The sequence below is a fragment of the Callospermophilus lateralis genome, unplaced genomic scaffold, assembly GCF_048772815.1.
Source record: "Callospermophilus lateralis isolate mCalLat2 unplaced genomic scaffold, mCalLat2.hap1 Scaffold_93, whole genome shotgun sequence".
Classification (NCBI taxonomy): Eukaryota; Metazoa; Chordata; class Mammalia; order Rodentia; family Sciuridae; genus Callospermophilus; species Callospermophilus lateralis.
Window position 1 is genome coordinate 2476168 of NW_027517451.1, and position 66105 is coordinate 2542272.

Below are 66105 nucleotides of genomic sequence, written 5' to 3' on the forward strand. Positions count from 1 at the left end.
GTAAAGCACATTTTTTTTAACCAGTGGAATTAGTATCAATCTGATTTTCAGATCATAAGCTTCAGAGGAAATGGGAAATTGGGGTAGACAAATTAGGATGAAAATTGAAGAGTGGGAAATTTAGATGTAGGCGATTTATCCAAGGAAGATAGAACTTGATTAAACATTATAATGTGAGACTGAGGAAAACTTGTGGGGTTTCTTGAGGGAAAGGATAAGAATAAAATGTAAGTGTTAAGTTAGAACTAAAATAGGGAATAGTAGGAGGATGGAAAAAAGTATTTTATTTTGTCATAGTTTTGCTTAAGGCTTCCTGAATATCACAAATCTGTTAAGAAAATGTTCACTGCACAACAAGAAATAACAGCGTGTATGGGAGTGTTCCAAGAGAATGTACTGTTACTTATTCCTCAAGAGCAACTTTTTGAGGCTGGGCTTTTGTTATTCCCATTTTACGCTTGAAAAAATACCTACATTTTTTTTTAAAGATCACATAAATGTTAAGGAATTCAAAAATTGTAAAATCAGAAATGCCCACTGTCCACTTACTTTTTAAAAAAATTCTTTCTTTAGTACCAGAAATTGAACCCAGGACCTTGAAAATACTAGGGAAACTATTGGGAACTGAATTAGAGCAAACTATATTTCATGCTTGTATAACTATGTCAAAATGAGAATCAATAATGTACTAAAAAAAGAATAGATGAAATCTTTAAGGGGTATATTGTTTATAAGGTCTCTGCCCTCATAAATGGACTAATACCATTATTTCAGGAGTGGGTTCACCCCTCTTGTGCTCTCCTTCTGTTATGTTATATCTCCCATGTTATCACCCAGAAAGAAGGCTCTCACAAGACGCTGGTGCCTTGCTATTGAACTTTTTGCCCTCCCAAACTGTGGGCCAATAAATTTCATTCATTATAAGTTACCCAGTCTCAGGTATTCTGTTAGAGCAGTACTTAAAGGAACTAAGACACAAAGGAAATGGCTTATTGAATCTGAGCAAGGGGTGATTGGGTAGATCAATGTTCAAAAACCTAATGTGTAGGAGCCTAAGTCAGGAATGTGAAATATGTGAAGTGGGCTAAGCGAAATAAAATAGAGTCAAGTGATCCATGGTCAGTTGTCCCAGCACCATTCTTTAAAGATTTTTTTTTGATCCTCACTTAATTACCTTCAAATAAATTCACTAAAAATTTGAGAGTTTCTGGACTAACAATTCTGTTCCATCAGTCTATATGTCTATATTTATATCAATACCACAATGTCTTGATTAGTATTATTTCTGAATTTTGTTTGTTTTGATTTCAGGAGATATTACTATGCTGCTCAGGCTGGGCTTAAACCCCTAGCCTCAGGTGATCCCTTAGACTCAGTTTCCCAATTAACTGGGACTATAGACATGCACCACCACATCTAGCTCATAATAGATTCTGAAATCAGTAAAAAAAAAGTTATATGAGGTAAAATAATAAAAATCCTCTGATATTTAAGGCAAAGTTATTTTTTATTATAAGTGTTCTTGAGAACCTTTTATTTTCAAATAATTTCTTCTCAAAATTTTCTGCAGTGACTTCTATAAATGTATTTTTTATTCCTGCTTTTTGTTTTGCTTCTAGGAATATATTCAAATATAATGTATTTAATTTCTTAACTTCACTCATGCAATCCTTTGTTATTAGACCCAGAGGCCAATTAATACAGAACAAGGTGTTTTTGAGTAATTAAAAGATGGACCTCCTTCACATATCACTTACTAGAGATGTCCTGTTTGTTCAGACAGCTATAACAGAATACTATGGAATAGGAGGCTTAGAAACAACAATAATTTTTTTTTCACAGTTCTGGAACCTGAGTTCTAGATTCAGTCCCATTTCTGTAGTTGAGACCAGTTTAACTGGTAAGTTGAAATCTGTAAAGTAGTTAATGTTTGTGTATGCCAAAAAGTTGAGAATCATGACAATTACTTTATAGAAAAGAAGAGTTCACAGCATTTCGGCAACAAAGAGAGAAAGAACAAAATTAATGAGCATTTTATAGTGATAAATGTAAAGTCCTGTGTCCTAATCCAAAATATCAACCATTCAAAAGAATGGATCACTTAGTTATTAGTAAAATAGATGGCAGATTTGGCTTGCCAGTGAGATCAGTAGGAATCAATCGTAAGATGTCACTCCAACAGAGCTAATGGGAACTTGTGTTTTATAAACAAAACTATAGAAACCAACTGAGGAAGTGAGAACCACACTTAGAAATCTTATTGGTTCTGGCTACCATACATTGTTATGCTTAATCAACTTAAAATAAATTCAGAGAATGACAATTCTATGGTGAAAATAATTCTTGAAGGCCTACTGTGTACCTAAGACTTCACAACTGCTTTATGTAAATTGCTTCCTTTCTCTAAAAACTAATAAAGTTTGATAGGTGATAATAATGAAATGTTTGTGAGTGACCTCAGAAGGCATCTGATTGTCACCCAAGAGACCACTCTTAAAAAATCATGCTGATGATCAGCTTTTGCTTCCTAACCTCATACTGGGTCAGAGGGTAGATGTGATCAGCACAACAAAACTGTTCATATCTCTCACAGCTGATTTAAGTTCACCAAGTTCATCAAGACAGAATTTGCCCAAATCATCTGTTTAATAATTCTGAGGGGAAAAAGAAACTACAACAAAATCTGCATTTCAGTTTTCTGCTGACATATTTTGCCAAGAATCAACATCATATACAGTAAGACAGATTTTTTTTAAAGATAGAGAGGGGAGAGAGAAAGAGAGAGAGAATTTTAATATTTTATTTTTTAGTTATCGGCGGACACAACATCTTTTGTTTGTATGTGGTACTGAGGATCGAACCCGGGCCGCACGCATGCAGGCGAGCGCGCTACCACTTGAGCCATATCCCCAGCCCCAGTAAGACAGATTTTAATCAAAAGACAGCTCAATTAATCTTTGTCTTAATGGTACTACATTTGTCATAAAAATTTTCAGTTAATGCCCAGGTTTGCGATATCCTCTCCAGTGATGATGCTCAGCAGGGTAACACCATTGTTTATGCAAGAAAAAATGAAGAAATATCTTCAGCTAACTCTGATTTGAAAATATACCTCAAATTTAGAAATGTTACAAATTTGAACAAAATGATGAGTCTTGGAATTGATGAGACACATTTCATAATCCTGCCAGCCTCAAAATATCTGATCAAGGGAATCTGCATAACTGTGTTTTAAAACACTAAAAAATGGGTTGGGCATTCAGGCAGCATTGTTCTTTGGCAGAAGGTGACTGACTCTTGGTCATGCCCCAAATGGTACCTAATAGCATTGCTCTTTTTGTTTTATACCTGCAAAAACTTAAATTTGATTTTTTTTACAGTTATATCCCAATAAAACTTTATTTCCACACAATGAAATCTGAAATTTATATAATTTTCATGTTTTACAGAAAATAAGTATTTTGATATTTTCTCCAACAATTTAAAAAAGGAAAGGTGGTCAGGGAGGATTGGCCTATGGCTATAATCCCAGATAATCAGGAGACTGAGGCAGGATGATTGCAAGTTTGAGGCCAGCCTATGCAAGTTAGTCTCAAATTAAAATTAAAAAAAAATGGGGATATAGTGCAGTGGTAAAGCATTTGCTTAGCATGCTAGAGGCCTGGGCTGGATTTTCAGTAATGAAAAATAAAAAAACAAACAAAAAAGTAAAATCATTGTTCACCAGCCATTTAAAAATTGGGGTGGGAGAATCTGGCCCCAAAACTTTATTTACTGATTCCTATTCTAATTAAAGATTCAATGGAAATCAGTAGGCATACTCTTTATCTATTTTTTTTAATGTGGTGCTGAGGGTCAAACCCAGTGCCTCATGTGTGCTGAGCAAGTGCTCTACCACTGAGCTATAACCCCAGCCACAGGAGGCACACTCTTAAATGTTTTTTGAGAAGTGAGGCTCTTCTCAAAAAACTTAAATTTGAATACAGAATGTTTCCTTTGGGGACAGAACTGCAATCAATTTCTCTTCTGACACTAGAGCTTCTGCTCTTATATTACCCTATCCTACTTTAGACTAGCAGACAAGTATGAGAGCCAAATGGAATTCTAATTTGAAGTTGGGAAGACAAGATTTAAGGAGAGTTGTGATTGCCGTGCAATTGATAGAAATACTATCCCCAAAATAAATGTGTGAGGGAATTCACTTTTTTACGTATTTTTTGACAAATTTAGGCCTAGAAACACCATACCATTAGATCAAAGTTCATCTTGGGCATTATGAGGATCCTCTTCTTTATAGGGTCATGAAAGAATCTGGGCCAATTGTGATAGCTAACAAAGATTGGAAGATCCTTTATATTTAGTCTTTCATGGTTACCATAAATATCCTTTCAGTAGAAAGTTATTTGATCTCTAAGGTAAGTAATAATTGCTTTCATACTGAGCAATGCACACTGGGTCTGTGGCTAACTTTTCAATTGGTCCCATAATCCTTGCCTCTGGGTAAAAAGATGTGGTCTCTAACATTTGCTGGCAAAATTTATGTGATCAGAAAATACAACACATATCTATGTTTAGGTAAATTTTCTCTGGTTTTAAAAACTTTCCTACCATAAAAATCTGGGTAATGTTGTGAAATAGGGTGTGTGGGGAATGAGGCCAAAGGTATAGTGCAGAGAAATCATAAATTGGTATCTCTACAACATTTACTCAAGAGAGTTTTCTTCAAATATTTAAACTTTGCAAGCATAAGAGGGATTCATTTTTATTACACACATCTCCAATATAAAACTAAAGGATAGATTTTCTCTAAAGGATAATCATAGTTTTTATTTATTTTTTTATTTTTTTTCATGTAAGTAAATAAGCCTTTATTTACATTCCAATTTTTATAACAAATCACATCCACATTCATGTTTCCACACAGTAATTTATATTTAAAACACTAAATTTAAATAAGAATTTTAAAATAGGTATCAACTACATTGGCTGAAGAACTTTTACACAATGTAATTCTAAGACTTAATGCCAAAACTTTCCTTGTGAATGATCCAGAAAAGTGTCAGTTACCACATCAATGGACATATACAAATGCAAATACACCTCCACAGAACATTATCACCCCTCTTACAAAGTTACTGCTTTAAAAATCCTGGTAGAACTGACCTGGTCTCTTTTAAATCAATGTCACAAGGGAAAAAAAAATAGAGATAGGTGGACAGTTCTGGGTTAACAGACTAAAGATACATAATAACCAAAATGAAACGCATGAGCCTTGACTGAATCCTGGTTCAAAAACAATTAGACATTTTAGGGAACTCTGAATGTAGACTAGACATCACGTGATACTATTAAATGGTTCTAATTCTTTTCAATGCAATAATGATACTGTGTTACATAACAAAATATCCTTATTCTTAGGAGATGCTCCATGAAGTTTTTAGAAATGAATTGTCATAACACCTACACTTTATTTTCAAATATAAAAAAAAAATAGGTACAACCAACAGGCACACATTTAACAATTACTCAGTCCAACTTTTCTATGTCAAAAATTCTTTCATCATAAAAATATGGAGAAATTTTTACTGAGTTTATTTCTAACTTCTCATGTCTTATTTCAGCGCATTTTCCTAATATTCATGTTGTGAACTATACAAGGAAACTTGAACACAAAAGATAAATAATCCAAATCAGAGTAAATAGAAGATATAGATAGGCTTGGCTGGTATTTCTGGAATTGCAGTCTCTTGAATCACTACAATGGAAGACTATCTACAAGATATACATAGGATTGGATTTTACCTGCAAGTGGACAGAGCCTCGGAGGAGTCTGCTGTTGTACAAAGGACAGAAATTCATACTCTGCCTGCTGCAATGTAATTGTACTCTCCTTCACTGCCTTGGTAAGACCAGACTGCAAGAGAGAATCCACAGCCCCCAGCAGAAACACATGAAGTCAGTTTTCAAAGGTATCCAGAAATGAAACTTTACTTCTAAAATGGGCAAGTATCACCACAGATGGACCATTTTTAGAACTCAAGTTCAAATTGAAACTGCCATCTTTTCACCAAATTTTTCTTAATCCAAGCCAATAAGTTATGTTCCTGATTGTTAATAGCATTTCCACACAGTCAAAAAAGATGGTGCTCAAAGTCCAAGGATATAACCTCTGGGAAGAAACAACTATTAAGAGGACAGCAGCATTCCCCCTTCTCTGAGAGTTGATGTCTAACCTCATCCAAAAGACTGACTTGAGTAATACTTGACAATCCACAATGCGTTCGCGACAGACTGAATATAGGAGAGAAAAAAGAGGACATTCAGGAGAAGATGATCTCGAGAGGTCCAAAAGATGAAAAGTAAAAAGCAAGCAGTTTCCCAGGCTTGCCAAGCAATCTTCCTCTAACCCTCTTTTTAAATACCATCCAACAATGGTCTAGGATTCAGATGTGAGTGCAATAAGCTTGTTACTGTTCCCCAAAGCAGCAATCTTGTTATTTGGTAATGTTACCTTCCCATGGTGCTCCTTACACCAATCTGACATGCTGTCCAGCAACTCATCTGGCTGTTTTATAATCAGGTTAGGACCTTCAGCCAAAATGTTAAGATCAGAGTCTGTTATCAGACAGGCCATCTCAATAATCTGGTCCTTTTCAATGTCCAATCCTGTCATCTCCAGGTCCACCCAGACCATTCGCTGTGCCATGCTCTCCCCTGCCGCCATGGCTGCGCCACCTTCGCGGACACCTCGCGACCCGAACTGCCGGTGACTCCCACCCACACCCCGCAAAAGCCTGGAGCCCAGGGAGCCGCCTAGCATCACCCGGCACAGCCGCCACGGCCCCAGCCTAGCCGCCGGCGCGCGCGCAGGCGCAATGGTCGCTAAACGTTGCAAACCCGCCGGGAGGCGCTGAGCGAGAAATCATAGTTTTTATAACGAGGAAATTTTTTAATTAAAATTCTGGTTATGCGTCGACCTCCCACAGTGAAGAGATCCCTATCTTTTGAAACTGGTTATGATCTATTTTATTAAAAAAAATAACCATAAGAGTCTTCTTTCAACAAATACGCACTGTCACTCAATAATACTGTAGGCACAGTGACTCCTGCATTAAAAGCACTATAGGATGAGAGTTACATGGATCATTTTGCTAGGTTATTATTCCAACTTGTAAGGAATTTTATGAGCAGAAGTCTTTCAATTGATTTGTTCATAAGCTAGCAGACAGAATGCACTTGAAAAGCCATTATTTGTATTGGCTTTTTTCATATTTGTTAAGAAGATGGGATTTATTTTTAACTCATCACTTTCTCTGTTATTTTCTTTGTTACTGATATCACTTGAAGTAGTCACTGAACTAAACAATCACTTTGCAACAGTTTCATCATCATTCACATATAATTTCTTTTAGAAAATGTACCTTTTACAACAAAGCCAGGCTGTTGCCTATGTCTGTTAAGTACTGTTACAAGTTTAGGAACTGCTCTTGTATCAACTAACACTAATTTTTAAGTTATTTTTGTTTCTGTATGTTAATGAAAAGGATAAGAATTCCTAAATTCTTGATTATCTTACTAAGATTTTATTCCATTTCACATAAATCCACTAAGTTAAAAATAAAGACTATTTAATTTATATCTCATTCTTACTAATAAATATAGAACTATTGTAGCTATATTATTATTGGCAAAATGAACTCACTTCGAGGTTCATATTTCATATTGAACCAATCAAACATCCTTGCTAAATTTAAAAAAAGAAATCTCCTTTCAGTTTTAAAATTTCTGCAATTGAGAGTTTATTGTCCAACAAAACTAGCCTGTTGTAAATCAGAGGCATAAAATCACAAAGACTATGAAAAGTTGTGTCAAGCATGAAATTAATACTTTGGAGACACTTTTATGAGAAATATATTAAATTCAATAAGTTCTTTTGTTTCAGAACCTTGAAGAGTTTAGTGAAATAACTGTAAATTTGTCTCTTTTAACCTAAAAGAAATAATCATATTAACATTTGTATGCTGATAATAAGTTTTATTACACATTACTGCTACATTTTAAAACTCTGAACATGATTAATTTGTGTTTACAAAGTTTGTATTCCTTGGTGTACAATTAAATAATATCTCAAATTAAGATTGTATTATATAACTTTAATTCTAAAATTGTAAAAATTTTGTTTTTCTGTGCTGAACTGAGTATAATAAGTGATATGCCACTAGAGTAATAATCTAGCTTGGCCCCTTAAATATAATATCAAATTATAAGTACAATTATCCAAAGTTTAGGGTTTCTCTTTTCTTTCATTCTTTCCTAACTTTCTCCCTTTTTACACATTATTTTTTAATTGTTTTAATATTGTCTTGTCTAAATTTCTGTAACTCACATATTGCAAAGCAAGTGTCTAAACTTACAAATTATATTCTTATTTTAGGTCTACTTCCCTAAAATTCAAATTAAACTATAACAATATTATATTTATGTAACCTACATTTATTAATTACCTGACAAGCACACTAAATACATTGTCAATCTCCCAATTGATTATTTTCTTCTAATTAGAAGATTATTCTCTTCTAATTTCTAATTTCTATTTGAATTTTGAAATGGTATATGCTTGAGTTTATATTTGAATCCACATAAGGAGACATTGTCAAGTTAGAAACCTGAACTCTAAGTATACTGTCTGGATTAAAATTCCAGTTCTGATTGAGGGTGCTCGTACTCTTCTGTAGTATGGAAATTAAAATTATCTTATTCAAACAATAAGGAAAATAAATATACGCATGATTTACACTATATATTGTATATAATTAAATAATTATGCATAGTTTTATATATATTTATATATGCACAGCTGTGTGTTTACATTAAAAACAGATACTCTATATAATAACATATAATTATTTTATATATTTATATGCATATTTATATACTTACATTTATGTACATATGACAAATTTTGAATTGTTTATGGCATATAATGAATACTCAGTGCATTTTAGTTAAAATAATGAATTTTTGTTCTCTTTGACTTTACCTTTTTTCTCTTCCCATTTCTTTCCCCATCTCACCCCTCCCGTTCTAAACACCTGGACAACCTTTTAGCAAATAAGATCATATAAACCTGTCTTTCTGCTACAAAATAAAATAATTAGTATAAAATAACACATACAATAAATTACTGAAACTTTTATGACAAATTATAGTGGCTTAGAAGCTAACAATATCCTTAAGGAATAAACAGTCTTGAAGTCTTTTATATAAATACCAACACAGGTTGACACTTACTTGCAGATAATCTTTTTAAAATGAAAATGGACAGTTATAGAGTAACTAGAATATACAAAGCACATGACCATGTGTTTGGGTAGCATTTTGTAACTGGTGTAGCTTCGTCTTGTTTTCCTTATATCTTTGTGATCCTGGAATGTAGATCATAATAAGTTGGCCCTCAGAGACCTGTATTTGCTGCTGTTGATGTCCTGCGTGACACCCATCCCATGGGTATGACTGAAATTCTTCATCTCTACTAAATGCACTATAGCAAAAGCATTGGTGTGTAATTTCCACAATTAAGTTACAAAGCATACATTGGCTTATATCTTTTTGCCTTCCTTTTTTTTCTGCCTGCTGAGGGAAGCCAGCAATCAAATTATGGGTATAGGTATGATTCCATGGGAAATAATTTCCCCAGACAACAGTCAGTAAATATATGTTAACAACCATTATGAATGCATTTGTGAACTAATAGTTCAGATGAAAATCAAAATGTCTGTAGCCAGATGTAATGCCTTGATCTCAGCCTATCGGGGGTTCCTGAGAGAGAAGCACCCTTAGAAATGATATAATAAGAAATATTTATTGTTATAGTGAATAAATTTTATAATAATTTGTTATGTTGCCCCAGATAACCATTACCAAAAATACCACTACTATATGTGGTATTTTTGGTAATGATTACCACTAAAATCCTTTTAAAGTACTTTCTGTGTGCTTTTCTGCAGATGATAGGAAACTGTATAAGGCAGAGAAGTTAAAGCAACAGTTCAGTAGGTACCTGGAACAGTGTCACATTAATGCAAACTGTATTTGAATTGTGTGAAACAAACATCTTCAAATTTATATGTAATGGAGGATAGTGAATTAAACTGGAATTAGAGTAGAATGTTACAGAACTAAATGAAATAAAATGCAAGAAAATAAAATAATAGATAATAGTACAAACTATCTACTTGCTTTTGCAATTATTAGCTGTGTGTGTATGTGTGGGACTGTGTGTGTGTGTTTTGTGAGGGTGTGTCCTAAGAGCATGTACATACTCAGTAATCTGCTTAGTACCTGCCATAGTTGTACTCACAGCTGTAACCTATTAATGCAATAAGCTGAGTTTCAAGGGACCCAGGAAGAAACACCTTATGTTCTGCTCCAACCTTTCCCTAATACTTATACACACATGGGCACACAGTGTCCTCCACCTGCAACCTACACTATGTGTGCAATCGTTGTACCCAGGAAAGCCTACTTGAGACTCAGAGTCCAAGGTTATATTGGGGGTTGGTCATATAAGAGTAACAAGTAGCTACACTTTTGAAATTCCATATTTTAAGAAGTAGAGCAGCTATTCAGCATCCAGGTTAGGAGAAAAGACATGTTCCATGATACCAGCTAAGGGCCAGTTCCAAATGGGTTATTTTGAAAATAGAAACATGAGGCTACTGTGTTAACTCTTCGGTATAGCATGTATATTATTTGTGTGATGCAAAATGGAAGATTTTCTCTTCAGGTAAAGCCTGAAAGACCTTATAATAAATTTCAATCTTTCAGGAACAATACGTATAATTTCTGAACTTTTTCATAATTTTTTCTTCTAAACTTCTATAGGATAGTACTTGAGCCTTGCAACTAGTGCAATCATGAAGACATTTTGTTGATAAAAATACATTCATCTGCCACAATAACCTAGTCCTCTGGGAGAAAAGGCATTATACATTGTCATATCTTCCTAATGACCCTTGAAAATGCACAAGTAATCATATTTTCTTTCCCTGCTGAGTAGTTATTAACAAACTGTGATTTGTGGACTAAATTGAAAATATGGATTACTTTTAAAATGAAGAATACATAAAACACAAACACAAATATTTGTTTATGTACCACCCAAAACTGTTTTCACAAGACAATCACATGGAGTTGAATAGTTACAGAAGAGATTTCATAGCACACACAGCCAAAAATATTTACCATCTGGTCTTTTATAGAAAAACATGGCTAACATTCTGTATTATTAAAAAAAATGGAATTCTTTTCACAAATGTTGAGTAAATTATTCAATACCGTCAGAAAATAAAATACAGTTGACTATATATATATATATATATATATATATATATATATATATATATATGTAAATCTCATGCATTTTTCTCAATTAAAATTTTTTATATATGCATAACATATATTAAGCAATTATTTTATTATAAGACTCTTGTTTTGCTCAAAGCTACCTCAGAAATATTAATGACTGTTTTTCATGGTATGGTTTAAGCCTTCTCCAAATATAATATCCTGTTATCAACAAAATGTATACTCTTATCAAGAGAAAATAAGTAATAATATATTGAGAATATTTTCTCTGAGATTTTGTTAATCAAAAATGTTAGAAAAATATTTCTTCTTTTGACCAGAAATGGTAGAAAATAGTAGACTTTACAGAGTGAATTTCAATAGTAGTGGTCTAGATGAGAATCAAGAATGTGCATAACCTGTCATCAACATCTCCTATAAATACAAAATTCAAAAGATGAATTGAACTCCTTTGAATTATGACAACCACGAACTGACTCTTGAGAATTAAATGATTTTCCAAAGAGATAGAAAATAAAGTTAAGAAGAATGAGCCATCCTGAAGCAATAATGAGAAACTCCTCCATCAAGTGTTGTTAGAGTGGGTAAACATGAGAAGGATAAAAGGAGCAGAATCAGTGTGCCTGTCTGGGCATACGTGTGTGGAAGGGATGCAGAAGTGAGAAGGGGCATGGAAACCCATTTATTTTATTTGTCATTGGAAGTGCAGAAAAGACAAATATCAAAATTAATTTCTATTGTACAACAATAGGAAATTTTTCTAATACGTCAGTTTTTCACATAATTTACACTAATCTTTATTTACTTAAACCACTTTAAAATTTACTTTAAGAAAAACTTTTAGAACTAACTTTAGAACAATACTGTGAATATAAACTGAATATGTTTTAACATATAAAAAAAGTCGTACTTCCAATAAACACATTGGAATTTTATTTTAAATTTTAAATTGGGTATTGCTGCCTGCCAAGATTCTGAAACTGAAAATGTGCTTTTTGGTATAGCACCAACATGCAATACTATAATGTATCTGGGTCTAGTTTATATTAGATCTAGTAAGGAGAGTAGATAGAGTGAAATAGGAAAGAATAATAGGTTGGTAAGTTTTCCATTGTGGTAAGTGATACTAATCTTCATTACAATAGTCACTAGCATCAGTTGATGAACAATTTAATCGGGGAAGTTTGGTGAGCAGGACAGAAGAGTGGTTGTATAAATCATTGTACAAGGCAGAGAAAGTTAAGAAGAAAGAGAAAAGGTGTAAACTATATAGTAGTAAAATATAGCAGGAAACTAGGAATTCCAGTTTTGGAGTTAAGAAAGAGGCTTGCCTATCAAGAAAAATACTGAACTTGAAAGAAACACATAGGTTGTAATTAAATAAAATATGTGAATCTACTACTTGTATAACATTATTTGTGCAGGAACATGTTAAAACAAATGTATATAAATCTTTAAATAATGTTTAAAAATTATATGTCATATCTTGTGGAAGAAATAAGTAATACCTCATTATGATTCTGTTTTGAATTTCCCTAATGATTAGTGATACTGGGTACTTTTTGTATACTATTAGTCATTTATTAGTTATTTTATTAGTTCCTGGGGGAAACTTTAGAATATTCCAAGTGTGGAAAGCAGGATGTCTGTTACCAGGAGTTTGCTCACCACAGAAACACTGTCTTGAACATTTCCCAGCCAGAATTCTTACAGTCATTTGCAAGTCTTCTTTGGATAAATGTATATTCAGATCTTTGCCCATTTTAAATTGAATTATTTTATCTTCTGCTGCTGAATTCTATGAGTTTCTTACATATTCTATATATTAATCCCTTGTTTGATGGTTAGTTAACAAATATTTTCTCTTACTCTATACATTATAGTTTCTTCACACTATTGCTTGTTGCCTTTTCTCTTTACTTTGATATAATCCTATTTGTCTGATTTCCCCTTGTTTCCTGTGCATTTACCCAAAACAAAAAGATTTTTGTATATAACAATTTCATGAAGTGTTCCCCCCCATTTTCTTCTAGTGATTTTTAAAGTTGTGGGTTTTATATATCTGTCTTGGATTAAGTCTGATTTGATATTTGTAAATAGTGGGAGATACAGGTCAGTTTTGTTATTCTGTATAAAAATATCCAGTCTACCCAGAAATCTCACTAGTACTGTTTATATGTTCAAAGGAAAGGACATCAACATATTGAAGAAATAGATGTCTGTAGTCTCATGTTTATTGCAGAACTATTCACAATAGCCAAGTGTCCGTCAATATATGAACAGAAAAAAAAAAATGTGACTATGTACGCAACAGAATTTTAAGCAGTCATAAAACAAATAGAATCACATAATTTTTGGAAACATAGATGAGCCTTAAGTACATTATATTAAGTGAAAAAGTCAAAAATAAGCACATAAAGATTACTACCAAATGTTCTCATCCATTTGTGAAAGCTAAATAAATTGATCTTCTACAAGTACAAAGCACTCAGTAGAATAGTGATTACCAGAGAGGTGGAAGGGTGTTAGGAAAAGGGAGATAAAAGTTGTTGAATGAATATACAAATACACTTTAATACAGAACAATAGAGTGACTATAGTTATATTGATGAGTGTGACTATATCCACATATGTGTATATAATGTTCCTGTATATGAAGTTTTTTTTTTTTTGGGGGGGGGGTGGGTATTAGGATCAAAGCCAGATCATTCTCTCTCTGACCTATACCCCTAACCCATTTATTTTTCCATATAGGGTCTGCCTAAGTTGTCCAGGTGGCCCTCTAATTTATGTTCCTCCTCCCTCAGCTTCCTGAGCAGCTGTGATTACAGGCATGCACAATAATCCCTGGCAAGAATATTTTATCATATATTCTGAAATAAATTGAAAAAATTAATTTTCAATGTTCCCAAACAGATTATTAATGTTTGCCTTAAATTGATCATTAAATATTTTATGTACCTCTATTAAAATGTCATACTGTATTCCAAAAATATGTACATATACTGTCAACCAAAATAATTGTAAATAAAACAAATGGTAAGTTGAATATATTTAGATGAGTGGAACTAAATGAAAATATAACTTTAGTAAATATAAAATATGTTTTTATTCATTTTTAATTGCATAGTGAATTTACTGTATTCAACACCCTAGTGCAGAAATACAATACAATTACCAAAACAACTTTATGTTCATGCTCCATCTCCAGTCACTAAAACTTTCCCAAATATGACCACAATTTTCCTCATGATACTATGCATTAGTTGTTATACTTTTTAAAACTTATATAAATTGCATTATAAAGTATACAATAGTTTGTCTCTTGATGCAAATATCTTAAGAAAAATAATCAGGGATTCTTTATAAAAATACACAATAGGAGGAACCCTTACAGTAAGAGACACTTAAGTACATAATTCTTACATTAAAATCTTTGAAAGCAAATTATCACTAAAGAACCTGTCCCATTCTGCTGGGCAAATGTTAAGTAAAGAGTACGAACACAGTAGATGATTTAGGTCCATTGTAGGCTCATATCTTCCTTATTCAAATGATACTTGATACCCAACTCATTGTCTAGTCATGGTATGAAAGAAGTCATTTGCTTTACATTCTTTCATAAATTGTCTGAAAATGTCTTTCATTTGGATAAGCGCTGTTTACCATGGATGCTTCTTTCCTTTGTTTTATCTATTTTAGCTTATCTTTCCTTTATTAATTGTGCACATTTGTATGAATTTCTAACCTTAAAATAATAATAATGAAAGTAACAACAAGTTCACATTGCATGTTTTCCAAGATAATTTCTAGAATGAAATCATCTACCTTTACTCATTAGAGGTATGAGTTGATAGTTTTACAACTATAGAAATGTTATATTGATATTATGAATTTTTGCTCATTTACCTGAGAAAACCCATTTTCTGTGAATCATAGAATTTTACTGAATTTAGATATTCAGCAAAATTCTTTTTTTAAAGTATTTTTTAGTTGTTGATAGATTCTTTATTTTATTTATTTATATGTGGTGCTAAGAATCGAACCCATTGTTTCACACATGCCAGACAAGTGCTCTACCACTACCCCAGCACTCAGCAAAGTTCTGATGAGCTGAATTAATTTCCATTCATCTCTATTTATGCACAGCTTTGCCTCAATTTTTGAATAGAATTCACTTAGATAATGTCTCATGTATTTATAAATAGAATAGAAATTATATATATAATTTCTATTATATATATAATATATACATATATATATATAATTTAAGAAGTTCAAAATATGTCTAATTTTGAACTTAGAATCTTAAAAAACTAGCCCCTAGCCATTTTTTCTATGACATTGAAATTACCAATATTTAATTTAATTTTTGGACTATATTACACATTAGCCAAATGTGTGTGTATGTGTATATATATTTCTGAGGCACAATAAAATGGTATTTATATCTACAGCAATTTGTTTTTCTTTCATTTCTGAAAATTGAAATGATTTACTTACATATCCTTTTTAAGATAAGTTAATATTGGAGATAAACACACAGAATTAGTGACTAGAAGCTAGTACTCAATTTTTTGAACTATTATTTCAAAATTGACTTTTTTACTTCACTGTGAAAACTTAAAATGTGACCTCTAATATTTAATTGACACACAATGCTCCATCAAATCCTTTTATGATTTTCACATTTATGTAATTGAGTATAGGGTACAAGGAGACAAACAAGGACAATTTCTAAATTTTTAATTTCATTGGAGGCTGTCATCCAGTAATATTCAAAATTTATGTCCTCAATGAATAAGTCAACTAGATCATGTATAAGAATATCAAGTTCCAAAAACCCCAACATTTTAAAAATACAATCTTTTAAAGAAGCCATCCTCATTTCCCCCAATGTCTGCTCTTCAAGACTATTCTTAGAAGCCAGACATTCTTGCCTCACCAGTCTTCCCCAGAAAATGCATTCTGGTCTAAGTGGGAAAATTAATAGGTTCAATTACTCTGGCCTAAAGAGTGCAGAGTCTATTAGTGGGCAATTGCAGTCACTTATTTCCAAAGGAAACCTGCCCATTGCTGCTGAGAATAATAGCTAACAAAGCTTTTCAATTATGGGTTGGAGTTTAAAATGAAGGAAAATAGGTCAGTACAAGGGATGAAATGAGAAAGGGAGAGTCCAGTGGTAGTAGGAAACTTGGGGAGTGCCGAGTTGGTAACAGCAGAGCCAAAGAGGGAAAGAGAGACCAGAAAGAGAAAGAAGATGCATTGAAAAACCTCATTATATAAATTACACTAACTCTGTGCCTTACTCATTTTGCAGCCTCAATTCCTGCTGCTGAAACAGAAAATTTGTATTGATTCCAGGCCATTTAAATATAGTTAATCTTTAGAATGATTAATGAGATTGAAACCCACCATGCTTCCGATTACAGTTCTAAGCAACAAAGATTTGCTAAGAAAAATCAAGATTTTCATGTTCTCTTTTTCTTTTCTTTTTTTTTTTTTTGAGAAATACTTTGTATAATATTATTCAGAATTGGAATATATACTTTATATTATAGAGACCCCAAAATAAAATTTTAAAATGTAATAAATCATGGATTTGAAAAATCAGCTGACTGATCCTGATCATGCATAGTTTATACAAATACTCATTCTTTTCATATTTTGTTACATTTATAGTGAAGAAAGATGATTTGGGGGAATAAAGAAATTTACACTGTTTGCTTTTGCCCACAAAGTCCTATTGTGTCAATAGTGATTGTGTTTAAGTTCCCAGTAAGCTATTCCCATTACTGTTCTAATTATGACTTACAAATTATGAAAACAAATATTCCTACCAAAATTATACAGGATGTCTTTTTATAAAAATTATAAGCATGCATTTCTCCACAGATCACACATTGTAAAAGCTAATAAACAGTATTAGCAATAAGAAGATTGGCTCATTTAATAAATTTGAAAAACAGAGAGCAACAACTGTTGATAACATGTCACATAGCAGATGAATTTTCAGTATTTAAGTATAATAATTTATTGAAAATGTATTAATTATTTACTAGAAACAAGGACCCAAATTCTGTATGAATCATGGAAGTTATAAAGATGAAAAGATTGCCATCTTCAATTATAGGATTAATCATTATATTAAGCTTTAATAATGTTTTTTTAATGTTTAATTTATTTGTCTTATCAAATGGGTGACTCAGAATTTTTAAAATTATTATTTTGCATATTTTCTCTTAGTTTATGCAACAAGATACACATGAGTTAAATTTCCACTTAAGTACTTGTCAAACATAAGAAATATCCCTTGTGAAAAGTACTTGTTTATAGTGAAAATATTTTCTCCCATATGTCTGAAACATATTTAAATATAAATAGTTAGGAGACAGCCATTTCTGAATTTCTACTTAGTGTTTCTGAAGTATAAGTCTTTGAAAAACATCAAAGTGGTGTTCCAGAAAGAGCAACTACATTTAGATCCCAAGGTAGAGAGAAATTTAGTTTGATAAACTTCCTTCAGGATTGAAGCAAACAGAAATAATTGAAAAACAAAAATCCCCACTGGATGTGGTGACACATGCCTATAATCCCAGCAAATAAGGAGACTGATGCATGAGGATTGTAAATTCAAGGCCAGCCACAAAAATTAGCAAGACTATTACAAAATGGAAAAAAAAAATCTCTGGGAATGGCTATCAATGGTAAAACTCCTGGGGTTCAATTTCCAGTACAAAAAAAAAAGGAAAGGAAAAATCAGAAACAACAAGACAAAACTCAAAATTCCATAACAGGGTTTTAGCATCCACACAATAAGTTTTCTATATTATTTTAATGATGGAAAAGCTGCTATGGCATCCTGACTCAGTTTATAAACACATTCTTGTTTCACAATATATTTTTGGTTCTAATAAAAATTGTATTTTAATGACCACTCTTAACGTTTTAAAGATATATTATTAATTAAGAAAATTTTATAAAAAAATAGAACAGTATAAAGGTATCTTCTGAAGTACTTTATTTTTACACTTTAATTTTCTTGGGAAGATGACATCCAACTAAATTATTTAAATTCAGCAAAATCTGATGAAATGTAAGGTCTCTAGAGAATGATTAAAATCATTTAATCTTTGAAATTGAATTAGTGGTAGAGATTGTTGTTTACATGCTGATTAAAAGTAGCCTAACTTCACCAATAAAAATAGAAATAGAGACATTTGAAGGAAATAAATATTGCCTCTTAGAAATATATTTCCCTTGATCGGTGATAAACACATTATGGTTATATAATTTAATTCACTTATTGCTCCCATAATCTGTTAAATTGTTGGAGAAGGTATGCTGGTCAACTATTTCATGGAGCTGAAATAATTCAAAGGTAAAGTAGAATGACTTGAGAAGCGAGAGGACTGAGGAGTGACAGCTCTTTTTTCATTTCCTATTAGAGATGCATGTACTTATAATGACTGCAAATTCTCTCTTCCTTACTAGAAGGGCAGGTTTCCGTGGGAAAGGCCTCCATAGTATGGAATCTAACTCTATATTACTGTAAAAATGTTGAGGTAACAGCAAGCTTGAAAATGTTGCAAGCCCTAAGCAACATTAATAATCATAGCCAACAAAATCAAAAACAGAAAACTAAATAAAATGCACATTTGTCTTTAAATGTTGGAGTTGTGACTTGTTTTCTAAATATGTAATGAGACTCATAAAAGAACATAGTTAATATATCATTGCAAATCAACATAAACATGGGGAAAACAACTAGTTGAGAAAATACCTGTGAAGCTCATAAAAATAATGGTTTCTTTAAATTCAAGAATTTCTTCAAAATTGAGAAAGAAAAACACCTTTCTTTCTTGAATTTCTAGTACTGGGGAAAGGGCAAAAATCAAATAAACAGGCATTTCACAGAAAAAACTCATACATAGGCACTCACAGAGAGACAACAAATAAATGTTCTATCATAGTCATTGGAAAATTAAAATAAGTCATTCAAATAATATAAATAAAGTTAAGCTCAACTAACTCTCATATCTAACTCTTCATTACAATTTACTTGTCCCTCAAATCCTGATCCTAAATGAGAAGTACCAAAATAAAATAACATCTCAACAATTCTAATGAGAAAAATGACAATTAAAAAAATCTAAACTGGTGCCACAGAAAATAGGTTAAGTGAACAACACTTTATAAATAAACATATATTATATATTGGTATAACACAAGGGAGGTGTTACATCTTTTCTCCTTCTCTTAAGGAGAAAAATGTCTGGGCAGTAGTTGGTAAGAGAGAGTGGAGGAGAATCATTCTTCAGAAGATTTTTGCTCTTTTGCACTATTTCTTCACCATTCTTTTCTTCTTCTTCTTTTTTTTTTTTTTTTTTTTTTGGATAATGGGATGTACCAAGTCTAATGAGTTGAGCACTGAGAATTACCCTAAATGAAAACTGCATTAAACTCCTTTGAAACTAGTAAACTTGGAAATGTGGAAATCAAGTATTGACATGGTTGACTAAGTATAGTAGAAGCTGCCACCTCTTCAGTCTCCTCTCTTGGTGAACACACTCACAGTAAAGTATTTAGGATTATTTGAACAGAGTGGTACATAATTCACGTTTTTATGTGAAATTTTTAACTAGAAACTCTTAATTTATAGCTATACCTTTTTCTGAACCCATGGTGTCCAAATATCACTATTTCTTATTTGGTGTATTTTGCGTACAAATATTGGAAATAAGAAAAAAAAACCATTCTTGCAGAAACATATGAACTCTAAGTTTATTATTTATATTCATAAATATATACATATATATATATATATACACACACTTATATATATTTACATATATATACACACACAGAATGGTCACAAATTACTTACCTAATTTTAAATCTGCTTGTCTTTTTCACAGCTCTAAAATTCTCAAAACTCCCATAGAATTCCTACTTTTTTCCTAGAAAAATTCTGTTAATCCAACCAAATTTAGAATGTACTCTCTGAACATCCTTCCTCATCTCTGAAGGAGGTGAGAATTGATTCCCATATTTTCCTAGAATAACTCCTGCTCCTCTAAGTAAATTTAGAATAGATTTCTCTCCTAAAATCCTTTCCATCTAAGAATGTGGCTAGATAAATTTCCTTCTGTCCCTACAGAGTTATATATATGAAATTATTTTAGACATTAACATATTGTAGTCTTATTGTCCAGCCCTAGCCTTCCTCAATCCACACATGTATGCATGCATGCCTGTGCACAAAGTCTCTGAGCTCCTTGAGGGATGTATATGGCACATTTATGTATTACTGTGCTGCTTATAGGTTCTAAAGCAGAAGATGCTAAGGATTGATTAGTCTGAAGCAATTATCAAATGATAAAAAGGTATAATAATGGAAGTGGTAGAGCAGCCAGAGGTTTTTCATCATCATCATTATTATTATTACTATATATATTCTTTTATGGTGTGTGTACTGATTTATTGGTTAGTTTTGTTCTTGTTTTTATATAGTCCAACATCTCAATAAATTTTCCAGCTCTTCTATGTACTTGCTGAATACCCATTAACTTACTAAGCCTGTCTAATGATAATAAACACTCAGGTAATTAGAATAATTTAAATATAAAAGAAAGTATATATATATATAGAATAAATAAATATTTATACTTATTTGTATGTTTACAAATATATAAAAGAAATATATATGTATACATATGTGTAGATAGATATATAGTATATGTAAAATATTCTACTTACATCTTATTTCACCCTCACTTCCTTTTTCACATTTACCAAACCTCATGAAGTTATCTTACACCATGTGTTTTAATCCACCAAAAAGAAAACATTTCAGTATATACTACAGTATAAATATTCTTTGGTTTCTAATGCACAATTAAATTTTCCTTATTATATAATTACTCCTCTAAATCTTTTGATATTCTGAATCTCCAAAGAAAAGCAAAATTAAAATATTTACTGAAGTAGGTAAAAGACACTTTTCAACTTGAGTCAGTGTAGACAACAGATTTCATTCCATGAATAAGAATTTTAAGTATGGCACTGTGAATCACCTTGACCCAAGGTAATGTTATGGACTATGATTTTTGGGTCAATGATATACTGATTTCAGAAATGACACAAGTCTAGTTTTATTACAACATCTTTTAACCTGTACCTTGTATGTAACAATGACACATTTTAAGTTTAAGGTGTACCTCCTGCTGTCAAGGCTGATCTTTCCAACAATAGCAAGTGAGGATTTCTCCTACCTTGGGGGGAAAAATGCGCTTTTTCAATTCAATGTATTGAAGAAAAATTTTTTCCCATGGATTTTCTCTCAATGTAGGTATACACACAGACACACACAAACATACATATATTCATATAATAGAGACATGTATGTTCAGATGTTATATATTTATGGATGGAATACATGATTGAAATAATATAATGAGTTATAATTAGTTTTAAGCATTTTTATTATCTACAGATTTTTAAGACTAAGTTTCTATTTTGATTTCAAAACAGCATTTTAAATGTAATTAGGATTTTTGGAGTACCAGCATTTTCAGTTTCCATCACACATCATTCTTCATACCACATCAGGTATTTTCAGATTTAGCTAGGTAGTATGTCTAAATAAAAAAAAAAATGTGTAGATAACACTGTCTGCAGACTCTGTGCATTAATCAGGCATGGTTTCTTCCCACCTTACACAGTACCTTTTGTCACATACTTTTCCCTCTCAGTAAAGCTAAAATTCAGGTTACATGGAAATATTTGCAATTTGTTCAAGACCTAGAACTTTGAGACACAAGCAGAAATCCCTTTCATTTTTCCTCTTCAGCCATCTTGAATGTTGATTCTTGTACTCTTGAGTTCACCTCTCCACTTCTGTGCTTATCTGTTTAACTGGTTGATCGATCATTGAGAAAAGGATAAGTATCAGAGTTTCCAGCTCTTGTTCCTTTCACAGAACTGTGGGACAAGAACTGACATCTAATTTTACCTTCTGCATGGATTATTGCCAACAGCCACATACTTAAGATGGGGTATGTTATTATAAAGCCCTTGGCTGCTTTCCTCTCTGAACCTATTTTCTCAATTTTATGTAGTATCTTCTTGTTAATTCACAGTGGCCCTTTGCCATTCCTCAATATACCTTACAAGGGACTTTCTATTTTTATTTCTCTGACCTGAAAATGCTCTCTCCAAACCTCCTATGAATCTCACCATCAAACACATTCACAAGATGCTAATTAAAAACAAACAAACAAAAATCAACTATAAACATCAGAAAGATAACAAGAGTAGAGGGAAGGAACAGGGGAGGGAGAATAATTTCTCAGAATAGAATTGTCCCTTACACAATGTATTTATGAACTTACCAAAGATTAGTCTCTTTTTTAAAGACCTTTAGATTCAATCTGCAGCATTAAATCTTCCTTACATATCCCACCTTCTGGTTTAGGGGTTGTATTCTATGTTATGGTAGGAGTGCTACAAGAAGAGGACAATTAGAAAAAGTCAACTTGAAGATGTGCTGTTTTTGTAAATATCTGAAATACATAATGGAGTTAGTCATGGAAAGTTTTTTTATTCATTTTACTTGGTTTATTTTAGTCATGCATAATGTTAGAATTTATTTTGACATAATTGTAAAAAAGGGGACTGAAGGGCGAGAAGGCCGCAGGGCCCAGGCAGGGAGTCAGGTCCGACCCTACTCAGGGACCACTAGCCTGGGGTCACAGAAGCGTCCATGACAGGTGGAAGGTTTGGGAAAAGGAATCAGAGCCAGATGGCAGAGCACCTCCAGCTTTGTTCCCAGGACACTGAACTTGATGCTGAGGCTGAGGGGTCCCCACAGGATTGGATGCAGGAGGAGGCTATGCTTAGGAAGGGGAGAGTGAGGGCTGCAGGTGGTGGCCCTGGGGGCAGGCAGGCAGCAGGAGGCCAAGAGCAGAGGGGGCACTGGAGAAGGAGTGCAGGTGTGCCCAAAGCCACAAGGTCACAGACCCATGATCAGATTGGCACGGGTTCATCTTGAGCTGCCTGATGCAGCAGAACAAGGCAGGGTAGGCAGTGCCTGGTCAAGCTGGTCAGACCCACTGGGGTCTGAACCCTGCCTCCAAGGGACACAGCCCCTGAGGATAAATGTCGATGTCCCACCTCCTGGAAGGAGCTGCCAGCAGGAAGACAGAGTGTGCAGCCTGGGAGCTGGGTCAGCCTCCCCTCCCCTCCTCCCCAGGGCACCACCATGGCCATCCCCAGGGCAGAAATCCATGGACTAAGATGGGTCTGCGGCCCTGGCCCTGGACATCCGCTGACCCCCTGCCCGGCAGCCCCAACAATTGTGCCTTTTGTTCCCCGGTCCCATTGTCTTCGATTCTCTCGCCTGCCTGCGCCAGGGCCAAAGGAGGATTTCCAGGGGGATTTCTCAATGGGCCTGCAGCGAGACATCCTGTCGACAGGACTGCGGCTCCTGGCCTTCCTCCAAAGGCCACAAAGTGCGGAGGAGGCTGACGACCTTTGGGAAATGGACCCAGATGTGAGCAGCTATTTTAGACAAAACCATCTTTGGGCTGTGTGGTCCAGCCGGTCACAAAAGGTGAGGCAGGAGTGGGGGTGTGGCTCAGTGGTAAAGCACATGCGCGGCAGGCACAGGCCCTGGGTGCCAGCACTCAGGGTGGGGGAGCCTGATCAGTCCTAAAAATACTAATCTCTGGAGTCTTCCTCGTTTCAGACATGGGCACGGGTCATCGATGCACCATGTGGATCCTTCCTCTTTCCCCCAACAAGCCCACAAAGGACATGTGAGTGTGCCCGACTCCTCCAGGGGGAAGCAGGCTCACGGAGGTGACGAGACTGGCCGAGACTGCAGACCCTTCCCCCACCCCCACCCCCAGGCCCGCTCTGCTGCCGACCAGGCAGTTTTCAGACATGCACCTCGCACTCACGCAGGCCCAGCCAATTGGGCTGATCACACCCAGAGACGGGGAGAGAGGGACACTAGCAGAGCCCACGTGCCTCCAAAGTTGTCACCTTACTCAAAGGGGGCACCAGGCGTGCCTCCTGACCCTCGTCAGGATCCACTAGCCATGACCTCAAAGCCAAGACCAAGCCCCACACTCATCAGTGCACCAATAATCAGCACTTCTGAACACCCTGAGGTCCCCAGAAGGACCTCCGTCCACATGATGGGACAAGCCAAGGGTCCCTTAAAATGATACATAAAAGAAGAGCCAAAGATGGGATAAAACATTCTCAACAGGTAAAAAGAGCTGGAACTAAAAATTGTAGCAACAGCAGGTTGGGAAATTTGTTTTCCAAAAAGCATGTCTTGCTGGGCACTGCAATCCCAGTGAGTCAGGAGGCTGGGGCAGGAGGATCCCAGCCTCAGCAACTCAGTGAGGCCATAGCAACTGTGGAGGCCCTGTCTCAAAACAAAAAAATGAAAAGGGCTGGGGATGTGGCTCAGTGGTTAAGCACCCCTGGGTTCAATCACCAGTACCAAAAAAAAAAAAAAAATTACTTTTTAAAAGTGCCAACAACAAATCTATACATGAGATGAAATCTCATGGAACACCAGAGACAAGGGTGGGGGAATGAGTGCATGGAAGAGAGACAGAATCTGAGCTTGTGTCTGAAGTGAGTTCTCTGCACTGCCGGTAGTAAGCCCTGCACCTCTGTGAGACATCACAACTGGGAGATCTTGGGTCGGGGGCACATGGCAGCCCTGGTGAGGGCAAGATTATACATGATTTTAAAATTCCAATCATGAATTTTTCCATGTCCTCCACTTTTCCCCAATGAAAAAAGAACTTGGAGGTACAGGTGACACTCTGTGTCTCCACAAGTGACAAATCACGCAGGGAGGTGAGGGGGCGGGGGTGGAACCTGACAGGACCAGGTGAGATGGCAGCTGGTGGCTGTCCCCCGACTCTACCCAGGCAGGACGTCTGTCCAGTGTGATGGCCAGAGGCTGTGAGTCTCCTCACTGCAGTGGCCCTGCCTGTGTGCCCTCCCACAGAGCCAAAGAAGGGCCACCTTGCTCCCCACTCCCCACCCCAGAGGTGCTCATGTGGCCTGTCACACCAGCAGAGGTCCTGGCCCCCCGAGCCCTACCAGGGGATCCCAGGGTATATTTAGAAGGCTGCACACAGGCTTGCAAGGAGGCCACCCTTCCCAGATCCAAACAGCAACATCGGGGAGTATGACCCACCAGGAGACCCCTGCCATGCAGAGCAGGCTACATAAAGTCCTGTGTAGCTTTAGGAACAAGAGCGGGCAGTGCGAGGGATTCAGCTCAGGGGTCCTCTACCACCTGAGGCCCCTTTTTTGAGACAGGATCTCACTAAGTTGTAGCCTCAAACCTGTGATCCTCCTGCCTCGGACTCCATGTCCCTGAGGTCACATGACAGGTTCCCATAAGATTTCTCCCATCACCCAACTTTCAAGTCCGTATAACTGATCCGCAGCCCACAGAGGCGGAAGTCACCCTCCAAGCAAGAACTGCCTCCTTACCATGCCATTCGGCAGCCAGTCCTCCAGGGTAAGTGAGGACATGTGCTAATTGGCAACAACAGTGTCCCCACATGTCACAGTGATACACGGGGCTGTCTGGGCACGGGGGCGGAAGATGGTTATTTTTCTCAATTTTCTGTAATAAGCAGCAGTAGTTGTGGAGTCCGAAAAGTCACAGGGAGGGGAAGCTCCTCGACGTGCAGAGAAGCAAGCAGAGGCAGCGAGGTGGCGGCCACCGGTACCCCTGCTCTGCTGCTTCCCACACTGGGACCCTGGCACCCTGCCGACAGGCCTGCCCCCCAATTCCCCTTGAGCCTACGAGAGGACGTAAGAAGCACCTCAGTGCTGCCGAGCTGAATGTGTGAGGATTCAGAGCGCACCCAGGGACTATCAGCTGCCACCCTCTACTACGGTGATTGTCAGTGTGTCACCCACATGTCTCGCTTGGCCCTCAACAGCCCACACTATGGAACAAACGAGGTAAGGCGCCTGGGTTTGGATGGTTCATCTGGGATCACAAAGATGGAGCCAGGACCAGAGCTCAGATGCCCCCATGGACCTTCTTGGGGGCATGGACGCTCAGGGTGCCAGTCAGGTAACTACATCACCTCCTCACTTAGGATCTGCCCAGCAGTCAGAGGGACAGGGCTGCCTCCGTCCCGTGCCAAATGCAGCAGGTAGGTGGGTGAGCCCCTTCTCCCCAGGACCTCAGGCCTGAAGCTGGGAAGTGGCCCTGCTCAGGGCCCAGGGCACCGAGCCCGCCAAGAGCAGCCCCTCCCCCACCCCACGCACAGCTTCTCGGGACAGAACATTCGCTCCAGGTCACCCTCCCAGCTCGGAGCAATGCCCAGGCCAATCAGTAATAATGACTCCATGTGATGTTAAGGCCCTGAAATGGCAGCGCTCAGGGGACCTCAGGGGGCCCTATAGATGAGGCCCCAAGGAAGGGGCACCTGGCAGTGACTCCCAGGCCTTGTTGGGCCAGATCAGACCCTTGACTCCCAGGGCTGCCACCAAGAAGTCTGCCCTTCCTCCTCCCCACACTCAAAGCCAGTTAGGAGACAGCAAACCCCATGGGCCTCTCAAGCAAGGGCAAGCAGGACACCGCCCAGGGGCTGGGACCAGAGGCCCAGGTCCATCTGCCACTAATGTCCCTCATGCTGGTGGCACTGGGGCCGAAGAAAACACAACACAGGATTTTGAAGTTTCAGATGCTGAACCAGGGAAGTTCCACTCCCACAGGCAGGAGACAGGCATAAGGGTGGGGGCACCTGCCAAATGCCAGGCCTGGCACCCACTGGAGGGGCTCTGGTTCCTAATTTGCACATTTACAAGCAGCCCCCACCCCCAGCCTACTGCTAAGGCCCTTAATGACAAGTACATCCATTTTTAGAAAGAAGTTTTTTGGGGTTTTTTTTGGTACTGCGGATTGAACCCAGGAGTGCTCAACCACTCAGCCACATCCTCAGCCCTTTTCAATATTTTATTTTGAGACAGAGTCTCACTGAGGTGCTTAGGGCCTCACTAAGTTGCTGAGGCTGGCTTTGAACTCGTGATCCTCCCGCCTCAGCCTCCCAAGCCACTGGGATTACAGTCGCGCAGCACCGTGGCCGGCTTTAGGAAGAAGGCCCTTTCACACACAGGCACCTACCGTCTGTGTGGCTGGGGACGTGGAGAGCGGGGCTGTCCCCGCAGGGGTGCCGAGAGCCCCCAGCTATCCCACTCAGGCTCCCACCTCCTGCTCCTCCACAGCCCCTACAGCTGCCCCTCAAGCCCCTGTCCCCCTTTCCAGGGCCAGTAGGAAGCTGTTCCTTTGTCAGAGCCCCAAATCATGCCAGGAGGCCTCAGGACAACCAAAAGTCCCCTGCCCTTCTGTCCTGCTTGGTCCCGTGGTGGGCATGGGAGGGGGTGGCCCCACAAGATGGTACCTCACAGAGGACAGCCAGACCCACTCCCTCTTCCCCACAAACTGCCCCTGGGCCCACTGCGGAAGGTATTGACAGGATGAATGGCAAAGGCAGGAGGGGTGCCCAGGCCCACGGTCCAAGCTGCCCCTGCTGTCGGGCAGCTCCTGGGGTTTGAGCCAGGCACCGTGGGCCACAGCCCTGCTGCCCTGGTCACTCAGTCTCAGGCCCCAGGAGCAGATCCCCGTCCTTCACGAGGCAGTTAATTCCTGGGGAAGCCTGGTGGCTTGTGACAAGAAAACAGCTCAGGGCCTGATGCAAAGTCTGTCTCCTTCTAGGCCCTCGAGCAAGACCTTATTATTAAATTTATTTATTTATTAAGAAAAAAGAACCAAGAAATACCACACATGGATTTGTTCCGTCCCCCTGTGCGATGGCCCTTAGAAAGCCCTCAGCCTCAGGCCACTCCACAGGGCGCCCAGGTGGCCCTGCCCTCTCAGCTCCTCAACTAGGTGAGACGGCCACCCCCCGGCCTGGGACCTGCCTCCTACATTGTTCCACTCAGTCCCCACTCAGGGACCACCTGGTGTGGGGGACAGCACAGACCCAGAGGCCCAGGCACCTAGGGACAGCCATGCTTCTCAGGACATGGTCATGGGCAAACAAGGGCCGTGGGGACCTTCTGACCCCCACATTGGTGCAGAGGAGGCTGACCCTGCCTGTCCTGGGCCCACCCCTGGGCACACAGGCAGGACACTGAAGCAAACAGGTAGTGTGATAGCCTGGAGCCCCTCACACCACAGTTGGTCTCAGAAGCTTCGGTTGTTGTGAATAAACAAAGCCACATCACTCTCCCCAGAAGACTCCACTTCCTTGGGGAGGCAGGGAGCCCCCGCCCAGCACCCTGCATACTCCCTGGGCCCTCCCAGCTTGCCTCTGCCTCCCAGCCCCATCCTGGAGCCCCGTATCCTCCTTCCCAGGCTGTAAGGGCCTCCCAAGCAGGATTCTCCACTGGGCTCTTCCAGCTGCCAATCATCACACCGTGGGAGGAGGGGGGCTGGCAAGAGGGCATCTGGGCAGAGTACTGGAGGCTTCCCCACCCAGCAGGATGCCAAACACAGCAGGTGGCCCTCCAGTTCTGCAGTCACCCTTGTCATGGTTTCACTTTCCTCAGTCTCAGTTACCCACAGTCAACCAGAGCCCAAATATATTAGATGGAAAATTCCAGAAATAATCCATAACTTTTAAATTGTTGCCATCCTGAGTATCGTGATGAGATCTCATGCCATCCTCCTGCCTCTCCTGGAACATGAATCAGCATATCCAGGCTGCATACACTACCCACCATTCCCGTCACCTGTGTGGTATTCATAGGGTTGGGTACTAGCTGCCGTTAGAGGCATCCACTGGGGTCTTGGAAAGCCTATGCCCATGGACAAGGAGGGACTTCTATACATTAGCACCTTTTGGAGGGGATATAGGTCAGGCACTGGCCAAGGGTGGCTGGCCTCAGCCTTGGCCCTGAGGGTGCACAAACCACCTCCTCCTCGGCCCAGCTCCCAAGCCTGCCCGTCTCATTGAAGCGAACATGCAATGTACATACGTTGAGTCAGAGAAAAGGGAGCCCACAGACATAGTCAGGAGTCATCAGAGATTGGAGGCCTGGTCTGCAGGAGTAAGGAAGGAGAGGCCAAGGTCACCATTCAAAAGAAGGAAATGAGTCCCCTTCTCATTGTGCCCTGCCTTCAATGGCTGTGTCCCAGGGTCACTATGGGGCCTGGCCGGTGAGGCCGGTGAGGCCGTGCGTGAGCTGGGGAAAGGAAGCCTCCTGGGGTGGGGACTGGGAGGAAAACGATCCCTCTGGCTGCTGCCTTGGATTCTGGGTCAGATCAAACTCCCCCCACCCGAGGCACACCTGGAAGGTGACACCCTGAAGCCAGAAACAGCCACTGCAGGTTCTTAAACCCTCACAGCAGGACTGTGGAAACAACCCTGGGCAGGGGAAGCTGGGCTGGGAGCAGCCACCGGGTAAGGTGATAACCAGGAGGGGCCCAGCCTTCTAGAACTTTCCCAAGTTCCTCGGGGGTCTCTAAGCACCACAGATCTGATCCACCCACAGGAAACTGGGCAGAGACCAACCAGAAATAAAACCAGCAAAGAGAGTGGCATGAAAACATGTACCCAACCCATAAAGCCCTCCCACAAATAAAAACGGCTTCAGGAATGAAGGTCACCTGGGTGACCTCTGAGGACGCATGAACAAGGGGAACGGAGTGCTCATAGGACAGCAGAGCTGCAGGGATGTCCAGAGACCCTCGCCCCCCGAGACCTTAGGTTCCACTCCACTTTATGCCTTTAGGTTCTGTGTGGCATTTCCTGACTGTGAACATGCATTAAAGTTTATATATATATATATATATATATATATATATATATATATATATATATTTTTTTTTTTTAAAGAGAGAGGGAGAGAGAGAGAGAGAGAATTTTTAATATTTATTTTTCAGGGTTTTTTTTTTGGCAGACACAACATCTTTGTTGGTATGTGGTGCTGAGGATCGAACCCAGGCCGCACGCATGCCAGGCGAGCACGCCACTTGAGCCACACCCCCAGCCCAGTTTATATATTTTTTTAAAGGCCTCAGAAAAAACGTCGCCAAACCTACGACCAGGGTTCTTCATCTTTCCTGAGCCCTGGGACACTTTCAGCCTCAGGTGAAAGCAAAGGACGGTGTCCCAAGGAAAGTGCTTGAGTGCACAGTCACCTCAGAGGCTGGGGTTCCCTGAAGACCACCAGCCCCTTGGCTAAGGGATCCTGAGGACACAGCAGGTGATGGCTGCAGAGGCCACTGACCAGTGGTCATTGCAAGAAAGGAGAACAAGGCTCACTGGAGATAGTAGGGACTGCCTCGGGCAGCTCCCTCCTGTCCCCAGCCCCAAAACTAAACAGCAGGCCAGGAAGTTCCTGTGCCACGGGGGATCCTGGGAGTCAAAGAGACAGCTGCAATCAGCAGAAGGACAGACCCATGGGATGGCCACTCTCCTGCCTCTCCCTGCTCACACAGTTTGGGCTGCATGGAAAACAAGGGGTCTTTCATGCATGTGCCCACAACCCTAAGCCCCACACAGCTCGGGCGGATCACGTTGCCCACAACCAGGTCAGCACTCCCGCAACAAGCTCTTAATTCAGTGGAAAGGAATTAGCAGCTCTGCAGGTTCAAGAGGCACCCAAGCCAGGGATCACCCTGGAGGGCGGGAGCATCCCAGGGCCCCCTGATCACCCTCCTGGAGGGATGCACCCACCTGCCAGCAGGAGGAATTCTGACAGGACACAATGGAGGGGCTCACTGAGCCAGAAATGCCCCCCAGGAGGAGGAGAGGAGAACAGAAGGCCTGGGCAGCAGAGACACTGGGAAACTCCAGGGACACGGACATGAGGCGTCCCCGCCACAGCTCCCCCTCCACCAACAGTGCCCCTGCACGTCCAGAGTTAGACAAGAGCTTAGAAGGGGCTTTCCGAAGACCCTCCCACCACAAGCTCAGGGATACTCTATGGGCCCCTTTGTGGAGGTGAAGCCACCCCTTGCAGGGCACAGGGCTGGGAGCTAGGTGGACGGCCTGAGTCCCCAGGCTCCTAGACCCAGTCTCACTCTGGCCTATGCTACTAGGAATACCCTGATGTCACCCTGATCACCAGTTCCCCTCCACACACACACACACACACACACACACACACACACACACACAAAGCAAAGGCAGACAAAGCTATGGTGAGCAGAGGGACCAGGCCCAGGGCCAGAGCCCCAGGTGTGGTATGTAATGGCCTCACTGCAGACAGCTGGACCCAGGCAGCTCACTTGACCCCTAGAGGCGCCTGCCCGGTTGCCAGTCTCAGCCGTGGCTGCCACAGGGAATCAACGGCACAGAGGCAGGAGGGAAACCATGTTCCAAGCCTATAAGGATGTGGCCGGGGCGGGTCTGCATCTTCCAGAAGGGGAGAGCCAGCAGGGAGTGTGGCGCTGGCCCGTGTCTATTCTCCCAACGCCCCGCTCCACCCCACCAGCTTAAAAGCCATTTTCTTTTTTTTTCTGATCCTGCATCCTTCTTGGCCTCATTTTGAGAATAGGAAGCTGGCAGTGAGAATGAGTTGGCTGGGCTCTGCAGGTGCCAGGGAGACCCTGGAGCTGGGCGGCCTCCCTGAGTCTGGGTTTTCTGCACAGACATATGGACCCAGCCCCCACGCCCACGGCTCATGGCCACCAGCCATCTCCTGCACACAGGGGGACCTGGCACCACCACCACAGGGACACCTCCAGGAGCCCAGCTCAGGGCGCCAGGGGATGAGGGCTGCGGGTCACGTGCAATGTGGCCTGTTCTCCTTAAGGGCCGACCTAAGCCTCAGCAGGACGGTGGGGTTTCAGCAGGTCCAGGGGGCAGGAGAGGGCCGTTCATGGGACAAGCAGGTCCAGGGTCAGAACTCCACAGCCAGGCGGAGAAGTCAGGAAGGCTGGCACTGGAGTCCCTGACACCAGGCTCAGGTGTCAAGACTTCCTTCTGGGGACAAGTGGGAGCTGCATGGCCCAGGGAAGGACGGTCTAGCCCAGAGCTGCCCCTAGGACTCCGTGATGGAGCACTCGTCATCTCACTGCTGACAAGGTCCCGAACACACGCACGGTGCCCAGTGAGGCTGAGAAGCTAGAAGGTCTTGTGCCACTTAATTGTCATTAAACTGAACTGAAGGGCTAGTGGACAGCTCAGGGCCAGAGCCAGGAGACCTTGAGGCAGAGGTGGCCGTGGGTGCAGCAGAGGCTCAGGAACACAGGTGAGAGAGGCAGGGTCCCAGGCCCAGAAAGGTGAAGTGGAGAGGACGGTGACCAGCAGCGTGCAGCCTAGGACGGTGTTCCCACCAGCCACAGGGGCTGGAAAGGGGAAGCTGGAGAAGAAGCCACCCTGCCCAGGGTCTGGGGCTGCCCAGGGCAAGAAGCCACACAAATTTCCTTCCACGGAGAAGGAGGGGCCCCAGGGACAGGATGGAAGAGGGGAGGGGTTTTCTTTGATGGCTCTGCATCAGGAAACAGGAGCCTGTGTCCAGGGGAGAAGCCCAAAAGGAGATAATGCGCGGGGGGGGGGATACAGGAGGGTCTGGGCAAAGGCATGGGGGCCAGGCCTCGGGGAGAAGGGGGGCACTGCAAGAGGGAGAGATCTGCCTCTTAATTCTCTGTCCCGGCATCAAAGTGGTGTGCATGCACTCTAGAAAATACGGGAAATACAGGAAAAGGAGAAAGGCTGGGGGGTGGGGGGCGGGGGCTTCCTATTGTCCCACCAGCTACCAAGGGATATGAAGCAGCCAAGCAGCGGGAAATGGAGTCCTGGCGCGGGCAGCGTGGCCGGAACCTGCCACAAAGGGCCACTCCCAGAGAGGGCTCATTAGGGAGGCCAGCCGGTGCCGCGCGTGGTGACAGGCAGGCTCATTCAGGGCCCACACACAATCGGAGCCTTGTGGCGAGCAAGGGAGCAGGACGTTCGCAGGAGCCTCTGATTCCTAGACAAGAGCAGGCCTCCTTCTTGCCTTACCACCTGGGAGCCGGCAGAAAGATAGATTTGGGGAGACAAAGAGATGCGTCCCCTGACAGTGGCTGGTCTATTTTTGGAAATGGGTCGACTCTTTACAGCTGCATCTCAGTGCCACCAATCCAGCCTGCATCTGCCCCGGTGAACAGGTCTAAAGAGTCCTGCTTCGGGGCAGCCGAGTGCCAGCCACAGGGGTGTGGGAGGTGGAGCCCCACCGTGGCAGTGCAGCCTGGCAGTCCCTGAGGGCTCCCAGGGTATACAGCTGGGTGCCAGCCAGGCTGCACCACTGCAGAGCCAGCACTGGGGATCCTGTGGGCTTCCCACTGTGGCCTGGAAGCCCCCAGCTGAGCACAACAGAGCACCTCCCTGAGCATCCAGGCAGAAAAGGTCAATGAGGGAGCAACCCAAGCAGGCCGTCTCAGCCTTGCCACTAGTATGAACTGATACCACCTCCAGGCCCAGCCCACTGGGCCCCAGGATGCCCCTCCATGGGGCAGTGTCCTCCCCAGCTGACCTGCTGACTGGGTCCATCTCCAGCTCATGTGACCCCTGCAGGCCCTTCAGGTGTTCTGCGTCTTCCCAGAAGGGCTCTGGCCAGTGGGCAGGACTCCAGGAGCCCTGGCGATCACAGGTCCATCTCTGAGGCCAGGCCCAGAGGCACTATTTCTTAAGCCCACAGAACACCAACATACACCATGGTGAGGAACCACCAGTAAAAGCAAAAAAGGTATCTTTTTTAGAGTGATTAAGGGGAATGGGGAAGGCAGGGTTGAGCAAATCACCACCATGGCAGGCTAGATTAGGGGGACATAATTAAACACCATCTGGTGCCAAGTACAGCAAGTGGGAAAAGAAAAGGGGGTCACAAGTGGCTTGACCACCATCCAGCTCAATAAACAAAGGAGGGGGCACCTTATCCACTCACCCACCCCCGGCTCTAGCACTGACTGCACACCTACTATACACAAGGAAGACTGGGCTCTGCCCTCAGGAACCTACAGCCTGGGAGGGACCCGCTGGCAAACAGAGGAACTTGCTGAGGACAGGCAGACTTGTCCCCAGCAATCCCGCCCCAGGAGTCAGCACCCAGTGTTCTCTGGCCCTCAAGCCAGCACCTAGGCCTTTACCAGAGTTAGCCAGACGGGGAGGCACGTAATCCCATCAGGCCACAGGGGGAGAGGCTAACCCAGGCAGAGGTCTCAGTTGAGCTAGCATCTGGACAGGTCACCATCTCAAAGCCTCAGAGCAGCACCATGGTGTCACAGGCAGCCTCACCACGCCACCCCACCACCCCAGTGGTCAGTCCACCGACCTGCCCCAAGCTGGGTCCAAACACCAGGGAAGAAACAAAACGCTATCTTTGGGGCCTAGAAAGGTTATTCCCAGAAATATAAAAGGCTGGCTCCGGGCCACCAATGTGATTGCAGCAGGGCAGAGAGGTGGCCCTGTCCCGTGACTGAGTCTGTACAACCTGGGTCTGGACCCTCAATGCCACCCAGCCCAGCCTCCCATCTTACAGAGGAGAGAATGCTGGCCCAGGGTGCTGAATTTCAGTCACCCTTTCCTAAGCTGCCAGCACACCTGAAGAGCCCAGGAGCCACCCAGAGCACAGAGAGGGCAGGGTCTGGTGAAGAAACACACCAGGAGGCAGGGCAAATGGCACAGGCAGGGTTGCAGGACAGGACCTCCCAGTCCATCTCCATTCCTACCACTGGCCCCATGTGACTTCATGTGGCTCACCTCACCAAGCGGAGCCTATTCCCAACCAATGGAGATCCTCACTGATGTGAGTGGCAAGTGAGATAAAACAAAGCAGACTGGGTATGGTAGCACACGCCTGTAATTCCAGAGAATTGGGAGGCTGAGGCAGGAGGACCACAAGTTCAAGACCAGCCTCAGCAACTTAATAAGGCCCTGAGCAACTTAGTGGGACCCTGTCTCAAAATAAAACATAAAAAGAACTGGGGATGCAGCTCAGTGGTTAAGTGCCCCTGGATTCAACCCCCAGTAACATACCACACACACACACACAGCAGATCTCAGAGCGGGACAGGCACACATTTGGTTCCAAAAGACATTTTTGGAACCTGCCCCTCAGTGTCAAGCTGGGATTTAAGAGGACCAGGGAGGGACTCAGCCTTGCAAGCTCACAAACACAGTCAGGAATGACAAACAGTAGACCCTGGGTGGGGCGGGGCTACCAGGGCTCCCCCACTACACCATGTGACCAACCTGGGCCATGTCCCCTTCCTTCCCCAATCTCAGTGTCTGAGGGCTCCTGCAGCTGGCTCAGGGTTTCCAGCTCTCCGGATCCTGGCATTTCCTCCTTCTAAGATACCATCAGTGGTGAATGCACCAACTGCTCCGAGAACCTTTCCCAAGGAAGGGGGCAGACCTCTCAGTAAATGCTCACATGGATTCCCAGACACACCCCACAGCGCAAGAGAGGAAGCAGCCCATCTTGAACTAAGCAAACAGCAGTCCATCCCAGCCTCTGGGGAACAGGGAAGAAGGATCAGGAAACCGACCTCAGCCTCCAAGGGCCTTCACCTGAGCACTTCACTAGGCACCACACCTTTGTAAACAGTGGCTAGTGCATCTGCAGGGGGATCAACAACCCCCTGCCTTTCTGCTCTGCTCCCCAGGGAGATGGAGATCATCAGAGACTGGGGAAGAGTAGGCATCCATCCCTGGGTGACCCTGCTCCAGGCCTGCCCAGAGCCCTCTGCCTGTGGGGACAGGGGATATGTGACAATGACCAGTTCTGGGTGCTTTCTGAGGGAAAGGGAAGCACTCCTGACATTCTGGAATAAAAGGAGAATCCATCCTATCAACAGAGACACTTATTCCTCTGTCCCAAGCCTTTTGGGAAGCCACTGGGATCCCTTCTCCGTGATGCACCAGGGAGATGGGAATTAGATACCTGCCAGTCTGAGATCCCAGGGAGGTCCCTGCACAGATCCCAGACACCCACCCTGGCTGTAGGAAGGGAAGAGCAGCCGTGGGCCACGACTATTCTCTGAGCGGGCAGAGAATACAGAGAGACCATGTCAGCCATGGGGGACAGCCAGCATCTCCCACAGGTGCTGACCTGCCTGAGCCCCTCATCGGCTCAGGACCACCTGATCCTACAGGTCAGAGGTCCAAGGAGGAAGACAGGGGCCGGGGGGCAGAGCACGGAACAGATCCACCAGGTCGGCACACCTACAGAGAAAGTTCTGTCCTGCAGCCACTGTCTTAGCTATGGTCATCCCTAGAGGTCCAAGCTTCTTCCCCCTTACCTCTGAGAGTCCCCAGACTGATGCTCCTGAACTGCCACTCCCCAAGCCAGATGACATGAATCACATGCAGGAGGCGCTGGGAACCGGGTGTAGTAAATGCTCACTATTTATCTGCTAATGTTTCCCTTCCTGTTTGAAGGGCAAGTTCTGTCACCACCTCCAAATCCCACTTCCCAGCTGCCCCGACAACATCGCCCCACCCTCCCACCTGACAATTTTCTGCCAGCACAACTAAAGATTCCAAGAGCTGTGGGAGGGTGTCCACAAGCCCCATCCACATGGGGCTCAGGAATGCCCTTCACCAGGTGGGTGCTAGCACACCTCCCTAAAGGACAGCTCCCAGCTTTGGAGTCCGCATGGTCCACCTTCACCACGTTTTGTGGGTGCTGAAGTCTGAACCACTGGAACTTTGCTCTCACCCCAAATCCTGGCACCTTAGGGCTACAAACAGCACCCCCACCCCCACCATGACCTGAGTGTGCTTTGCAGGCCTTGGGCTCTCAAAACCCTGGTCCAGACCCCACTTCCAGACCTTAGCTGAATGCCATCTTCCTTCTATTCAACTAGACCAGGACCCTGGCTCTGAGACAGCGCTGGGTACAAGGGCCCCACTCACGGCCTGGGTCTGGGAATTCCCCACCCACACCCCAGGGAGGCCAATCCACAGGAGGCCAGACCAAAAATGGAAGATCACAAAACCCATCCTTTAGAGTCCATTTCTAGGACCAGGATATTATTATTCTCAGGATACAGATGAAGCCACCAAGGTTGAGAAGGCTTGGTAGGCTCCAAAGTCACAGAAGAGTAGCCAGGCCAGATTCACCCAGAGCTCTCTGACCCTGGAGCCAGAGCCCCAGCCAGCAGCGACACTGCCCTGGTCATGCCCAGGGCTGAGTGCTGTCGCCTGGAGATTAGCTACGCTGCAGTTTTCACAGGTCAGCACACTCCCTCTTCCCTCAACCCAAGTTTTCCCACTTTGCAGATGAGAAAACAGAGGCCCTGGGCTGGGGATATAGCTCAGTTGGTAGAGTGTTTGCCTCAAATGCACAAGGCCCTGGGTTCAATCCCCAGCACCACAAAAAAAAAAGAGAGAGAGAGAGAGAGAGAGAGAGAGAGAGAGAAAACAAAGGCCCCACACAGGTTCAAGAACTTGCCAAAGTTAGACATTCGCTGTGCAAATGAGCAGCCAGACGTGGTGCTGAACAGCCCACAGGTAGGAGAGAGAGCCGAGCAACAGTGACTTCCTCCCAGAGCGTGCTGGTCCTGGGACAATATTGTGTCCCGGGAGCTCAGGGACCCAGCATGGTGAGGGTTCTGGCACCATGAGCACTGCCGTGAGAAGCCAGTCCAGAGCAGAGGAGTGAGGGAACGCAAGAATCATAAGGAAGGAGGGTCACCCCTTTACACAGGCAGCTGCAGCAGGGAACAGGATGGCAGGAAAGGGCTCAGGGCCTGCGGAAGAGGAGCCACCCTGCTCTGTATACAGCCTCGCCCCCAGAACTTGCTGGGCAGCAGGAACAGGGCAATAGGCTCCGGTTGCTGGCACAGGAGACCCAACACTCATCCCAGGCCCCAAAGGCCAAGACCTAGAGCCACACACCTAGTCAAGGCTCAGTTTCCCGAATGCGGAGGCCTCCGTCCTGGGACCATTCGGAAGCAGAATGACTAGAAAGCTCTTTGCAGGAAACTGTAAAGCGCTGGGTGGGCCCCCTGACTGACAGCTCCTCAGATGGACCTTCTTTTGTGCATGGTCCTGGGGGCCCAGAACTCCAAGGCCATGGACACATCCCTCAGGCTCAGGTGTGGGGAGGAAGAAGCTTATGTAACTCACCCCATTATCTTCCGTGACCTTTGCTCCGGGTAGCTGGGCTTAGGAGAGGCGGCCTTATTAGCCACACACAGGCCCCACAGAAAAGGCCCATTCAGGGCTGGTATACTCTGTCTTTTTCTAAAGGCCCAAACTACCCCTGCCCCACCCTCCCTTTTAAAAACACAAGCCGGAGAACAAACCCAGCTCCTTTTGAGAAGCTCAAAATTTCAACCCAAACTTTAAAAAGTAAATGGCACCCATTCATGGGCTTTCCAGAGGTTTCTCTGGGTCAGCCACAAGGGAACAAGTCATGGGGCATAAGGAGGGCAGGACAGGTCTGGGGGTAAGGAGGAGCAATGGGGTTCACTGGGTGGGGAAAGGGCAGGGAAAAGAAATGAAAATGCTTTTGTTTGCAGACCACATCAGTTCCAGGGGGGACCCTGAATTTCTGACGTTTGAGCTTCTCAAAGTACAACACTGGCATGGAGCAAATAGCATCCTAGCTGGTCCAGACCTCAGACAGCCTAGGCCAGACCTCCAGCAAAAACTGCTCAGGAGAGAGTCCTATTTGCATATGCATTCACAGGCCCACCAGGCCTGCCTCAGCCAAGGGACTGCCTTGAATACAGATGGTCAAGTCCCACCACTGCCACTTGAAGCCTCCCCAGAGAGGACTCGGGACCACGATGATCCAGCAGCAGGTGCAGTTACACATAAAGTTCAGGTGCAAACCTACAGGCAGGCTACCTAAACTGCAAGCAGAGTCTGGCAGTGAAGCCAAGGGGTGGCTAACAAGCTCCCAGGACGCCAGCAACTATTGAGACCCACAGTGTACAGAGGCCGACCTCATTGACCTCGTGTGAGTAAAGGGGCCCCTTTGGGTTCTGCCTCACCTTCCAGAAGAGAAGCAGAGAGAGGCTGGGCAAAGTGGACTAACTTGCCCAAGGCAGGTGAAGAAGCCAAGATTCTAAGCAAGGCAGCCTGATGCTCTGGGAAGGGGAGCTCTCCACCATCTGCTCAGCGGTCACCAAAGGAAGCGACATCTCCCAGAATGGAGAAAGAGGGCAACACTGGGTCAGGAATCCAGAATGGGGACCCACCAGGGTGCCCTGACTGATAGCTAAGGTGAATGACGACAGGCCAGAGCAGATGACCTGATGGAGACCCCACCTAGGACAAGTACTTCCAATGGCAGCTGTCTTCCAAGGCAAGGCCAGAACCTCTCTGAGCCTCCACTTGCATGTCTGCAAAGTGAGGCTAATATTACCTCTGTGAGCATGAACTGAGCCCAGGAACCAAGGCACAAGCCCACTCACTACCTTCTCCACTTTCACCAGCACCTGGACAGAGGCTCCTTTCCTAGTCCTTGTTCAGTTCAGCCATGAACCTCACCAACTTAAAGCTACAGGTCCCTGGATTGAAAAGCCTGGTTTCTAGAGAAGGGCCTTTCCTGGTCCTGGGCATTCTGTTCCTATTGGTAGGAGAACATCTCAAGGCCACCCATGACTTTAAAAGACAAAACAAAACAAGAAATCCCAGCTGTAACTGAAATTTGTGATGATAATAATGCCGAGTTTTCATTTTCACCCAAAGCAAAGCTTTGCTGCTACAAAACCTGCAGCAGACCTGTTCCAAGTGGACTTGGGACTTGGGGATTCTGCAGGAAACCCGATACCTCCACACCTACCAGGGCCCAGGGGGTGGAAAACCCCGAGTCTAGCCTAGCCTTCCTTTCCTGCATTATTCACTGCTGCAACTGAAACTCTGGGCCAGACCCAGATGTGTCTCCTTGCACAAAACATGCCAGACCTTCCCTGCACATCGGCTAGGACACTCAAGCCCTCCACAGTCCCGCAGAGATCGCTCCTGCCAAGTGTCATGGATGATGCAGCTGAAAACCAGAAACATTTCATTTCCAGACAGAGGGCTGCAGATACTCCCTCCTTAACTGCACTTGGAGAAACTGAGGCCCAGGAAACTGACCCTCCCAAAGGTGAGGTCATAGGGGCCAAGGAACTCTAAATAACAGGTGCATTTCCCCCAAAATTAAACCATCTAACTTTGAGCTACTGGAGCTGGCTTTAAGAAGCCTGGGATTAGAGGCGGTGTGGTTGTAGTGTTACAAAAAGAAACCTGAGTTATAGTGGTAGATGGCTAATCAGCAACAAAATATCCCTCCAAACCAGACCTGCCTTGAACTCAGGCTTAGGGGGGGTAAAGAAAGGAAAATCTGCTATGCTGTCCCTCACCTCCACAGGTATAACCTCCACTCTTCTTTTTCCCACCCGCAATATGCTTTCAGAGTCACTTAGTTATCAAACCAAAGAGAAAGTGTCCCTCCATGGCTCAGGCTGTCACTTTGAGGAAGAGCAGTTACTTAAAGCATATATATATATATATATATTTCTCTGAATTGGGAAAAAGCTTTAAGGAGAACCAGAAAGAGCTGCTTGTCCCCCACCACCAGGAAAATAATTCAGACAGTAGCAACTGCCATCAGAACCAGGAAGACGCCTCCAAAAACATGAAAGAACAGGGAGGCCCGTCATGCACCAGGCAGGAGAGGAGGGAAGGGGCAGGGCAGAGTCAGTGGGCAGAGGGCAGGGACAGGGGCAGGCTGCTGGGCTCCCAGACCCCAGAGCAGGACACCCTCTGCAGCATTGTGGCTGAAGATAGTGCTGTGCCTTCCTGAAGATCCTCCCATCCACACCCTAGCCACAGATGACCGCTGTACTTCCTTTAAGGTGGTCAACAGTTTACAAACCCTTTCAGGAGCCTTATCTCCACCACAAATCCAGGAGGCAGGGATCATCCTCTCCACTTTACAACTAAGGAAACTGAGGCACACAGAGGCGAAAAGCCAGAATCCATTCCAACTACATCTCTAAATCTCAGAGCCTTGAGAAAGACCCCCAGCCAGAAGTGCAGAACCCTGGTCAGCATCCTAGGTGTCAAGCCTGCCTTTGGTCTGTCAGCCCCGTGAGAGTCCAGGATGCAGCTGGGGAAAGCAGAGGCGCAATGCAGTCACAGCACCCCCCGCGGATGTCCCTTGGGGTTGGGGGACGCCTGTTGCTCCAATTATGGGGAAATTCTTTTGTGCCCCAAAGCGCCTTTCAGTTTTTTTTCATGAAGATTATTCTGTCCCGGGACAAGGATTTCCAACCTGGGATGAAGCTCCCAGCCAAAGACCCATGCAGGTGAATTTGGGTTCGCCCGGACCGAGTGCGACGCCAGCTGAAGATACCGGGTCCAGGACTAGCGCCTCTCCCCACCCCAGGGCCGCACGAACCCGAGCCGCCAGCGCGGCTGCAACCCGGCGAACCAGCACAGGGCAGCAGGTGGTTATCCTTACCATGCAAGCCGTTGGGGATGCTGCGGTGGTGTGGCGGAGCCGACAGGTCGTCCAGGGACCGGCGTGTGGCTCCAGCCTTGCCGTCGGGAGCCTTGTGAGGCCCAGAAGACAGGAGAGCGGGTGGAACGTGGTGATGGTGGTCGGGGCTGCCGCCGCTGCCAGCGCTCGACGTGCTGCTGCCGTCGCCCACGTCGCGGGCCCCGGCGCCCGCCGCGCCGCCCGCCAGTGGCCCGCTCAGGCTGGCCTGGCTGTCGATGGAGCTGCGGGAGCCCGCACCTCCGGCGCCGCTGCCGCCCGCGCCCCCCGCCGCAGCCAGAGCAGTGCGCTCCTCGTCCAGCAGCAGTACCAGCTCCTTCAGCTCCAGGTTCTCGCGCAGCAGGGCCTCCTGGCGTGCCTCGAGCTCCTGCAGCTTCTGCTGCGAGCGGGCCACCTCTTGCCACATGGCGCCGGCTGCGTGGCGCCCGAAGCGCTGCCACTCACGCGCCAGCTTGCGCCCCTTCTGCCGGTCGTGGTCGAGGAAACAGCAGAGCTCTCGGAGCTCCTGGTTGTCGTCCTGCAGCCTCTGGTTCACGTCCTTGAGGCCGCGGATCTCCAGCAGGTGCTGCTGCAGCCTCCGGTTCACGTCGCGCATCAGGCTGCCGTGCTCCAACATGAGGCCCACCTTCTCGCCCTCCGCGCGCCGCAGCCGCCGCGCCAGCTCCTCCTTGCTCCAGCGCAGCAGCTCCTCGTCTGGTACCTGGCTCAGCTCCTCCGACGCCGACGCCGCCCCCGCCGGGGGCTTCGCCATGGCGGGGCCGTCACCGTGGCATCGCCCTTGCCCTCGCTCTCGCTGGGCCGGCGCTCCCAGTGCGGGGGCTTGGCTGGGCCGGTTACCTAGCGGGCGGGGGACGGACAGGGGCGCCTGCGGCCAGCCCACGCTGCCTCACGCGCCCTCACGCAGCACCCGCCTGGGCCGCCCGGGAGCCCTCGCGCCTCAGGGCGCTGGAGCGAGGACAACTGCTGCGTCGGCGGCCCCGGTGCCGGGATTCTCCAGGCTCGGGCGAAGCAGGCGGAGGCCCGCCCCCGGCCCAGCTCCCGGAGCCCCAGCCGCTCCGCCCACCCCGGGCGGGGAGGGGGCGGGGCGTCCGATTGGGCCTCTCTGGGGGTGTGTGGGAGAGGAGGGGCACACGCGGGGGAAGCCGTGGAGATGGTACTGTCCGTCAGCTGGCTTTCCATCCCCCCCCCCCCCACCTCCCCGCGGTTCAAGTTTCTGCGCCAGGAGGACGCGGCCTTGGCCAATCCCAGGGCTACAGGGCGCTTTTAAAATGCAGGTACGGCCGCGGGAGAGGAGGGGGACGGTGGGAAAGGTAGGGCAGGGCTTCCCTTAAAGGCGACGCGCGGAAATGGGACCCGAGCCCCCTCCCGGTCCGGTGTCCCCGGCCCTCCCTTTCTCACCCATAATAAACAAATGCCTAGAATATAGGCGACAGCTTCCCCCCGGCCTCCCGAGGGCACCCGAGTTCGGCACCGTGTGAGACTTGACGAACAATAGGACTCCTACGTGGGGGGTCGGGCAGGGCCGCTCTTTGTCCCTTTCCGTGCCCCCAGGCTCCTCCGCCCCCATCTCCACCCGGGCTCTCTCGTAGAGCTCGCAGTGGGACTGCGCTTCCACTAGCCGAGGGTTAGATTCGGAGTCTGCTCCCGGGAGGGCCCGGGCCTTGCCAGCCGCGTCCTGGAGCAAGATCCGTACCCTGGTCCCAGCCACGATGGGGCGAGGGCTCCGAGACTTGCCCCTCAGTGGGAGCGGCGCTCAGAGCCCTACTTTTTCACCGACTCCACCGCTAAATCCCTGGGATCGGACGGGAATCTGCAATTCGCGCTGTGAAAACCACTGGGAAAGGTGGAGAAAGTCTTCCACTGGGGCCTTAATGCCGGAGTCCGGGGAAGATCAGCGACTGCAGAATCCCCTTGCCACCAGCAACCGTGCGGGGCACCCCGATCTTCCCACGCTAGAGGCTATTATCCTCTGGTCCCCAAAGCGCATTTACCGCGGTCCGCTGAAAGCGGGCGGAGGGAGATGTCCCTCCCCTGGGACTCGCAAGGAGATAAAAACCCGCGCAAGCTACCGTGAGCGGCCCACGGCCTGGAGCGCGCGCCGGCGCACCAGCTGATGTCCCCCTTTAGGTTTGCTCAACCATTCATTGAACAACTGTGTGCCCAGAGCCTGCTCTCTGCTAGACCTGTTCTAGCCCCCGCTTCCCTCCCCAGCCCCGGGGGTTCTGCATGGGACAGGACAGCAGAAGCCACTGCCCTCTGGGGATTCAGGCATTCTGGGAGAAGGAGGGGGGAGAAGATAATAAACAAGATAACTGGGACTGTCTTAAGTACTGTGCAGGGAATTAAGACAGCTGCTGTCACAAAAAGTGATCATCAGTTGCCTTAGATCTCCCTGGTCAGGGAGAGACCTAGGACGACTATAGAAGCTTAGATCTGGGCGATGAGGAAGAAGGAAGGGGGAAGGGCGTCCTAGGTGGAGGGAATAGCTGGGGCAGAGACCCTAGAATTTCCCTGAGTGAGAGATGCTCTCAGGGGTCAGAGGGCAGATCATGCAGGGTCTAAAGCAGCTGGGAATGCCAAGGGGATCCGACTTCAGTAGGGAAGTAGAATGACCTGGCTTGCCTTTTAAGAGGCTCTGTCTGGCCCCTGTGTGGAAAAGAGATGGGGTCCATACAGAGAGGTCCAGATTCAGTACCAGGTCCCCTACCTACCTACCCACCTCCTTTTCCAGGTAGATGGTCAGGAGAGGGTGATGGAGAGAGGCCAGGCTAGGCAAAGTGCTTCCAAGGTTATACCCTGGTGTTGAGGTTCCCCAGACTCAGCACACATGAGTCAGTGCTGAATAGAGGGTGTCCTTCCTGCTGGAGCACTGTGCTCTGCCTGTCCAGCCCAGCCCAGCCCAGTTTGCGTTTAGAGAAGGAGGGGGTTTCATACTGTGCCTGAGGAAGCTGCAGATATGTTTTAACCCCCAGAAAGCCATATTAACCAGCTGCCCAGAGGCTTACCCAGAGCTAAGTCTATATACAGGCAATTGCTCCCAGGAGGACTGGACACAGGACACACTACAGGACACCCTAACTCACCAGGGAAGTTGCTGAGATGATTCTGTTTTGTGCTATCCTCTCCCATGGCCTGCACCCCTGATCTTCAGCTGAGACCAAATGCAGCCTTTACCTAAATGGGGTATCACCAGCAGAGTGCTCAGACAGGAGTGCCCCATCCAAGAGCCTCCAGGGCTTTGCTAACATCCTCCCTGTAGAGCCAAGACAAGATGCTAGAGGTGGGGTTCTTGTGTGGCTTGAGGAAGGACATGGTTGGGCAGAAGAGGACAAGATGGCAGGAGTGAGAGGGCCCAAGGCTGAAACAGGGTTCTAAAGCAAGAGGGACTTCCAGGGCAGAACCCCCCCCCCCCCCGCGAGGGTCCTGGATGCTGGGGTCCAACCAGAGGCATATGCCCCCCATAACACAGTCCAACAGAACCAGCATAGTGACATGCCAAGAGAGCTTCTTTTAGCTTTTAGTCACAAGACCTATGCTTTGTCATGCAAAGTAAAATCAAACCCTGGAGCTCCAACAGTCCTTGAGCTGCTCAGTGAAAGTTGAGAGCCTTTAGAACAGAGCTGCTCTGCCACCATCCCTAGCATGTAGGTGTCAGGTATGAGCCACACAGTGTTTTTAAGAGGTGGCTGGGGTTGAGAACCCCCATGCTAACACATGGTAGATAAAATACTCCAAAATGCAGGATCAGTGGGAGAAATGGTAATCGGAGAAAGCCAGGAAGGCAGATTATATAGCACCTCCAGACAGAGCTCAGTAATGGACTGTCCTTGTTTCCACGTGTGGGAGGGGAAAGGGCATGAGCTGAAGTGTTGACCCCCTACGGGGCAGCAACTGGAGGTCTGCAGGAGTGAACACTCATTCACCCCACAGTTGGCTGGAGTCACTGATTTTGTAGGAAGGTAGTGGGGCTGAAGTCCAGAAAGCCTCCTATGCTGGTAAAGTACCTCAGGTCTAACCAGAAGGCCCAGAAGTGAGACCTGGCCAGACTTGGGTTTGATTAGAGAGTCAGAGCCTGGAGGCATTAGGGGATGTGCAGCTGAAAGGCAGAGAGACATCAAGGAGCCTCTGAGGTCAGATGAGTCAGGCTGGAGCAGCCTGGGAGTGGAGATAAAGGAATGGATTGGAGGTGCTGGCCTCTGCACCCCTCCTTGCCCCTCATTTCAAAGCTGGAGTCACTGAAATTCTCTACCATCCTTCTGAGCTCTTCACAGGACTAACCCTAACCTTGATGCACTTATTTTCATAATGGATTAGTTAATAAGCAGGGAGTAGGGAACCCACCACCCAGCTGAAGGAATCCATCCCACCCCTCCCCCTCCCCCTCCCAGAACAGCCAGGGCTCTGAATGTTGTGCGATGATGCACTTGCTTTAGGCTTACCGCAGTCCCCCTATGACACAGTGCTGGATGTTTGCATGCTTTTGAAATTTATTTAAGTTGCATTACACTTGCAGCCTGCCACTTCCACTCATTATTATGATGGCATATATAGCTTAGTTTATTCCTTCTCACAGCTGTATACCAAATTGCTCAACCTCAGCTCAGTTGATATTTTAAAAAAATTTCAAATTAAAAATTTATTTTAGTTGTAGATGGACACAATACCTTTATTTTATTCATTTATTTTTTTTAATGTGGTGCTGAGGATCAAACCCAGTGCCTCACATATGCTAGGCAAGTGCTCCACCACTGAGCTACAACCCCAGCCCCTCAGTTGACATTTTGGACCCAATAGATCTTTAATTAATAGAGGGGAGTTGGGGAGCAGGTGCTGTCCTAAGCATTGTAGAATGTTTACCAACATTTACGCATTGGATGGAAGTAGCACCCCTTCACCCACTTTTAAAAAACAAAAACTGAGCCATACATGGTGGTGCACACCTGTAATCCCAGCAACTTAGAGACTGAGGCAAGAGGATCTCAATTCGAAACCAGCCTGGGCAACTTAGTGAGACCCTGTCTCAAAAAATAAAAAGGGCTGAGGATGTACTCAGTGATAGAGCACTTGCCTAGCATGCAGAAGGTTGTGGGTTCGGTCCCTGGTACCAAAAAAGAAAAAAAATATATCTTCAGATATTACTGAATGGCCTCCAGGGGCAAACTTGCCACTGGTTAAGTAAAGCTGCTATCTAGTATCCGTTGTATGCACCTGTCTTTACAGCCTACTCTCCTGTTGAAGGTCATTCATTTCTAGTGCTGCTGTGGACAGTCTTGTACATGCATCCTGATGCACATGAGCCTGAACTTGGCTCAGGCCTGGACCCAGACAGAATGGCTGAGTGAGTCCTGTGGTGCACACACTTCAGCTGGACCAGAGGATGCGCTGGTCTGCTTTCCAAACAAGTGCTAACTTACACTCCTGCTCCCAGGGTCCAGGCTGTGCCTTACCTGTCCTTGCTAAATGACCATTTGTCACCACTGGTAGGCTAGACCTCCTCCTTCCTGCTCCACATCCTACTCTCTCTCTCTCCTCTCAGCTCTCAGCAGAAGAGAAGCCCACTCCCACTTCTTACTCAAGGGACCCAGTGTACTAGGGGAAGGGAGAGGAGAAGAAACAGGTTTATCCACTTGTGATTTATTTGAAATGTTTGTATTTATCAAATTGATGTTTTCATGCTTGCACTAATATAATGCAACGTGATTATGCTGCTTGTAAGATAATTACAGGGTTTACTTAGGCGATAAGTCCCAGGCCCCAGACACACAGTCTTTGAGCCCAGCTGTGTATCTCTGTGACTGTCAGCAGCTGTACCTTCTGCATCAGGCACCTCTAGGCCACGCCCAGCCAGCCCCACAGCCTCTGGTGTTCCCTGCATGCCAGGCCTCAGGGCTGCCCTGGCCCCAGGGTCCATGGTCAGCAGTGCCACCCCACAGCCCAGCTTGCTCACTGCAGAGATCTGAGACCAATCTCCTCTGGTGCCTGAATATTTCATGCAGTGAGGGTGGAATGAAAGTCGCAAAGACCTTAATTGTTAATGTGGCTTCTGCTGGCGGCAGGCCCAGCCCTACTGGCCCCCTCCTGTTGGACATAACAACAGTGGCAACAGTAATTCCTAATGTCCCCCAGGCCTTATCATGACCTGTGCTGGATGAGGCTGGGCAAAAACAAAGTTGTCCCCTGGCCCCCAGCTGGCTGGAGAGAAGTGGTAGCATAAGTAATGGAAGCAGACCATTAGGTCCACTGCTTTGCCCACTACTGTCCCCCAGTGCCCATTTGGCACAGAGCCCAGGAAAGTCATTAAATGTTTGTTGAATGAATGAGTGATGGGGAGTGAGCTGGGTGGAGGAGGAAAGGCCTGGACTCAAGGTCCGTGCCTCTGATGTGATAGCAGCGGGTGGCCCCAGGCAGGCAGTCCTACCTTCTCCCCTGGGCGCTAGGTCTGTATCTGAAAATGAAACCACTTCTACCTCCCAAAGAGTGGGAGACAACCACAGGCACAAGGCAGGCTCCAAACCTAGCCATGCAGTGAGGCAGGTGGGTGCTGCTCTCCTGGGGAGGGGGCTGGGAGGCCTGTGGGTGCTTGGTGCCTGGGCTGCAAATAGTATTCTTAAGCCTCTGAAAGCTTCCGCATGAGCCAGGCCTTCTCTCAAGAGCAGGCTCCCCCCAACAGAGCCCCAACACCAGCCTCCCATAACGCCAGCCACATCTCCACCTTAGCACCCTGTGAGCAACCAGAGTCCTCCGGACACAGCTGGCTAGGCTTTCAAAATGGGGTGGTGGGTCAGCCCCATGGTCTCAGCCTTGGCCGCTCATGAGATTCACCTGAAAGATTATAAAATGCAGCTGTTCAGACCCCACCCTGACCAATCTCACCAGAATCTCTGGGGATGGGGAGTCCAGCACCCGGGGCCGGGAAGCTCTGGCCAGGTGAGCCTTTCACTGGCATCAGCTGAGCTGGGAGGAGACACCCCATTTTTGTGGGATGTATGTACCCTTTCTGAAGTGTCTGGATTTAGAGCTCTTTCTCTAACAGAAACCAAATTTCCCTAAATAATCCTAACTTGTGCCGCCTGGAACCTGTACAGTAGCTGGCAGTAGGGAAGGGGACTAGGGTCGTGGAGTTTGGGATGGTGTTCACTTAACACCCCATATCTAATAGGGCAAAATGAAGAGAGGAAGTAATAAAGACGTACCACCAAAAACTCTCAGGGTCTCATGGTCACAAGTCTCTCAACGGAAAGGAACATCACAGAAGTGCAAAAAGACCATATTGGGCACACGGTGGCAACGTTTCAGAATGCCATTGTGAGGAAATTCTAAAACCTCCAGAGAGGGAGAGTCACACACAAAAGATCAGAAACCAGCAGAGTATTGATTCTCCACAGCAGCTCCAGAAGGTGGAAAGTTCCAGACACCCTTTCTCTAAAATTAGAGATTAATCCAAGAGAGGAAATTTAAGAAACCAGATCCCAGGATGGGAGGGTCCTGTAGCCAGAAGCAGCCAGGGCAGGTATGACCCAGGATCCAGGAGGAGCTGCCTGAGGGAGAACCCAGGGATGGATTCCCTGGGGCTTCGGCTGCTGTCGGAGAGGAATGTTTCCACTATATCAGAGAATTTGGTGATAAATCCAAAGAAAACCAAATAAGTCCAAACAAGAAGGTAGTTACTAATCTCTAGGGAAACTCAGAAGTCACCCAAGGCCTGAAATCCAGTCATGGTTCAATTGGCCATAACATTTATATGGTAACATGTGAACAATGATGACTTCACCCAAAACTGATAGTCACACTGAGAGGGTGTGGAGGGGAGGGGATGGTAAGGAAGGAGAAAGAGTGGGCAAAACCCTCCTCTTCCACAATAGAAAGGCTGGCGTTGAAGGAGCAATAAGGAGTAGCACAAGTGTATTGTTTTCAAATATGGAGTCAAGTTCAGAAGAATCCAAAGAAATCACTTCCAGGGAGCTGGGGTTGTGGCTCAGTGGTAGAGCACTTGCCTGGCACCCATGAGACCCTGGGTTCGATCCTCAGCACCCCATAAAAATAAATAAACAAAATAAAAATATTGTGCCCATATATAACTAAAAAAATATTTAAAAAAAAAGAAAAAAAATCACTTCCAGGAAGCAGACACCAGGCTGGAAGGAGATCAGATGGGGCAAATTTTTTGTTTTGTTTTGTTTTGTTTTGTTTTTTTAAAAAAGGCTTATAATTCTATTTTGCAACTCTGTGCACATGTTTGGGGTTTTTAGTTTTGTTTTGGTCATTTTTAATTTTTAACCCTGGCATTGCCTGTGATCCCAGCTACTCAGAGGCTGAGGCATGAGGATCACAAATTTGAGGTCAGCCTGGCAACTTAGAGGGATCCTATCTCAAAATAACAATAGAAAGGACTAGGGGATAATGGACTAGTAACTCAATGGTCGACCACTGCTGGGTTCTATCCCTGGTGCTATTGAAAAGCAAGACAGGAAACCTGATATTGACTTCTCATTGTCAACCCTGGAAGCTAGAAGATCCCAGCGCAATCAGTTGCCTTAAAAATGGAAGGGAAGAGTGTCCTGCCTGGATTGTATGCTTATGGAATGGACCAGCCGAGAATGAGACTGGAATGCAAACATGTTCAGAAATGTAAGGTCTCAAACAAAACAAAACAAATCACCAGCGCCCCTTCCAGGAAGCCTGTGGAGCACACACCTCCTGGGAGTTGAGAACCGCCAGGCAGCAGGGCCATCCATCGCCCGGGAAGGAGGGTCCTTCCCAGCGCCACAGAGAAGCGGCCCCAGAAGTTGGAGTGCTTTGCCAGGAAGGTCCAGGGCGAAAGGGACTCTGTCACATAGCACAATGCCAGGACACTTGACAGTAGCACCAGGTTTAGAGTAGATGGAATGAAAAATTAGAGGGATCCTATCTCAAAATACCTTGCCAGTTAAAAAAAAAAATGCATTAACTCCAGAGCATAAGCAAGTGAATTTGAAGGAGAAACTGTCATCGACCACTTCGTGACCTTCACAGAAGAACATTTACCTAATCATCACAAAACCCTTTACCAGCTGTTGCCTAAGACTGGGATAAAGCCCTCTGGTTCTGGTGGGAGCGAGGCTGGGGAGGTGGGAGTAGTGGGCTCAGGAGGGCTGAAGCCTCTTCTGCAGGACAGGAGGCCGCAGAAATATCTGGGATCGAAACATCAAGAAATAACCATATAAACATCTTACTTGGAGCCCAAAACCAGAGAGAACAACCAAACGCTGACACTGGTTCCCTGGGCAGTGGGAAAAGGCAGGAAGGGACATTTGATTTCCTCATGGACATTCTAGTGCTATTTGATTTTTTAAAAACTTAAGTACATGCATTATTTTGTTTACCATAAAAAATAACATTTATTTAAACAATAATAAAACCTAGCTCTGCAGAGTGGCATGTGAAACAAGTGAGAAGGACCAGGAATATTCCCTATACCCCCAGGCCCCAGGACTCCCTGCTGGAGGGTGACCCCAGCGGGTCAGCCCCTCATTCCTTGGTGAATTCCAGGTACCAAAGCTGTCTCCTGCACCCATCCCCCCATGGGCCTGTAACCAGTGGGCAAGAATCGTGCCCGTTTTACCTTCTGAAGTTGGGGCTCAGGCCCGTACGCTCCCTCTGGTGGCAGGTGCACCATTCTGTAAAGGTGGATAGAGGGTCCACCCACAAGCAAGGCCTCTTCAGAGGCTCTCAGCTGGTGGGGGGCTGCCAACCCTTCATTTCAGTTTCTTTTCCATAATGTTTGGTCCCATCTTCTACCCTCGGAGTCTACCAGAAGGAGCATTTCTCCAATCAGGTTAGGGTGCCCGGTGGAGAGGGTCCCACTAGCTGTGGAAGAGGAAGGGCGGGCACCTGTGGGGCTACATGAAGATGTGGCATCCTGGGAGACGGAGAGAGAAGAGGATGCTCTGCCCGGTGGACACATGGAAGTTCCATCTAGGGCTGAGAAGGCCCCCCTGGTCCAACTCCTCCAGTGAACTCACGGAGATGCTGAATTAGGAAGGGACCCACCAGAGGAATGGAAGGCCCAGCTCCTTTCTGGGCTTGCGTTTCCATCTTCTCTGATGGCTGCCAGGGGAGGGTGTGGGCTGGGGCGTTGAAATCCCTCCTGTGGCCTGGTATTTTCCAAGCCCTCACCTCCAGCCCAGCACGTACAAGCCCCTATTTTCCTTGGCCTCACACACTCAGCCAAAATCCCAGGGCTCCAGCCATGTCTTTGCCTAGCCTTTCCCTCTTTCCAGAAGCTTCTCTGGAACTCAGCATAGCTGCTTCCTTCAGGTGCCTCCTCTTCATGGGGCTCCTCCCAGTGCCTGGGCCAGCACTGATGCAGAGCAGCCTTCCGGAGCCTCCTGGACATTAGGCATCTGGTGTCCTTAAAGCAGCCTTGTAGCCCAGGGGTGGGGGAGGGAGAAGAGAGAAGGCATCCAGTCCATAAGGGCCTCGCCTTGCCAGGCACCAGGCCAAGCCCCCGTCCACCATCCCACCAATGCCCCCAGCACCCCAGGTGCCAGCCCTGGTACTAGGTCCTTTTGACAGATGCCATGACTAACACATCCTTGTGCACCTGTCTGATGATGAGGATCAGACAGGAGCTTGTCAGCCAGGTCCCCATGTGATTGGTCTGTGTACCAGTGAGGGCTGGGGAGGGCGGTGCCAGGCTGGGATGTGGCAACACAGGGTGAGGAGGCCAGACCCCCACACCCAGCCTGTGCTCCTCATGAGCCTGATTTCTGCTGAGGTCTTGTCTGCTCCCCTGCTGCTGGGCACTAGGGCTGTTTCCAGGGCTGAACTATTATAAACAGCTCCCAGGGGACATGCTTATGCACTGCTTTGTTTTCCTGTTGGATTGTGTCCTCGGACAAGTTCCCAGAAGTGCATTCCTGAGTGGAAGGACTTCTGCTTTCCTGCTCCCAGTCCAAATCCCTAGCAGGGTCTGGCCCCAGGATGAGGATCCGGCCTTTCTCCTAGTTTGAGGAGTGGCAGCCGGCAAATCCCGCCTGGCACTTCCGGAGGAAAATGACAGATCTGGCCCTTCCTGTAGAAGCTAATTACCAACTCAGTGCATCCCTGGTTGTCAGAGCACCGAGGGCCCAGGTTACTGGGTGCCATCCTTTTGGGCCCCACCCAGACTGCCCAGCCAGCCCTTCGTGGAGCCCATCCCTGGGCTCCCCCGGGGGAGGCAGGTCTGTCAGCAGCTTTGGAAAAGGCCAGAAAGAAGGCTTGAAACCCAGGGGCAGATAATCCCTCATCCTTTCAGACAACAAAGGGCTCCTGGCCCCGCCCCTGACCCAGAACAGGAGTGGCTGGCTGAGGGTCAAGGAGGCCCCGATGGGGCCCAGTCCTCTCCCAGGGTATGCCTCCCACCCTACCCAGCACCTGGGCAGGGTCCCTGCCTGGATCCAGGGCTGAGAGACCTAGGGTTGGCCCCTCACAGCTGTCGCTGTCCTTGGGTGATCACCACAGCAAGGAAGAGGTCCCCAAGGGAGCAGTGACGGAAGGCAGGGTAGGGGGAGCTGTGGAAGTCCCCTTGGCAGGCACCAGACATCCAGGGCCAGGCCTCAGCCAGGCCTCAGCATCCAGGGCCCTGAGCAGCTGCCTGAGCCCCAGGGCTTCTCCCTCCAGCTGCAGAAGGTGGATGGTGGTGGGGGCACCCCTCCAGGGCCTATCTGTGGGCACTGCGGAACTCCCCCTCTGGGAGCACCCTCTGGTGGAGGGTGCCTGTGAGGCCAGCCTCCCGGGCTCAGTGGGTCCCTGGCATGCATTCCCCAGGAGACAATTTTCTGAGAGAGGGGCCAGTGTGTGCCCTGCTTCAGGCTCAAGGAAATCAGTTCCCCGTCCCTGGAGGTGGACAAGAGGAGATAGTATGACCACCTCACAAGGGGCAGGGAGGCCATCTGTGAGAGAAGGTCTGTGGCTCAGCACCCACCTACCCCACCACCCGCAGAACCTGCTCTGCTCTGTGTGCTTCCACCTTGCAGCCAAGGAAACTGAGGCCGGCCCCGAGGTCGACATCGCTGCCCCCTCAGGAGCCATTGCTGTATTAAGTGCCTGCTGTGTGCCTGTCTTCCTGAGTCTCCCCTTGACCATTTCTACCAGCCATTGTCTATAGCCCACCCCACAGGAGCACACTAACCCCCATGCCCCACCCTGAGTTGGCCCTCTAGTCTCTGGGCAGCTAGAATGACCACTTGTGGGTGAGGCCCAGGGTTTCCAGTGGTGGCAGACCTAGCTGTTGTGGGTGGGCAAGGGGACTTCCAGGCATTGCTAGGCCCCTTCCTGGTGCAGGGACACTGGCTGCCTTGAGGAATGGCAGCCACTCAGGCGTGACATCCAATGATCCAGGGCCCACTGACCGTAGGTGTTTTTAGAGCATTTCCTGTGGCCAGCCCAGCAGGAAACAGGTCTCTCCATCTCAGCCTCAAGAAATTCACTTTTTAAAAACAATCTGGGGGCTGGGGTGGTGGCTCAGTGGGAGAGCACTTGCCAAGAATATGTGAGGAACTGGGTTTAATCCTCAGCACCATATAAACATAAATAAATGAAGTAAAGGTCCATTGACAACTAAGAAAAATATTTAAAAAAATACTAATTTGGGAGGTGAAAATCCCTTGCCTATAACTTGGTTTGTGCAATCGATCTTTTGCGACTAAAGGCAGGTCATTCTGGTTGTCCCTACTGAAGTCCATTCTGTTGGCTGCAGCCCCCTGTTCCACCTGCTGAGGACCCTGCGTGTGCTGTGCTCATGTGGTGTTGACACTGGCACATCTGACAAGCCCCCAGGGCTCCCTGCAGACGCTGGAGAGAAACAGGGCTCTAGGCTGAGACCTGGGCCCATCCCTAGAGGTTTGCACAGGTCTGCAAAGCATTGTTCCTGGGTCCCCCTGCCCAGGGCGTTGTGGCCTCTCCTAATATCCACCTTTTCCATTCTCCCCAAGGACTACGTGGCAAGCTTGTCCCCAGAGGGCTACCATCAATCACCCCTCCGGGCCTTTGCCCACAGTGCGCACGCCCCGTCCTCCTCCTCACTCATTTGACCCCGTGCCAGGACACAGGTGTGTGAAGTCCTTCCCCTTCCAACCTGTTGGGCTCCCACAGGCCCCAGGTTCCTCCGTCATGGCATGGATGTGCTACACTAGTCTTGTTTGCTTACATAGCTGGTCACCATTCCATTTTTGGTTCCAGGGGCCCTGAGAGCCCAATCCAGGGTAAGGTCCCTGCAGAGCCAGCACTGTGCTGTTGGAAGAGCCCAGGATTGGGGTCAGCCAGGTTTGGGCAAACAGTTGAGCCCCTGGACCTTAGTTTCCTCATCTGTAAAGTGAGGATCATGGCCACTTAAATGGGGTAGTGGGGGTCACTGGCCAGGTTCGCACAGGGCTCTGCATGCCACGGGCTGAATGAGGGATGTTAGAGAAAACATATCGAATGACGCCTGTCAAAGCACAGTGAGGTAGGCTTCCTTCAGGACCTTGGCAGTAGGTACAGGGACACTGTGAGGGATCCTGCAGTGGCGAAGAGAGCCGGCTTCAACTCCAACCCAGCATGGGCAAGTGGGAATTGATAGCCAGGGAGTAGGGGTCAGCAGATGGAAAATGACTGGAAGGTAATCAGGGGCCTCTGGCTACCTGACCTGACAGGGTTGTTGCTGAAGGCAGGCCAGGGTGGCCAGACATGGCCTAGCCTGGGGATGGTGGAGGATGAGGAACCCATCAGGCGGGAGGGTGATGGACTATGAGGATGGGTGGGGCTTCTTGCTAAGCTGATTTAGCAGGATGTTTTGCAAAAGCTGGATTTTAAAGAGGAAGTGCACAGATGGGTCTAGCAAAAGGTTCAGAACCCTGATTAAAATGTGGCCAAGGTGGCTGGGGATATAGCTCAGTATGGTAGAGTGCTTGCCTCTCATGTACAAGTCCCTGGGTTCACTCTCCAGCACCACAATAAAATAAAATAAAATGTGGCCAAGCCAGGAGTGGTGAGGTATGCTTGTTATCCCAGCAATCCGGAGGCTGGGGGAGGAGGATCGCAAGTTCAAGGCCAGTCTTAGCAACTTAGTGAGGCACTAAGCAACTTAGCAAGACCCTGTCTCAAAAAGTTTTAAAAGGGCTGGGGTGTGGCTCAATGGTTAAGTGCTCCTGGGTCTAACCCTGGTACCAAAACACAAAAACAAAAACAAAAAGATTGGCCAAGCAAGAATCCTTGTCCATGAGCTGTGGTCCTGTCCTCAGTCTGAAAGTCTAGCTGTGAGTGGAGAAGAAAGCACAGTGCCGTAAACAAGACCAGTGTGCTGTGAGAACTGCGGGGGCAGCATTGGAGGGCTTCACTGTTGGGGAAGGGGGTGGGCTGTGAGCTGGGCCTGAAGGGCGGGGAAAGGGCATCTGAGGGAGGACCGTGAGGGAATGTGCTCAGTTACCCACAGCTCTGCCAGCACTAGCTTTTATCATTTTAACGGTGTGTTTGATTTAGTAGGGGTATGGTGGCTCCCAGCCTTATTGGGCATTTCTTTGACTACCCGTTGCCCTTTAAGGCTGAAAGAACCTCAGCTCTTCACAGTGTCAGTTCAGGGAACTTGTTGACCTTCAACTTGAGATTAGGGAATGAGCTCAGCCGAGAAGAATTTGGGTGATTTGGGAGAAGTGTTGCATCTGAGGTGAAGGTAGCCTCCCTTAGAAGTCAGGCCGGGCCATATGGCCACTCCCTGGGGCTGCACCTCAGGGGATCTGGGCACAGAGAGCTCCTCCCAGCTGCCCCTGGCCCCATGCACAGCCTAGAATTGCCACACTCATGGCCTTTCTAGAGACAAGGGCCTCTGTTAAAATGTAAATATTTTCTCTGGGGCGAGGAACACTGTGCTTTATTATTAAGAGAAAGGAAGATGGAAACTTACTTTAAGTGAGGACCTACTGCATGTCAAGCAGGAGATGGCACCTGCCCATCACCTCCAAATCCACAAGGCAGCCTGGCAGGGCAGGGAGGAGAGGGTGGGAACTCAAGAGCCGGGCAGAGCCAGGGCTGGGCCACTCCTCCTCCTTGGCCATGGCTCCCTGGAGCCTAATGGGAGACAGTACAAGGGTCTGGGTGCCCCACCTGGATTTGAGAGCAGCTCTTTCGGGGCCTTGGCCTCATCTGTGGATGGAGTGGCATTAACACCTACCCAGGGCTTGTGGTGGGACAAAGGGCACTTGCACATCGGTGACCAGCACCAGGCCAAGTCTTAGTGGTCCTGTCAGGTCACCCTGTTTAGGTGTTTGCAGCCCAGAGACACTCATGCCCCCTCTCTGATGGCCCAGCAGGAGGGGAGCTGGCTCCTCCTACTCCATGTCCCCATCCTGGGATCTCAGGGAAGAAGGCAGGTGGTGGCATAGTTGTTTAAGAGGACTGGTGGCCTCTGCCAGTCCCCAGCTCCTTTGTCTTAATCTTGCCCCTACCCTGGAACTCACCCCATTCCAAGCGAAACTCAGAAACCCTGCTTGAACCTCAGGCCAGAGGCGAACCCCTCACCTGCTGCACGTCTCAGTCGCCCCATCTCTAAATTGGGTGCCCGTCAGGTCCCATGTTGACAGAGAGTAGTAAACCTGGTGGAATTGACCTGCCACGAGGAAGAGGCAGGTCAGCTGCCGGCCAGGTGCCATCGTCACAGGAGACAAAAGCTTGTCTGTTGAGGATGGGCAAGTGGCGTGGCTGTGGGAACATGTGATTGCAGGTCACCTGGGCTGCTGGGTGGCCCAGTCCAATAGCACACAGCACTGTAGGGCTGCCTTCCCGGGGCAGTGCCTCGGGCCCATCCCAGGCTGGACAAGCCAGCACTCGGCTGTGCGGTGGTCCCTGGGTGGCCTGCTGCCTCTCAACAACCGAGACCCACTTTGAGGAGGGGGAAACTGAAGTGCAGGGAGGTCAAGTCACCAGCTTAACATCCCACAAGCTGGCTGGGAAATGAAGCCAGGTGTGCCTGTCCTAGGGTCCAGTCTCTAGTCGGTATGCCAAGCTGCCTCCCCTGGTCATTGTCACCATCACAACAGAATCCCCAGATCAGTCACTGTAGTTATTATTATTACTATCACTGTCAAGGGCCAGCAGGTCTGTGTGGCTGTGTCACTGAGGCCAGGTGCCTGGCCAGTGCCCAATAGGCAGGGGTCCTGTCCCCATCTGCACCAGGAAGGTGCTGAAGACAGAGGCCCCAGCCTTGGTGGAGACCATGGGAACCTCACTCACCTCCCAGGGATCCCGGCCTCCGGCAGCCTCTCCAGTGCCCATCTGCCCTGGGTGCACTGGCCTTGGGTAATTCACAGGGGCAATTCAAGGACATGGGCGTTCAGCATCAACTCATTTCTTTTAGAAAACACGATTCCTCCTGTGCAAGCCAAGTATCCGACTCCAAAAGGCAGCACCCCTGATGATTAAGAGCTGGACCCAAGCCTGGAGCTCCTGCCCCACCCTGGAACGACCTTGGGCAAGAGCCTTCCCCTGAGCTCGGTTTTCCCATCTGCACAACAGAGCGAAACTAAGTCAGCCGGGACCCCGTGGACTGGGCCTGACAGATGTTGGTGCTCAGCAACTGTCTTCATTACTGTCCCTCCATGTGGGGACAACCCAAGAGACTGTCTGTACTAAAGCTGGAGGAAAAATGGACTCACTGAGAAGGCACTGCAGATCAACGCCACATGTGACCTGCCTCCCCGGGAGCTGGGCCTGGAGTGTGTTGACCGTGTAGCTGCTCTCCGTTGGGACAGTCTGAGGCCCCAGCAGGATTCTCTCTGGGCTGATGAAGTCAGAGGCCTGTTTTCCACGGAGACTACTGACCCGTGTGTTTGTTGTCCCAGCCCCGCTGGGTCCCATGACTGAGAGGTGACAGCAGATCCTACTAAATAGGCTACCTTCTTCCCTGCTCCTGTCAAGATTCCAGTTCTGTCCTGTTCTGGTCAGTCCTGCCCGCTGGGGCCATGGAAAAGAGGTGGAAATCACTCAAGACCACTCTAGGCCTTTGAGACACAGCGTGTCCAGTTGGCCCCTCTCTGGGCCTGAAGGTCAAGGCTGCAGCCTCAAGATCAGAGGATCCAGGGCCTGTGTCACCCCAGGCATGGTCGCATGTGGGCTGCCAGAAAGGGATGCTCTGCAGGTACAGGACAGAGAAGGGCCAGGGTCATCTTCTTGCTCTCTGAGGCAGAATTCTGGGTACTAGGAGTCCTTTTCTCTCCCTGAGCTCTGTTCTACCTGTCCTTGTGCCCAGGTGATGACCCTGGAGCTTCTTGCTTGGAAACACCTACTTTGTCCTATCCCCAGGTCCAGGTACAAGTACTGCCCCATTCAGAAATGCCTTCTAGAACCCTGGCCATGGAGGCACACCTATTCTTCCTCCCATTAGCCTGACCACTCTGTGGAGCCAGATGCAAGGCCTGCCCCTGGGGGAATAGTGGGCCAGTGAAGGAGAAAGTGGTCTGTCACCAGATGTCTCAGGATAGAGACAGCACAAGGATTTGTGTGTGGTACTACTCTGCCTGTCCATCTACCCATCCACTCACTCATCCATCCATCCATTCACCCAATCCTCCATCTATCCGCCAACCCATCCAGCCATCTATCCACTAACTCATTCATCCATCCATCCACCAAACCATCCACCCATTCATCCACCAACCCATCCAGCCATTCATCCATCTACCCATCCATCCACCAACCCATCCATCCATCCACCCATCCACCCCCCCACCCCCCCACTATGGAGTCACTCAGAGTGTGGTGTAATAAGAAAGGCCATGGAATGTGGGGTAGGACCGAATCAATCCAGGCTCTGCCATTTACAACTGGTCTTGGAAGGCAGCTCCTTTGTCTCTTTGCCTCCCTTCTCCAGCTCTGAGGTGAGGCCCACAACTTCTGTGACTCCGGGTTTTGTGGGGGTTTAAATGCTGTTTTGCAAAATGTGGAGGAGGGGCTTAGGAGTATCTGGTGATGAGCGAGGGTTTGACTGACGAACGGATGGAGTTTGCGTTCCTTCATTCAGTGCCATCTCACAGCTCTTCCACCAGATGCCAAGGTGCTGGGGCTGAATGACGAGAGGTCCCGGCACTCACGTGGGCTGGGGAGACAGGACTGGGATGGCATTTCAGGAGGACTTGGGGGGATGTGAGGTGGAGGTGAAGCCCAGGAAGCCGGGGTGACTGCGAGAGATGAGGAGGCGTTGCTGAGGTCAGGGTGAGCTGGGCCTGGTCAGAGAACACGCTGAGCGGGAGGGAGCCCAGGTGTCCAACTGGGGCAGCAGGTGCTGAGGTCACAGGTGGGCTGGGGAGGTGGACCATGGCTCTATGGGGGATAGTCTCTTCCCTTCTGTCTTCTCTAAATGAAAATGATAAATAGATGGCCAAGGAGGACTTTTCAGGTGAGGTGAGGGTGGCACATGCAACCTGACATCTGTCCCAGCTCCTGAGCCCTCTCTCTTTCTCACCCCTTCCTGCTGCCCTGAGAGTGGGCTGTCCACAGATCCAGTCTCATGCCTGTGTGGCCTCAGCTACGTCATACCCCCTCTCTGGGCCTCAGTTTCCCTGTGGACTCATGCAGTTGGCACAGCAACCGTGCCCACCATGGAGCATGGCAGGGGCATGCAGGGCAGGCAGCGCTTCAGGACATGTGAGCCCCAGCTGTGCCCTCCCTGCCTCCCACCCTCCCCCTGAGGAGCCTCCCTGCCTTGGTCACCCCTGGACAGTGCAATGGCCATAAGCAAGACCAGGTGGCACCAAGGGGCCCCCTGGTGGCCTGTGGAGTTGCAGCAGCCACACAGCCAGGCCTGCTCCCTCTGTGATGTGCAGGGACAGGGGGCCCTTCTTGGGCTCTTTGCTGGGTGCCAAGCCAGGGAAACCTCGTCTGCCAGCAGCCCTGTGAGGTGGGCATCATTACAATTTATTTATTTTGTTATTATGATTTTTTTCTTCTGCACTGGGGACAGAATGCAGGACCTCAGATGGGATGGAAGAGGGCTCTAACGCAGAGCCACCTCCCAGGCCCCATCATCCCGCTGGCCCATGTCACGGGCTGTGTAACACTCATTGTTCTGTGAAATAAGCAAGAAGCAGAACATAAATAAAAATAATGTAAATGTGGATTTGTTTTTAAAATGAAGAACAATTATGCTGGGAGCGCATGCATAGACACTCTGCAAGGTGACCAGGAAACGGGGTCACTCAGGGTTTTCTAGGAGGAGAGCTGGGAAGCTGGGGTGTGGCTGGGTGTAGGGAGGAAGGACTCACTGTTACTGGATTTAGTTTTGTACTTTTGGATTTTTGAGTTACATAAAAGTTTTACCTGTACTTAAAATCACATTTAAAATGTCAAAGACTCACAGAATGAGTGGCAGGAAGTTGGAAGTACCCTCATTTCCCCCTTAGTCATGGCAGAGCTGACAGCAACTACTTGCTTGCCTCCAGCAACAGGGCGCTTATCCCATGACTGGCCAAGTCCCCATCTGGAAAGACCCTCCCACCATGGGCTGAAATACGTCTCCTGGTTTACGCTGCCCTTTCTGGGGTGTGCTTCTAGAAACCTCTAAGAGGTTTAGCATTGGCTGAGCACCGTCGGGCTCCACATCCTGTTTCTGAGATCTCAACATTCAGCAGGATTTTGAAGCCATCTGATAAGGTCCTCAGACAGGGCAAGACTAGCCCCCATTGGGAGGCAGAGGGACCCCAAAAATGAAGCCCTGTAGCCAGAACCCCTTGTGCCCCCATGGTACCCAGAATTCCATCACGTGGCCTCTACCGATATGCCGTGGCAACGGGAGCTCACGCCCTTGAGGCGGATATTCTGCGCCCGGTGCCCCTGCCTGAGCATCGGCAGCCTCAGTCCCTGCCCACGGTCCCTCAGCCTCAGTTTGGTCCTCTACAAAATGGGCGATACTAGTCACACTCACCAAGATAGTTGCTGGGAGTTGGAGAGCCACGTGGAGATGGCACTGCAGGGGTGCAGAGGGACCAGGGAGGTTGTGGAGAAGAAGGGTCTGCCCAGGCCAAAGCCAGCCAGAGACAGGACAGAGAACCTGGGAACTGAGCCTGGGGTGGGGACTTGGGGCTCCCTGGTCACACAGATCCTGTGTCACCTCCCCCAGGCTGCTGTAACAGGTCGGCAGACTCCATGGCGTCTACAGGGTCATGCCTTCTCTCACACTCCCTGAGGCTGGAGGCCTGGATGGAGTGACCTGCCCAGGCCTCCCCGCGGGCTCCGGTGGCCGCTATGGTGGCGGGTGTTCCTTGGCTCTAGCACTCTTGGACTGGTGTCCACCCTAACAGTGTCATTTTAACTAGTTACATCCATAACGACTCCCCGGGCTTCCAAATAAGGTCACCTTCTGAGCTTCTGGCGTCAGGACTTGTACATAAGAACTGGGGGGTGCAGTTCAACCCCCTCAGGCCTCACAACTGCCTTCCGCAGGATGGCTCGAGGACAGACATCAGTGAGTCCCTGCTCACCGGGCCTGGTTTCCTCGGCGGGAAATAGTGACTTGGGGGTGCTCTGAGGGTCTTCCCACTCTGTCAACTCTGACTCAGGTCCATGGGGCCTCCTGGTCCATGGGGTCTGTCACCAGTGGGCTATGATGACCCCTCCCCTGGCTACTCCATCGGGGTTCCAAGTCCATCCCCCAGCACAGCCTGGGATTCGGGGTGGGGTCCAATGGCAAGGCCAGCCCGGGGCATTCTCTCAAGGCAGAGCCTGGGATGGAGCGGGAGGTGGGGCTGGGAGTCAAGATGAAGCCAGGCCAGCTGGGGTGCAACCAGCCACACCTGCTGGACACAGCCTGACCCAGTCCTGGCTCTCTCACTAGAACATCTATGAGCCACCAGGGACCAGAGACCCTAGATGTGGAACCAGGGGCAGCTTGGCACACGTGTGTGAGTATGTGTGTGTGCATGTTCAAGGACCCCCAGTGTTGCATTAGGTATACCTCAGGGGTCACCCAGTCCTAGCAGAGATATTGTCGAGTGCTCTTCAAGGGGCATTTGCACAGCCTATGCTGGCTGACCTCTGAGGACGGGGAGCTCAGTACCTCTGTGGGAACCTGACCCCTGATATTGAAGAGAACTCGAATGCTCTTCTTACTGGCACTAGCTCAGCCCTCTGAGCTCCCTGAGCAGGACTGCTTCCCTCTCTCCTGCACAGAGTCCGGGTTCCCACACCTTGCCCAATTTCCCCCTTTTTTTCCCCCCTTGCCTAAACATACCAAGTTTCTCATAAAACCTAAAACCAAATCCTCTTGCCATGCTAGACCCTAACTTTGAATATGCTTCCATATGACTTTCTATTACAAGGGGTTCTGAGCAGCCAAGCTCTGAGCAGGCTGTCTATCACCTTCCATGTTCGGAGTGTTAGACCATTGTTAAAGTGCCCAGAACCGCAGTGGCACTTTGGGTGGCTGACTGTTTGGGATCTTGGAGGTGCTTATCCAAGATGCTTCTTTCTGTGCTCTTCCTATACAGGCAAGTGTTTGGCTTTAAATCTCCATTGTGACGCTGGTCCATCATTCAGCCTGGTATAGTCCTTTGGAATTCCAGGTCAGGCATGATCTTTCTCTCTTCAGCCTTAATGAGGGTCTTCTAAGCCTACAGTGGGCATATATATATATGACTTTTCATTTATGGGTTGGGGGAGGTATAGAGAAGTTCCCACCTGTGGCCTCAGCTCAATTCCCAACTGGAGTTTGAGCTTGTTTGGGCAAGTCTGGCCGAGTGGTGAGTAGGCAGGTCTGGTGGGTTTACCTGCGGATCCAGGGGCCTCCCTGGGTGGGAGTGACACACAGGTTTGGAACAAGGAATTCAGCAACCAGGAAAGGCAGTGACCATTCAAGCTGCCCTCCAGCAGCCCCGACTGAGAGGCAGTGCACCAGGCTGGGGACAGGGGCTGCCTACAGAGTCCCTCCAGGGGGCACTGCCTCGGGCTGCCCAGGAGGGGTCCTGGGGTTGTTCGGTAGCCCACATGACTGTTGCTTTAGAGGCAGCCTGGGGAGCCCACTGGCGGCCCTGTGGGGACACCCAGGGAGATCTGTGAGGTTACAACCCCCCAAAGTAACCAAATGGTCCTGTAGTAAAACTCTGTGTCCTGGGGACCCCAGATGGCACATCACGGCCCATGGGAGTGGACACTGCTGCTTGAGACCTGCAGAGTTGGGAGCCAGGTCTGGACCCAGCCAGGGGCTCCCTGAAGCCCAGATGGGGTGCTAACCCCCCATGGGGGCCACACAGGGCGCTGTGGAGGGCCTGGGGGGCAGTGGGGCAGTCGAGACCTTGACACGTGTTTTTAGGTGAGCTGGACCTGCTTACCAAGCCCAGGGCTGTTAGGTGGGGCAGCTGTGTCCACGGACTCTGGGCCCTGCCCTGCTTCCAGAGCCACCCTCCTTGCTGGACTTCCAGAGAGCAGGCCGCTCAGCCTTCCCGTCTGTAATGTGGCAGCCGTGTCCAGCTGGGCATCCACATGCTAGGATTTCCCCCAGAATTTGGGTTTGGAAACCGGCCCTCTGGTGTCCTGGTTAGCATTTTCCATGTCCTCCCACATCCAGGACAGGGTCAGAAGTCCCCGTGTCTGGGAAGAGCCCTGGAGCGAGTCAGCCAGGGAGGCTGGCACAGGACCAAAGCTACCACTGACCCCTCCTGGGGTGGCGTGCGGGTGGGGGTCAGCGTCTGTGTCAGGCCTTCCCTGACGGCAGGCGCTTGCACAGTCTGCTCAAGGCCATGGGGAACGGAGCCCAGAGAACACGTCTCTCCCAGGGCTTCTGGCCACAGGAGCCTTTGTGCCTGCCTGTGCACAAGCCTCTGCAGGGGCTGGGAGGCGGGCAGGGGCCACTGAAGATGTGACTCCTCCCCACCTCCACCAGGCCGGGCGGGCTGCTCCTGCTCACACTTGAGGAAATGGCATCGTGAGGACTTAGGCTTAGCCCAGAACAGCGATCCAGAACAGCGATCCAGACCGCTGGGAAAAGACATCTTACCCAAACATAAGGGAACCAGGCGTCAGCTGCAGGACTCTTCAGGGCCTTTAGCATGCAGAATCATGGCTTGAAACTCTCGACGGACTTGGAGCCCCAGTCCCCATGAAGAGCACCGAGAAACTGGTGTTCCCCAGAACAGCACAGAGGGAGTCAGGAGAGACCGCCTGCCGCCTGCATCTTGGGGCGTCTGGGCTGAAGCGTGTGTTCCTGGGAGCAGCAGAGCCACGGGTGGCTGCCGGCTCATGGTCAGACGATGCCTCACCGTGCCTCAGCCAGAGGCTGGCAGCAAGCTGGAGGAAGAGGAGGCTGAGGTGAGAGGCCAGCCTTCCCCAGTGGGGGTGTATTGTTTCTTATTTGTTTCTTTTTATTGATTAATTGACTTTTCAATCGTCTTTAACAGGAAGCTTTACACATCCACAGGACAGAGGGCCAGATAATGCTGCATCCCTATCAACTCAAGGCCAACTGTGCATCCTACCCCCCACCCTGGCTTCCCTCCAGGGGTTATTTTGGAAGCAAGTCCCCATTTTTGGGGGTCCTCAGATGGTGACCCAGGTTTAGGGGAGAATGTGCTCAAGGGAGGGGGGCAGGAGGATGAGGGGGAAGCATCCAGAAGCCCAGGTAGGACAGCCCCAGGGAAAACCAGCTGTGGGCCAGGGAGCCTCCCGGGGAGCATCTCCTCTCGGGCCTTGGTTTCCCTGTCTGGGTCACAACAGGAGGGAGCTGGACTGTGGGGGCTCCTGTCAGGACCTCACTGGTCCTGGGATTGGCAGGAGAGCCAGGCTCTCCCTTCACCTCTCCACCCTCCCTGCAGTGCCGACTCCTCTCATTCATTTATTCGTTGGTTTATTTCTTCAACTGGAGAAGGGTCCTCAGACAGGAGGCAGCCTAGGAGGGCTCTGGGGGACAGAGCGCAAGCTCCCTGCTGGGGGGACCCACAGGCTGGCTTCTGGGGGCAGGAGACTGGGCTGTGCTTTGGTGTTTGGCCTTCAGAATAATCGCATATTTATAAATGCATTTTTGGGTGGAATTAAGGATTGAACCCAGGGCATAATTACAGAGCTGTATTGCCAGTCTCCCCACTTTTTTTTTTTTTTTTTTTGGTACCAGTGATTGAACTCAGGGGCACTCGACCACTATTTTATATTTTATTTAGAGACAGGGTCTTGCTGAGTTGCTTATCACCTCACCGTTGCTGAGGCTGGTTTTGAACTCTGGATCCTCCTGCCTCAGCCTCCTGAGCCACTGAGATTACTGGTGTCCGCCACTGCACCTGG

The 66105-nt window shown here is 47.4% G+C and overlaps 1 protein-coding gene, 1 non-coding gene and 1 pseudogene across 2 annotated transcripts; 1 reads left to right on the forward strand and 2 right to left on the reverse strand.

Annotated features, from left to right (window-relative positions):
- Positions 1 to 5933: 5933 nt before the first annotated feature.
- LOC143641273 (oligoribonuclease, mitochondrial-like) lies at positions 5934 to 6820 on the reverse strand. The gene is made up of 2 exons (XM_077108558.1): positions 6512 to 6820; positions 5934 to 6291 (listed from the first exon to the last, which is right to left on the reverse strand). Exons 1-2 carry the CDS (start codon positions 6818 to 6820, stop codon positions 6235 to 6237), a joined length of 366 nt encoding a protein of 121 aa, XP_076964673.1. The 3' UTR covers positions 5934 to 6234.
- Positions 6821 to 37660: 30840 nt separating this feature from the next.
- Positions 37661 to 37734, forward strand: Trnal-caa (transfer RNA leucine (anticodon CAA)). Its single transcript has one exon. It is a non-coding gene; the product is annotated as a tRNA-Leu (tRNA).
- Positions 37735 to 41416: 3682 nt separating this feature from the next.
- Positions 41417 to 42604, reverse strand: LOC143641270 (coiled-coil domain-containing protein 85C pseudogene; annotated as a pseudogene).
- Between the last annotated feature and the right edge of the window lie 23501 nt (positions 42605 to 66105).

Excerpts from the sequence above, each read along its gene's own strand:
- LOC143641273 (XM_077108558.1), bottom strand. The coding sequence starts at position 6,820 with ATGCTAGGCGGCTCCCTGGGCTCCAGGCTTTTGCGGGGTGTGGGTGGG. Across the intron at positions 6,292-6,511 it reads GTAAGGAGCACCATGGGAAG|TCTGTCGCGAACGCATTGTG; the intron begins GTAACATTACCA and ends TCCTATATTCAG.